The sequence below is a fragment of the Hyaloscypha bicolor genome, assembly GCF_002865645.1.
Source record: "Hyaloscypha bicolor E unplaced genomic scaffold K444scaffold_122, whole genome shotgun sequence".
Classification (NCBI taxonomy): Eukaryota; Fungi; Ascomycota; class Leotiomycetes; order Helotiales; family Hyaloscyphaceae; genus Hyaloscypha; species Hyaloscypha bicolor.
The window spans coordinates 101,946-172,818 of NW_020194624.1; the positions used below are offsets into that span (position 1 = coordinate 101,946).

General features: G+C 35.2%; 15 protein-coding genes across 15 annotated transcripts; 10 read left to right on the plus strand and 5 right to left on the minus strand.

The window, feature by feature from the left end:
• Nucleotides 1-4,305: 4,305 nt before the first annotated feature.
• Nucleotides 4,306-5,222, plus strand: K444DRAFT_616570 (uncharacterized protein). Its single transcript, XM_024880945.1, has one exon. It carries the CDS (start codon nt 4,399-4,401, stop codon nt 5,035-5,037), a length of 639 nt encoding a protein of 212 aa, XP_024732981.1. The 5' UTR covers nt 4,306-4,398; the 3' UTR covers nt 5,038-5,222.
• Nucleotides 5,223-8,195: 2,973 nt separating this feature from the next.
• K444DRAFT_71863 (uncharacterized protein) lies at nt 8,196-8,888 on the minus strand. The gene has a single exon (XM_024888430.1). The coding sequence runs from the start codon at nt 8,743-8,745 to the stop codon at nt 8,314-8,316; it is 432 nt and encodes a 143-aa protein (XP_024732982.1). The 5' UTR covers nt 8,746-8,888; the 3' UTR covers nt 8,196-8,313.
• Nucleotides 8,889-9,031: 143 nt separating this feature from the next.
• Nucleotides 9,032-10,766, minus strand: K444DRAFT_633103 (uncharacterized protein; the record flags this gene model as incomplete). Its single annotated transcript, XM_024883571.1, has 2 exons — nt 9,032-10,174; nt 10,215-10,766. 2 exons carry the CDS (start codon nt 10,764-10,766, stop codon nt 9,032-9,034), a joined length of 1,695 nt encoding a protein of 564 aa, XP_024732983.1.
• A 1,040-nt stretch (nt 10,767-11,806) lies between these two features.
• On the plus strand, nt 11,807-13,507 carry K444DRAFT_616573 (uncharacterized protein). Its single transcript, XM_024880946.1, has 2 exons — nt 11,807-13,214; nt 13,268-13,507. Exons 1-2 carry the CDS (start codon nt 12,079-12,081, stop codon nt 13,383-13,385), a joined length of 1,254 nt encoding a protein of 417 aa, XP_024732984.1. The 5' UTR covers nt 11,807-12,078; the 3' UTR covers nt 13,386-13,507.
• Nucleotides 13,508-13,643: 136 nt separating this feature from the next.
• Nucleotides 13,644-15,363, minus strand: K444DRAFT_616576 (uncharacterized protein). The gene has a single exon (XM_024880947.1). The coding sequence runs from the start codon at nt 14,944-14,946 to the stop codon at nt 14,038-14,040; it is 909 nt and encodes a 302-aa protein (XP_024732985.1). The 5' UTR covers nt 14,947-15,363; the 3' UTR covers nt 13,644-14,037.
• Nucleotides 15,364-20,780: 5,417 nt separating this feature from the next.
• On the plus strand, nt 20,781-23,437 carry K444DRAFT_633106 (uncharacterized protein; the record flags this gene model as incomplete). The annotated part of the gene is made up of 2 exons (XM_024883572.1): nt 20,781-23,006; nt 23,075-23,437. 2 exons carry the CDS (start codon nt 20,781-20,783, stop codon nt 23,435-23,437), a joined length of 2,589 nt encoding a protein of 862 aa, XP_024732986.1.
• A 492-nt stretch (nt 23,438-23,929) lies between these two features.
• Nucleotides 23,930-25,369, plus strand: K444DRAFT_616581 (NAD(P)-binding protein). Its single transcript, XM_024880948.1, has one exon. It carries the CDS (start codon nt 23,982-23,984, stop codon nt 25,002-25,004), a length of 1,023 nt encoding a protein of 340 aa, XP_024732987.1. The 5' UTR covers nt 23,930-23,981; the 3' UTR covers nt 25,005-25,369.
• Nucleotides 25,370-25,735: 366 nt separating this feature from the next.
• Nucleotides 25,736-26,505, plus strand: K444DRAFT_633108 (uncharacterized protein; the record flags this gene model as incomplete). The annotated part of the gene is made up of 2 exons (XM_024883573.1): nt 25,736-25,965; nt 26,019-26,505. The coding sequence occupies 2 exons, from the start codon at nt 25,736-25,738 to the stop codon at nt 26,503-26,505; spliced, it is 717 nt and encodes a 238-aa protein (XP_024732988.1).
• Nucleotides 26,506-26,637: 132 nt separating this feature from the next.
• On the plus strand, nt 26,638-27,461 carry K444DRAFT_72001 (uncharacterized protein). Its single transcript, XM_024888472.1, has one exon. The coding sequence runs from the start codon at nt 26,770-26,772 to the stop codon at nt 27,331-27,333; it is 564 nt and encodes a 187-aa protein (XP_024732989.1). The 5' UTR covers nt 26,638-26,769; the 3' UTR covers nt 27,334-27,461.
• Nucleotides 27,462-28,081: 620 nt separating this feature from the next.
• Nucleotides 28,082-29,050, minus strand: K444DRAFT_633109 (alcohol dehydrogenase zinc-binding domain protein; the record flags this gene model as incomplete). The annotated part of the gene is made up of 1 exon (XM_024883574.1): nt 28,082-29,050. One exon carries the CDS (start codon nt 29,048-29,050, stop codon nt 28,082-28,084), a length of 969 nt encoding a protein of 322 aa, XP_024732990.1.
• A 654-nt stretch (nt 29,051-29,704) lies between these two features.
• K444DRAFT_694455 (uncharacterized protein) lies at nt 29,705-30,307 on the plus strand. The gene has a single exon (XM_024887866.1). The coding sequence runs from the start codon at nt 29,880-29,882 to the stop codon at nt 30,114-30,116; it is 237 nt and encodes a 78-aa protein (XP_024732991.1). The 5' UTR covers nt 29,705-29,879; the 3' UTR covers nt 30,117-30,307.
• Nucleotides 30,308-33,337: 3,030 nt separating this feature from the next.
• On the plus strand, nt 33,338-34,357 carry K444DRAFT_500323 (uncharacterized protein; the record flags this gene model as incomplete). Its single annotated transcript, XM_024873337.1, has 2 exons — nt 33,338-33,472; nt 33,749-34,357. Coding segments are annotated over 2 exons (744 nt in total), but the record flags the coding sequence as incomplete, so codon positions are not given.
• A 351-nt stretch (nt 34,358-34,708) lies between these two features.
• Nucleotides 34,709-35,239, plus strand: K444DRAFT_536506 (uncharacterized protein; the record flags this gene model as incomplete). Its single annotated transcript, XM_024875380.1, has 1 exon — nt 34,709-35,239. A coding segment is annotated over one exon (531 nt), but the record flags the coding sequence as incomplete, so codon positions are not given.
• Nucleotides 35,240-36,172: 933 nt separating this feature from the next.
• Nucleotides 36,173-37,609, plus strand: K444DRAFT_492631 (ankyrin; the record flags this gene model as incomplete). Its single annotated transcript, XM_024873223.1, has 2 exons — nt 36,173-36,485; nt 37,482-37,609. Coding segments are annotated over 2 exons (441 nt in total), but the record flags the coding sequence as incomplete, so codon positions are not given.
• A 15,917-nt stretch (nt 37,610-53,526) lies between these two features.
• Nucleotides 53,527-54,817, minus strand: K444DRAFT_72060 (uncharacterized protein). Its single transcript, XM_024888483.1, has 4 exons — nt 54,497-54,817; nt 54,346-54,436; nt 54,221-54,280; nt 53,527-54,165 (listed from the first exon to the last, which is right to left on the minus strand). Exons 1-4 carry the CDS (start codon nt 54,644-54,646, stop codon nt 53,657-53,659), a joined length of 810 nt encoding a protein of 269 aa, XP_024732995.1. The 5' UTR covers nt 54,647-54,817; the 3' UTR covers nt 53,527-53,656.
• Between the last annotated feature and the right edge of the window lie 16,056 nt (nt 54,818-70,873).

The following is a 70,873-nucleotide window of genomic DNA, read 5'->3' on the forward strand; positions in this document are numbered from 1 at the left end:
AGGGAAGAGGGTGGGGTGGAAGGGGTGTGGGTAGGTGTATGGTGGATGTAGAGAGGGAAATGAAGAGGGTGCGGGGGTGAGGGGATGATGTAGGGTTGTGGGGTGAGGGTGGTGGTGAGGGGGGTGTGTGTGAATTTTCTTATAAAGGGCGGTGAGGTGTGAGTGGTAGGAGGGGTGAAAGTATAGGGGGGTTAGGGGTGAGGGGTGGGGGGGGGGGGGAGGAGGGGGAGGGGTAGATAACGGCCCGTATTAAGGAGTCTAGTAATAATAATATTTAGGCTATAGTTTAGAGTATATGCTACTTTCTTCTAAATGTATTACATAAAAACTATACATAGATAGTAAGTTTGCTTAAAAAAAAAAAAAAAAAAAAAAAAAATTAAGTAGTCTCCTTATGGGCTAAAAAGGAAGTTTAGTTTTTAAAAAAAAATAATTAATAGTTATTGTAAAAATATGATAATTGTTTAATTATTAACTAAACTGGCTTAATTAATATTAGTAATGAACTTACAGAGTTTCCTTTTTTCTTTAAGACTAAATCGAGTAATACTTTTATAAATAATTAAATAAGTATATTCCCTCCCTTTAATAAATGGTAGGTTATTAGTCCTTAGTAAGTAGCTAGCATATTTTCTCTCATTAGGCTATACCGGAATACTTTATAAATATTAATAAGTAATTCCCTCTTTCTTAATATAGACCTAGTTTAAAATTTGCTATATACTACCGGAGTACTTCTTTAGTTTAAAGATTCTATTCTCAAATCTATATATTATAAACTAATTAGTATTAGTTTTACTAGTAATATATAATATTAATTATATATAGTATAAATAATACTATTTTATATTATAGTTAGTAAAAGTTATTATTTAGAAATAGGAATTATAGTATTATAGTATCAATCATATCATATCCCTAAATCTGCTAAGCTTAAAGGGGTCTAGTCTACTAGTCAAGTCACTAAATAGGACGCAAGGTTATATAACCATGTCCTATATCTCATATCCTATTACTTATATCCTATTACTCATGTCCCGTATCCCGTATCCCGTAACTATATACGTGACTCCTAAAGGAATAGCTATACTAATAATAAATAAGGTTCTAATTTTTTAAATTAAAATAAAAATATAATATAAAAAAACTAATTAAATTACTAATAAATCTTATTAATAGAAATATATATAAATATAAATATTACTATTTATAACTTATAATTTGCTTATTATTTAGCTTATTTTAAATATTATAAATAGTTTATTATTTATTATTTATTATTATTTATTATTATTTATTTATTATTTATTTATTATTTATTTTATATTTATTTATTATTTATTTATTTATTTATTTATTATTTATTTATTATTTATTTATTATTTATTTATTATTTATTTATTATTTATTTTATTAATTTATTTAATTATTTTATTTATTATTTATTTATTATTTATTTATTATTTATTTATTATTTATTTATTATTTATTTATTATTTATTTATTATTTATTTATTATTTATTTTATAAAAATTATTTATATAAGCCTCTTTAATAATAATAATATAATATAATAAAAGATTTATAAAATACTTTTAGTAATATAAGTACTAAATTACTAGAGTAATAGTAAGGTATACCTTAAAAATAAAGGAGTTGATATATACGGTTATTAGAAATCAGAAAATCAAATCTCGCTTCTCGGTTTTATTAACTAGCTAGCTGTGGGCCTCAGTAGCTGGCCCTAAGTTTAATTTTTATTATTTCACGCCAATCCTCACCTCACTTTGCAGGTTCGCCAAGCCACGCGCACGTGACATCTCGCCGCTCTACTCACCCTCGCTTTACCCTCACCTCACTCCTCCTCACCCCTCCTCACCCCTCCTCACCAGCCTTCTTATGCGTACTCTATCGCCTCACCTCTACTCACCCGTCTTACCAAGGTATACTAATCGCCAGTCGCGCGGCTATCAAGAACGTTAACTCCTAGCGAGAAGGATTTAAGGTAACTGGAATAGGCTTTAAAGAAGTTATAGTAAGCCCTTAATACTAGAATAGGCTCCCGGCCTTATTATAAAATAAAATAATAATAATAAATAAAAATCTTATAAATTACTAAATTATATAATATAATATTTTATATTTTATAAAATCTTTTAAAAATATTTAAAAACTAATTTTTTTATTAATATTATATTAAAGGTTTTTAAATTTTAATAAAACGTTTATAAAAATCTTCTCATTAAAATTGTTAATATATAAATTGAAACTAATAATCAAAATAAATATTAAATTTTTTATAATATTTATATTTATTATTAAGCTTAATAATTATTCACAACTTTACTTTCTATTCCTTAAAGGCTTCCTCGGCTGGGTCTGCGACCAGCGAAGGGGAAAAAGGCGGGCGGAGGCGACCTGGCATCCGTTGTATTAGCTCGCTGGAGAACTTTTAGAAATGGTATCAACTGATCTACAAGCTCGAGGCCGGCAAGAGGGTTGATGATATGATCATTTGGCAAGGGCAAGATGTGAGCGAACTTAAGCAGCCCTTCCCGTAGGATTTGATGCTAACGAGAAGGGAGCGCCCGAGTAAGACAGCGGTACTAACTAACGAGCCTAGTATCACAAGTCTGTGTTTTTAGGGCATTTCGCTAAGAAACGAACCCCATAACAATTTTAGACGCTTTACTTTTGTATTTTGAATTAGTTATAAAGGTCCGCTAAACTTATTCTAGCTTCCTTTATCGTGTGCGCTTGAATTATGTAAGGTTTTAATTTGTAGTTGTTGTGAAACTATAAAGTGAAGTGGGTGACTTTGGTTTTGCGATGCCTGAAAACTTCGCTAAAAACACAGACTTATGATACTAGGCTCGTAACCACGTTAGAAGCGACGCAAGTTAAGACTCGGCGCAAATTACCGAGGAAATCCGTCTCGATCGACGATCTAGATTATCAAGAATGCAGTGGCACGTGAAGAAAACGCCCTATTCTTGGGAAGCGAGGCATGGCGCTGCTGAGCACAAGGAATGTCTCACAACCTCCCAATGAGAAAACAGGCTCTGACACCCAACAACTACGACATCTCCCCTCAATTGGTCCTCAATTCGCGATTCATGATTGTTATGCATTTGGTCAGGACGCATGAAAGCGCCCTAGGTTGTTGCACTCAACTTTCAGCTCAGACTTTCTTGCGCGGGATGGCATATATATCCAGCGCCCTTTCCATCCCCACAATGTCACCGCACGATAAGCTACATTCTATCTCTCTAGTTTGCCTCTTAGATCCACCTTGCGTTTCTTCTCACTTTGAAACCCTGCTCTGACCCATATTACAATCATACCAACCTAACAATAACCGCTATGGCTGAAACTGTCCCTCCACTGACCCAGGTTGAGCAGCTTTCTGCACTCTTGCAGAAAGTGGCCTTGACTGCAGAGTCTGCCAACCAAAAAGTCAACTGGGAGAGTATCCTCAAACTTCTCGGCACTGATGAACACTCCCCGGGGGATGTGTTGAATGGAGTTGGCGAGGATACGCTGAAGGAGTTGCTGGAGTTTTTGGACATATGGATCAGTGGTCAAAACACGATGATTCCAACCAAGTGGGAGGCCGACTACACCGATCTTGTCTATTGCAGTACCGTTGAGGAGGTCCAAGCCAAGGTGAAGGAGTGTCTGAGCAATGGTTTGATTCTGCGCATAGCCGGTGCCCAGCACTCTACCCCGGAAGCTGTGTTTGCTCCAGAAGGCGAAAAGGCCATTCGAGTTAAGCTGGAAGGCGATCTTAGGGCCATCGAATGGCTCGATAAAGACCCGGTAAACGACACTATCACCTTGCGAGTAGGGGCCGGCTGCAACCTTGGCATCGACCCGTCCGACCCTAATTCAAACGCAAGCAACTCGTTAACTCGGCAGCTCGACGCTCGTGGCTATGCCCTCCCAATTCTTGGCGGCATATCGCATCAGACAATTGGCGGCTACATGAGCACCAGCACTGCGGGAGGATCCATCGACTTTGGCTGCGCCGACTCGATTCTGGCCATCGAGCTTGTTGATGGACAGGGACAAGTGCGCAAGCTGGACAAGGTTGCTAACCCGGATGAGTTCAACGCTGCTGCCGTATCGATGGGCCTTTTCGGAGTGTTCACTCACATCACCATCACCGCGGGGAAAAAGTACCTTGTAAAGGGAAAGGAAGAGACCGTTCTCCGGCCAAACTCAATCATTACAAGCGGCACCGCCTTCCTCGATGCGGTACATCAAAACCACTATGTCCACAACGTGTGGTTCGCCGCCGAGTTTGTCAACAGTGTCCTGCAGTGGACAGGCAACCAAGTCGCGGAAGATCCAGGCAACCCTATTGTGCCTTATGTGCACCCGCTTGAGAGCCGAAACATGAACTACGCCGCTGCTACCACCTTCTTGGCCACAGCCTGGTTGACATATGACAACGCACCGCAACTGGCCGCGCTGATCTTCAACATTATCCAGCCTGTGGGGTCTTTCCAGAACTTCTGTGACCACTGGTACAGGGCGCTGCCAAACGACGACCTGGCCCTAATTGACGTTGTGATCCGAGTTCAGTTCACAGAGATCTGGATTGACTTGGAGGATGCTCAGAAGGTGTTTGACACACTCACTACCCTGTTCAAGAATGACCTATTTGCGGCCGGGAATTTCGGCGTCGAGATCTACCCCGGAAAAAAGTCGCCATTTTGGATGAGCATGTCTTATGGACGCGACGTTATCCGCATCGATCCATATTGGTGGGAGTACAACGTCATTGGCGATCTGGATGAGTACTTTGACAAGTTCTGGAAGGTGTTGCTGCCCTTCGAGAGTGCCCGCTTGCATTGGGGCAAGCACTGGCCTGCTGTTGGTAAGACTTATGGTAGTCGAACCATTGGTCCAGGCTTTGTTGAGGAGTCGTATCCAAATTTTGGGGATTGGAAGGCCTTACGTGCTCAATTTGATCCTAAGAATGTCTTTGTCACCAAGTATTGGAATGATTTGCTCGGTCTTGAAGCGGAATAATTAATTTGTGCTTTGACAGGAAACTTACCACAGGCAGGAGGGGTTTTGGAATATGTGAGCAAGACCCTCCAAATTATGTCCTAATTCTTCGGGAGAAATCTGCAATCCATTTTTCAGTTGGGTAATGGTTGAAAGTCTAGTTTCCTGAGTATCTGGCTTGCAGGTGCCTTTTCCTTAGTTATTAGGGCCTATGAATTCAATTTATGCGTTAGCCAAAATTGTCTTGACTCCTGAACCCAAAGTTGTTGTTTGTTTTTTTAGGAAGTGCTTTGGCCAAGCAGCATCGAAAGCAACCCTATTATTAATACCGTCGTCGGGAACAGGTAATAAAAGTATATATATTATAAGACGAAGTTATATAAATAAAGGTTTCGTGCTAATTTACTATATATATAATATATTTCTTTTTAACTACTTTTGTACTATATTTCCTTTAATAAATTAATAACCTTTAAAATTCTTAAGCGATATTTTATCTTATAATTCTAGTATTATAGAAGATTACATCCTCCTATGACACAATATAGGGAGGAGACGAATCTGAGGCCTCGGAAGTTCTAGGGGTCAAGGCCGTTATTTATTTGATACAGACTCCCTAGGCTTACTACTTCCCTCGGTGCTGAGCAGTCCAGTAAGAGCACAATCGCACTACAGATAGAAGATTTGCATATATGAAACTTGCAAGAAGAAAAAAATTCTTCAAACCATTTTTTGGGTTTTTTTGGCATCTCTTTGGGCTCCTCTAACATCGGGAGACATAGTTCTGGGAGTGCTTTGATGCCAACACCTACGAGTTCGCAGCACTAACACTTCGTGTAACTAGATATAATTGCCAACTCGCCAATGATATTAATCGTATTAACTGAGCAATTTTCCTGTTAAGCGAATATTCAAGGATCTGGTGGAGGCTAAGAGGTAATAGTCAATCGAAGGGTTCGGGTAGCTAAGCCATAACACTTTAAACTCTTTTGCCGGGGGCGTGGGTGAGAACCAACATAGTGCCATTCTACCGAGCACTAGCTGTGCCTCATCATCCCCCCTTTTACAGTTTTCAGGATTCGGGTATTGACTTCGCCTCCCCTTTCCAAATTTCCGACATATTATTTGCTCAATGTTGTCAAAGGCACTCCCCACGTTCATTGGATGGTTACAATAGATCTCTCCTGTTTAATCTCGGATACGGGGGCTGTTTTTGACATTGTAGAAGTCCAACAATACTGCCTCCCATCCTCTAAAGGATATGAGCTCCTTTGAGTACTTATAGCTAAATTCATTTCTCGATTCCTATTCATTCTCGTTCTCAGTTATTCTACCATATATATTTTTAGGATTTCAACCACAGTCATAAATAAGCATATTCATTCCTGACTTATTTCTTAACAAAATGTTCCATTCTCTTACAAAGACCCTTGCTGTGGTCCTCTCACCTCCCTCACCTACGCTAATATCCACAGCGTTTACAACGATGCCAATTTCACTTTCTGGGACCGACACATCTATCCAGATCTTCATTATAACGCAAATTTCAAGACTGATGATAACGATGCTCCCCCCAAACTCTGGGAGCCTATGTCTGGCTCCACACTCGTGAAGAAGGGTGGAGCAAGCTGAGGCCAATCTGTTATCTACCACGTTTCCGGTCACCCAGCCATCCTCAACGATCCCTTTCGACTTCAGCTTGCCCGCCGATTTCGGACCGGCGGGGTTCGTGGGAGTGATCGAAATAAGAGAGTACGCTCCAGGAACTGTTCCGAAGACTATGCACTCCGATAACAACGAGGAAATGTTCAGCACCAGTTGGAGGTATGATAATGGGACGGGAACATTCACTGATGACCATCTTGATCCGAATGGGGAGATTTCTTGCGACTACTACATTAGCAACATCGCTTTATTCGTAGAAAAGGACAAGTGCGAGAAGATTTACTGGGGACTGCTGTGCCATGGATTGGCCGGGAAAGTCGGACGTGGGAGTTTAAAAATGGCTTATGAAAGACAGAAGGAGTTCTCTGTATAATAGAACCGCGTTATGTTCCCCCCCGTTCGTCAATACGAGCGATTGATCAATCGGACCTAAGCGAGGAGCCCGATTCGCTAATAAAAGAGCCCGATTTTAAAATAATTTATAACTTTCTAATAAAGGATAAAGGCCAAAATTTAAGTAAATAAAAAGGATTAATACTTATAAGAAACTTAAATAAATTTTTCTTAGATTAAATTCTATTAGAGATTAAAAGATATATATAATTTTATAATTTTAAATTAAAATTATAATAAAAAGGTTTTAGAGTCATAATAAAAGGTTAAAGCTAATATTACTTAATTAATATAATTAACTAAACTATTTCTAATAAATTGTATTAATAGGATTTTAATAATTTATGGGGTTTAAAATATTTTAGTATTTTAAAAATTTGCTTGTATTCGACCTCGTATTTATAAACCGGAGTTCGCTTAAGCAAGCGATTAAGCAATCGGGGTCCGCAATTGGGCAATGGGGACCCCAATTGACTAATCGCTTGTATTAATGAACGGAGGGTAATAGTTCATGTTATCCGAGATACGGACTCTCCTTAAGTTTCATAAATGAAGAACCTGCATCAAAAATAGGAGGACATATAACGATGTTCAATAACTAGATAATAGTACGAATTTTCTCATGGTTAAAAAATAACAAATGGACTTGAAAGCGTAGAATAACCACTTGGCAAAAGAATAGTGTCTCATAAGTCACCGTGGACCACGTGACTCTATCATAACTTGTTGCGAGTTATTTATAGCTGTATGCGTCGCCAAAACACTTTTCTCCAGCCCCCCAACTCGATCCCTAGTCGAAATTCCACCTAACATAAACGACTTGCCTTCCTTCTCGTGATAGGGTGGATGGGATTTGGAAATACAGGGTCTTTATATGACCACCGAGTAAACTCAATATAATAGACCAGGTGAGTTATCAGATTCAAGCTTTTTAAGCAGGAGACACGATAAGTGTACTCCGCAAATTTGTCTATATGGTATTGGCAACCAATGCGCGAATTAAATACATCTAGGATATAAACAAGACCACCTTCAAAGGTGACAAAGAATCGAATGCCTTTCAAGGCGGCCAATTTTGAGACTGAACAGCAAACAACTTTTTCCAAGCATGTGTCTAGCAACTAACGCCAACGTAAAGCAAAAAATTATTAAAAAATTAAAAAATTGCCGCCTTTTTGATGAGAACTAGCAGGGTGTAATATACAGGGTGTTTCGGAGATGCCGTGAGGCGGAAGGATTCTAAATGCGCAAATTAATCAGACAAACAGCAGATGACCGTTCTCGGATTCGGACCGAAGTATACAGGATGGAAATATGAGACGCCACGAGGCGGAGAGTACAGAATGTAGAACGCGAGGTGAAAAAGGAAAACATTACTGAAAACAAATCTAACGCTGACGCGGTGCGTACTAAAACGCTACTACAAGATATATGTCCAAGAACAGAAATGCATGGGAAGAAATCAATCCCACACCAGAAAACAGATATAACTACAGCAACCAGAGAACAACCGCCAGGTAACTTTTTTAGCCCCAAATCCAACCCATATTTTCCCAGCCTATAAATGGACGGCGAAACCGCATGGAAAGACCATTTTGTGTAACAGTGAACGCGAGGTGAGCAAAGACAGAACATCCCGGAGATCTGTGGATCGAACACAATGTCCAGCATGACAACTTGCCATCTGGGACACGGCGCAGAGAAGAAATAAAAAAACAAATAGCACACCGCGACATGAATTTTTCTCCTCCCAAACAGTCTCCCAAATAAAAGAATGTGCGAGGCAAAAAGTAATGAAAGGGTGGACAAAAGATGCAAAGGGCACCATGTTCCACAAGAACCCTTCCATGCGACGCCGCGCTAAGGTCTACCAAAAAACCATTAAACTCCGACCATGTACCAAGAACCCGCTAACCGCCCAATGCCTTACATCCAGTCGTATTGTACAAAATCATTCTCATTCAGCTGCACCGTCTTTGGTCTTGGAGGAAGAGCCCGCGGCTTGCTGAGCAGCATCCCGTCGTTCTTTTTTCAGTCTTTCGTTCTCCCTGACCTCCTGTTCGTGCTTCTCTAGTGCTTTTCTTTGCTCTTCCTTTTCCTTTTCTGTCTTTGGAATGGTGATATTCATCAGACATAAGTTCATGCGTGGCGGCCCGTCTGGAGGAAACAAGAAATCTTTTCCCAAGAGCAGGCCGTCGTACGGCGCCTTGTCTGAAGCGATGTAAAACGTGTTCCTCTCGTGCTTTGAGTGGCCATTTGGTTCGTTGAATATCCGCCAATTGAGGGTAACGCTTCCTCTTGTAGTCTCGACTGGACCCTCGTTGGTGTAGTACTTATAGACCGTGGGGCGAATCAGCTTGGAATCGAGTGGAATTTGGAGCTTTCCAAGTGCTTTGGGAGAGATATGGCTATGATCGCTTCCGCAGTCAATTTTGCCGATCGTCGTTATTGCAACTTCTAATGTTGGATGGAAGATTCTCACGTCGCGCTGACACAGCTCATCGATGGTGGCACCACTGTTTCTTGTATCTGAGACATGATCCAATGCCGTGTTTGTGGGTCCTTCTGTCTTGACTGGGGCTGTGTTTGGGATGCTTGTGTTGGGTACGTTGCCTAGAGTATCCGTGCCGTCTGGTACAATGAGATTTTCTGGGATGTTAGAGCCCTGTACAGCAGCACTCTGAGGATAGACCGTGTCACGTTCAATCCGGGAATCAATTGAATCGACGGACAGCATCGTACTAAAAGGACTGTGTGTGCAGTGCTGAGTAACATGTTGGGCTGAGACAGTGCTGGTCACCGAATGCTCACGGCTACGGGTCGGGGCAGTATGGAAGGAATCAGCCGTGCTTGATAAAGAGACTTGCGAGGCATTGCGATTGAGGTTGTTCGCAGAGCTGAGACTTGAGGCTGGACGGATGTGTGGTTTTCGGGGGGAAGATGGAGCTGATACCGGAAGTTCCAGTCGCGATGATCCACCTATAGATTGCTGTGTCGAAGCCGGCGTTGGAGGCAATTCCTTATCAAGGTCCAGGGCGGGCTCCGGCGGAGGTATTTCCTTGTAAATATCATTGCTCTCTGCTTCTTTGGATAGCTGAACCTGGTCAGCGTTTTCATATTGAGAGTTGCAGTCAACAAACCTCAAGAATGCTCTCGCAGTCGTCAGCTTTACTCCAGAACTGCTCTCGCCATTCTTCATGAATGATCTTCCTCTGCCAAATATCCACCAAACCGCCGTACACACCAACCCTAGAACTTTCTCGCACAAGTGCATTTATGGAAGAATAAGGCTTCTCCCCCGACCTTTGATCGGCGACATCGAGAGTCCAAGTAGAAAATCGACTTGTCACTGGCGGTCTGGATGTCCGATCTTGTTTGGAGATCTCGTCGAAGTTGGTTGAATTTGTCCGAGACGTGGTTGCAGATGATGTGCCAGAATTTGCCCCATTGAAAAACGACGAGAATACACTTGAAATCGACCATACCGACGATACCGTCCCATCGGAACTGCGGTAGGAGTCGGAAGCTTTGGGCTTTGGATCGGACGCCAACGCAGGCTTGGGAGGCGGGGCCAGAGGATCGTAAGGTTTGGCGTGATTCCTTGGAGTATTCAGGGTTGCCAGAGCAAGTTTAGGGCTTCCGGCGTCGGTCTCCCTCCCCAAGTCCTGTTCTTGGTTTCCCGAACCTGACATTCTGTTCTAATGTGTCTGCTCGGGTACGGCTGAGCTGGCAGGACGCGATTGAAGCTGTCGGAAGGCTCGGCCGAGCCAAACAAGAGGTGGGAGGCAGTCTACAGCTCCGATTGTTCCAAGTGTGTGTCCAATCTCGCAGCGATGGACGCCGTTGCTGATCCGTCTATAATGAAAGGCCGCCGAAGGAATGCCCAAACTCCCCTCCCAGACTTCGTATGTAGCTTGTAACGTAGATACAAGATTGCGAACGACGGAAATTCGAATGTTCAGGGGATCGAGGGCTATGTACGGCTCGGGGTCTTCGAATGTTTGTCCGCCCCAAAAGAGTGGTGGGACTCGGCCGAGACTGGCGATGAGGATGTGCTGCAAAAGAGTGTGGAGATGAGAACAATGCAAACTGGAAGGTATTAGTACATGAATGTCGGAATGAAATGCTTCAAAGCTCTCGAGAGCCGAGAAATCATAGTGTCTCATAGCAATCTTATCGATTGCGGTCGACCCGTCCTGCACACCTCCATTCCGTTCCTGGTCTCGCAGGGGTGGTTGGAAAGGTGGCCCGGCGGCTGCCATGAAACGAGCAGGGGGATCGATCTCTGAGCTTGCCTTCACTTCAATCCATCCTATTATTCTTTCTCAACATACTTCTCTCCGTCATGAGAACTTTTGGCAGCTCTAATCGACCTTTTTGCCTCGGTGGTGCCCAGGAAAGGGCCCAAAGGGCCAAAGTTGCTGACAATGCGTTTCTTCCGGTCTTCGACCCCGCTGGGACGGTCCCCGCTGAAACCTTGAGTGGAGGAGACATGTTTCGGTTGATTGCAGGAATAATGATTGATTGTTCTTTTGCTGACGAGGTGGAGAACAAGAGGTTTGATGCTTCAAGCAATGCGGCTCAAGCATTCATGTCAGGGAGGAGTTCTCCATCCACGTCTGGAAGTCCACGTGTTCGGGATTACCAATCATCCGCCAGCATATGCTGTGCTCTGTGTGGCTCAAAGTGAGCGCGAGCCATTCATCCAGGAGTCGTGTTCAGTCCGGTTTTACGGCACTCTGATTTCCGGCAACGAAATTTTCAAAGAAATTCTTTCTCCCTTTTCTCTCTTATCATGTCCCCGTCTAGAAGGAACACCTGCGTGTCCGGAAATTGCACTAGGTTCAAATATTTCTCTAGATGCTATTCTCTAGGAGCGTTCAGCAGGGGTCGAACTCGGTAGACAGCCTCATTTTCTGAGCGTTAAACGTCAGGCACTCTTCACCGATACACCGACACTTCTGCGAGAAAGCCTTGTCCCACAACTAGAGAAACCGAGATGGCATGCATAAAAGTGGCCTACGAGAAGGCTCAGTCCAAGGCGTTATGCACAAGTGCAGAATGCTCGATGAGATGGCGAGCCAAGCCTCGAGAAGCACCAGAAGCAAATCAAGACGTACATCAATAGATATGAGAGCATTCGCTGTAACTTGCTCTCAACTTGCTCTCGAGGTGCGGACAACTGTCGACCGGTCATTGTTTCCATTTACCAGAACGATTACGAAGCTAAAACCCAACATGTCCTCACAAACAGACGATAATGTCCCTGAAAAAGCCCCTCCAACCACCCCACTAGTTCTTGGATACCCCACCTTGGCCGCATACATCGGTGCCACCCCGGAATTAACAATTTTCCGACGCTTCACAAATTTACAAACCCAGAGCCTTCTGTACTACCAAGCCGAATTAACCTATCTCGAAGGACAGCTACGGGAGCTAGAGGTCGAAGCTTCAAATAGCGAGGATTTAGACCACCCCAAGTCCAGATTCGCCAGGGATTGGGAATGGCTCGGTGCTGTAGACTTAAACGGTGGTCTGAACCACCATATGACAGTCGTGCTCCGCATCCGTGCTGTGATTAAGGAATACAGTACGTTGAAACCTCCCAACTTTCACATGAACACCCCAGAAGCTAGAGCAAACTCAGACAAACTACTTCTCCAACAAGCAGGACTAGCAACCCTTCCCAAACCTGGCGGCTACGACCTCCACTACCTCCAAGACTGGCTCCTAGACCCCAAAGGCGGGAAGTTCCCTCTGCAAGGACCAGACCGTAACTGGGTCTACTCCAACGATCTTCTCGCTCTCCGGCGTCGTGCAGAATCAGACTTTTCCGCTAAGTGGGTTTCAGAGAGACTTCTTCCCTTGTACCACCGCATTTTGGGTCGCTACATACACAAAAAGAACCCTCATCGTGAGAATGAAGTTACCTATAGTGATTCGTTGATCTTGAAGGCGGCGTCGATGTTAGCTACAACGCTTGCTGCTTTGCTAATCGTTGCCCCGGTTGTGGTGTTGTATGAGATTGGCTCAATGAGAGCGAGGCTGGGGTTGATGGCTACCTTTACGGTGTTGTTTTCGTTGTGTGTTGCTAGGCTGACGGGTGCGAAGAGGACGGATGTGTTTGCTGCTACTGCTGCGTGGGCCTTCCTCCCCCCTTCGAAACCTGGTTCTTGAGAGCTAACAATATAAGTTTCGCTGCCGTTCAAGCTGTGTTCCTTGGGTCGAATGGTGCGGGACCTGTAACGTTGATCCCCGCGAGTGGAATTAATGGAACCTCGTTTGTGCAGTTAGGACTCGGAATGAAATGAGACGAAAACTGTCAGGTCTTTCAAGCTAAGATGGCGGACCTTCACTCTCTGCTACTAAACGGAAAGATCGATCACGTGGGAAATATTCAAGCTCAACATAGAACAAAAAGATTATATCCCAGAAAACTGAAAATGCTATCACCAAGGCATGAAGAGAAAAATGGCAACGAGAAACACCCAATACTTCACAAAGGACTCGAGAGCGCAGAATCACCACTTGGCACAGGAACAGCATCTTATTCGTTACGCTGCACTTTTAAGCGAACCTGAGTACTTGACATTCAGGGGCAAAACGCTGCTAGAAATGATTAATTTCTAGTTTGGAGTCTATATGCGAGAACATCGTAGTTTCCATAAAGCTCGCCCACTGCCGCCTTGATCGTTCCACGGACCACAGAGGACTGAATCTCGAAAAATTGAATCTTTATCCTCACTCTGGGACGACGCGATCGTTCTTTCGAGGAGAGGCCCAGGACAGTGGGCAGTGGTTGGGTGTCTCTTTGAGACAGAGAAATTGACGAGGCTGACAATAACGGCGAGAGCCGTGAATGGAGCTTTGTGGGCGGAAGTATTGGCTAGACTCCCGCATATATCTCATAAAACGTATTGTTTGGGCACAACAAGTGTCCATCTTGTTAACGTGCACCCAGGGTCATACAAGTGGCAACACCCCAGTCACATCATGACCCCTCACACCAACCTCAAATCCCAGCCTTTTCCTCAATAACCGCCAAACCCCGGCCGATGCCTCTTCAACGCTCAACTCCGTCGTCTCAACCTCTCCACAAAACAACCTCACACCCGCATCTTCCAACTTGTCCAAGTCAAGTAACTTGTATTCCCTCCTAAACCTCTCCAACAGCGCTCGATCCGTCAGCTTCCCCTTCGCGAACCCATTCGCACTTCCCTTCCTCTCCTCACACTCCACTCTCCTTCCGTTCTCCTCAACCCCACAAACCAAATTCAGCACCACCATCGGACACCTCCTCCCCCTCGCCACTGCCAGAAATTCCGCAAACTGACTCCGCCCCTCTTCCGTCTCTGATAAGCAAGACGTCATCAAGATTACCAGATCTCCAGGGAGAGTCTCTAGAGCCGCGAAGGCGAGTTCGCGAAATGATTTGCGGAGACGGTAATGAGAGGCTGTGCGCTCGGGTTCGATAGCCGAAACGGGGTCGATGAGGAGGTGGTTGTCTAAGAGGCGGATTTGCGGTCCCGTACTGGGACCAGAGGAAACTGGTGTAAGCAAGCGCAACAGATTCTGTGCGATTGTAAGCTTGCCGACGCCGGGGAAACCGTTTAGGAGGAGGAGGAAGGGCGGTGGTGGTGCTGCGATTTTGACGGTGGCACTCGAGAGCCGTAATTGGGCTTGGAGTAACGGCGCTTCGTCTTCTTTAATTTGGAATATTTGCTCTTCTGGTGACATTTTGCCAGTTTGTGGTGAGGATCTAGTGTTTGAGTTGACAGTGCCAGGAGTTGTTGGTTGTGTGACATGGTTGTGGTACCTATAGGATACGGATGACGAGATAAATCTGGTTTGCTGAATGGGAGGATAAGTCATAGTTATTCATTCACTTGGAATTGAAGTAAACTTGATGAATTCAGAGGCGATGAAGTGCCGAGGGCAAGGATGAGAATAACAGGTGGGGTGGTGGAGTAAACATTCACCTTCGTACTGCAAACAAATCTCGACTCGCGGATTTTCGTAATCTCTTTATAACGGAATGTCACTAGTGGTGACCTCGGGAATAATGAAGCAAAGAAGAAGGCTACGGCTTTTATTCTTCATGACAACAAGGCTGGCCTTGCCAGAGATGGAAGGCGATATCAACCTAATGTTGATACTAGCACAGCCGCGTCAAAATCTGCTGCTTAAAATTGGGCACTGGCCGCACATATTGGCCTGGAAGGTGTATGTGTACTCATAATAGAATACCCGGAAGTAGTTTGACTTGAGATAACATTTAACGAAGTTTGGAAAGGATATGAGAGAGGGCGGAATTCACGGTATGCGCGAGGCTGCGAGAAAGCGATTTCCCGTCCGGTACCTAGCGAAAATGTCGTAGCCTAGTTGTCAGAGTGGCTGTGCCATGCCTGCATATGGCACATTTCTACCCGTTAGGCTCCCTGCGCATCAGGTTCGGTACCAGTGTGTCAAATGATTAGGTTTGAGTTGATTAGACCCCCCTACTCAAATCAAATCAAGTCAAAATCAGGCTAATCAAATCATACTTAATTATAATCAAAGATAATCAGAGATAATTAATTAGAATTATCACGTGACCACGCACATGACTCCGGAGCTTCGGAAGCCGAAATAAGGCTAAAATAAGGTTTTGGGCTAGCCGTATTAGGTATCGCTTTAGGCGTTCCTTACTAAATCGGGTATCGCGCCGCTTAGTAAGCGAAGCGGCACGAGCCGAAGGCACTAGAACCTACTCGATTTTCTAGAAATTCCTCGCTACCTTATAAATCGAATTATTATAAATAAAATAGCTAAAAATAAGCCCTCTCATAAATAGATACTTTGAAATTAGGGGATTATAACTAATCAGATACTTATTAAAGAATCTTCTAGATTCCAGAGAATTTATATATAAATAAGTAATTTTCCTTAAGTTATTTCCTTTTCTCTTTACTTTATATATAAATATCTCAATAACTATAGCTCTAATTAAGAAGCTTTTAACTATAAACTTACTTATTATTACTTAATATATTCGAAAATATCTCAATAATCCACTATTAATATTAATATCCTCCAAAATAAAGAGGATTTCAAACTAGAACTAATTTCGAAATAATCTCCTATTTTTAAGCTTAGCTTAATAAAAAAGACTTTAGACTTTTCTAAAGCTAATCCGGAAAATATTAGTAATTATTAAACAATTACTATTTAATACCTTTTTAAGGGGTATATATAAGTAATATATATTATTAATTTAATTTTAAATAGCTAATACAATTTTAGTAAAAAATTCAAAAATTAATAAATTAGTAATTTAATAAGTAATTATTAGGCTTACTACCTTACCATATATAAGTCAGTTAATATAGACGCTATATTAAAAGGCAATAAACTTTGCAAGTAATTAATATTAATTATAAAATAATAACTAATAATTTTTATAGCTATTTCTTAAAACTTTAATTAAATATCTATTACTAAATCATTTAGTAAAGCTACTAGTCAAACTAGTAAAGACTTTGCTATAGTTTACTTTAAAAGATTATTATTAGACTTTATAATTAATAATAATATTTCTTTTAGAGCAATAATTACTCTAAGCTTTAAAAAGCTACTTTAATATTTAAACTAGTAAGTTTTATTTAAAATTACTTATATTAATATATAACTAACCTTTATATAGTAAAGTACTGCTTTTATATTCTAAAGTACTTATAGATAAGCTTATTTTGAGATATAATAATAATAGTAATCTTATAAAAGAAGAATTATTAAATAATATCTTATTAAATAGTACTTTTTCTATTACTTTAGATATTTAAATAGCTATAAATCAGAAAGCTTATTTAGGAATTACTATATAAGTTATTCTTATTAATAATAATTAATAAAAATATTTACTAATTTAATTTTTAGATATTTTATAAATAAGGATTTTAAATTAAAATCTTATTTATTAGCTATAAAAGATTTAAAAGATATTTATAATAGTAAATATATGAATTCAGTTCTATTAAAAGCTTTAAAAGCCTATAGTATTAAATATAATATTACTAGGTAAGTAATATAAATCTTGTTTTTTTATAAAAAATAATTACTAATATATTTTATTTAGTATTACTCGAGATAATACTAGTTCAAATAATATCTTATTACAAGCTTTTATAAAGTATTATAATAAGGAAGATATTAAATTTTAAGGAAATATTTCTTATATAGCTTATATATTAGACTTAGTAATTCAAGATATCTTAAAAGCTCTTATTAAAAATAATTATAATATTTCCTATTCTATAGATTTATATAAGTAAAAAAAGAATAAACTTAAAGAAAATGAAAAAAAGAAGAAATAAAATAAGTAATAAGTAAGTTTCTTATATAATTTATAAGAGATTTATTAATAAATTATAGATTTTATTAATTTGGAAAAAGGTTAGAAAAACTATTATAAGTCTTAAATATAATCAGGAAAATTAACGGCTATTAGAAGCTCAAATTAAAGCTTTTAATATAGAAAATACTCGGTTTCCTTAACTTAGTAAGTAATTAATTAATTATTAATTTAATTATTAATTAATACTAATTATTTATAAATTAAAAAATATAGTAGTCTTTAACTTATTATATATTAAAAGACTTTTTATATATATATAAAGCTATTAAAGTAGTAATTAATAGCTTGAAATCTAAGGCTTTTAAAAATAAAAGTCTAGTTTTAACTAATATTAAAATTATTTATTTAAATAATATTTTAAGTATAATTTCAATATTTATTAAGGCTATAACTAAATTATAAGCCGAAAACTGCCCTATATTATATTATATTATACCTAAAGTATATAAAATATATAATAAACTTAAAGGTTTTAAAAGAGAATTTAAAGTAAGTCTTCTTCTTTTATTTCTTATTATATTAATAAATATACTAATTTTAAATAGGATAAAACCTTCGAAAATGCTATTAATAAGAGAATAGCTAAGCTTCGAAAATATAATCCTAAAACCGGCATTTTAGATAATAAAAGTAAAGCTTTATATTTAGTTCTTATTCTTAATCCTCGAATTAAAAGAGCAAGACTAGCCGGAATTAGATTAGCTCCCGGAATAGTATCTAATATATATAATAGGCTTAAAATAGACTATAATATATAAGTATATATTTTTATTTAATTTTTAAATTTTTAAATTACTAATTTTTATATAGATATAAACGAGACTATTTAATAGCTAATTCTCAAGACTCTAGTTCTAATATATCTATAGAAGATTTTAACGAAGATGAACTTAATATTTATATAAATAATTAAGAGAATATAATAGAAAACGAATTAATAACATATTTAGAAGAAAAGAAAGTAAATTAAAAAAATATATAAAATCCACTTACTTTACTTTAAATTTTCTTAGGAACTACTAATTTCTTTATTATAATTTCTTTATTATAATTTCTTTATATATAAGTACTAATTTAGCTATAGATTCGGCCCTTAGAATATTAGAAAGCTAATAAAGCTAGATTTTCTATTTTATTTCTTATATCAAGGAAGTATTTAGGAATACCCGCTTCGTCCGCTACTAGCGAGCATTTCTTCTCACAAGGGGCTCTTATTAATACTAAACTACGTAATTGACTTAATAAGAGTACCTTTGAGAAGATTATATGTCTTAAGAACTAGGGGGTATTTATAAACGAGGAAGAAGAAATAAAAAGGGAAGAAAATAAGGATAAAAAAGATAAAGAGGAGGTTGTTAAGCAGAATAACCGGTTTTTTATTCCAGATTTAGACTATTTTTATACTCTTATATATGTTTCATAAGTTCTGTTTATAGTTTATTAATATAGCTATTAATTATTTAATAATCTTTAAAAATGCCTAAGAAAGTATACTTTTATATTATCACGTAATGATTATAATTAATTATAATTAATTATCATAAAAATCAAGCTAATCAAATCATACTCAATTATAATTAATTATAATTAATTCTAATTAATTAGCTTTGATTATTTTTTGACACACTGTTCGGTACAGCCTGAGCCATAGGGGCTCACCGAGCAGTGGTGCATAATGGGGCAATTGTAGCACCCCTAGCCATCTCTGAAGAATCATTCTAATATTTACATGAACGCATGTATGGAGCAGAACAGAACTCATGATCTCCTCTATAAACGTCCAGCACAGTTTTATGTTCCTACTTCGCCCACAAAAAAACAAAAACTAAAAACAAAAATATCTGAGTTTGTATCTAGAAAGACGGCGTTGATAGGGCCAGCCTTGACGAGCGCGCACTCCACACAGAAATCGATCTCTGCAGTCGTCTCCCCAATCGAGACTGAAGCTGAAACGACAAAATGGTTCCTGAACGCAAGAGTGGCTTGGTGGGATAAACCTTTCCCCAGCATTCAAGACCCCAACTAATGCGCCACCTTCTCTTCGAAAAGCCTCACCTGTGAGAAATTAGTAAGCAAGCACTATGCAAGGGTTACAGCAGATGCAATATATAGGAGATCCCGCGACTCAACATGTGGGCTGGGAATAGTACCAAGACACTTGCCTTTCGATACATCACAGGAGCTGCCAATACTTGGGCAGATCCATGCCAAGATAGTCAGTCAAGCTCCCAAGCGGTACCCGTCTTGCGCTACACAGAATCAAATAGCCAGGAGTTGGTTCTCTGACACTAGGATATCGTGCGCTTGGTACCAACGTCACGACCCCCCAAGACTGCCATATGCCGCAGCAGACGTCAAATTATGTTTATCTGATCTGCTCTTCCTCGCTGTCACTTATTCGATGCCGTAAGCCGTGGTCATAGGGAGTGAGCATGTTTCGGCATGCACCGAAGGAAATTATCGATGCGACTCGGATTTGGTGGCCGCAAACCGTGATAGAATAAGGTGGGCCAGTGCTTCAATTCGCGTGTATCAGTCGATACACCCCAAATATTGTGGGTTGAGAGCATCGCTACTTGCATGCAAAGAGGTTGAAGTGATGTTGAGATTGAGGTCTATATTTCCTCTCGGAGTTGGAATTCTATGCTCGGCAGGGTTGTCTCAATCGGGCTAAGCGCCTCGCTGATCATCACGTGCACCACGCCTCACCCCCATCTTCTCCTGCGCTCCCAACGCCATCTCCAATTCTACCAGACACATCTTCCATCGCTTCTTCTTGCTTGCGATCTCTCACTGAGCATATCCGATTGAACCAATGGCAAACAGAACCGCTTACATTTCGCAGCCTAAGCGAGGTGATTCCCCCCTTGATCACCGCAGAACAGACCTTCTCAGCTATGCACTCTCCCGTTGGCATCACGCCCTTCTGCATCGTCCGACGCACCAGCGAGATCACGACCAAGGTGAGCCCATGGCGCCATTGTCATTGGCCTCTCAGACCCAAACCGCCCTATCCCCTGAGGCAGAATCCCATTGCCAGCGTTCTGAAACGGGAGAACGCACCGCGGCACGGAATTCCAAAACCAATACTGACCCCTTCGTCTGATCTCCTGGAAATCAGACGCCCGCCCGCCTGCACGAGCCATCCACTTCAAAAACTTTGGGTCCCGGGTCTCCAAATCTCCCCCATGCTTTCATTTTGTACTTCGTATCTAAATTCTTGATGCATATTCCTCAGCATCAAGAGCTATCTTCTGTGTGCTCTCCTCCTTCGTTCAGTCAGATATAAAACCCCCGCTCATTGCACTCCATCATGTCGAAAGCTGCTTCACTTCCTCCTTGGGAAGTCACTCCCCCGTGGCAGAAACGTGTCCCAGTGACGGCAGCACCTATGGTCCCGAAAGTTAGATTCGGTCATCTAGAAAATACTTTCATACCCCCATTGCCACCACCACCACCACCACCAGAAGAGCCAGTTGCCACTCCAGCGCCGCCGCCGCCCAATACTTATCGAAGAGCCGTTTCACTGCCAAGGAACCCCAGACCAGTACGTCCAAGGCTTCCCAGCAGCACACGACCGACAGACACATCGCCCGAGTGTACGAATGACCCCTCTCCGACCAAGACTACAAATCCCATTCCCCCACTACCAGTAGTCCCAGAAAACAATCAAGTAAGGCCCCGGAGCCGGAGCCATAGCTCGACTCTTTCAGGGACACTCGAATCTTCTCCTCCACCAGCTTCTCGACCACCCCTTCCCCTGAATACATCATACCCCACGCCTCCTTCCTCAACCAAGTCTCCGGTTTCTCCTCAAAAGACGCTCGAAAACATCAGAGAGGACAATGCGTTCCAAAGCAATAAATCACTGCCTCCTCCCCCCCAACCAAGCGTCATTCCTATTGACAACAACAATGATTACAACGACAATTACAAGAATCCAGTTCCTGCACGGAAATCGCGATTCACCTCCCTCAAAAAGTCGCTTTCGCTCAAGATCCTACCCCAGGGCTCGAATGGGCGCCGCTCCCCCTCAGCCCTCTCACCAACAGCCGACCCGCAATCTCCCACCCTGACAACGAAAGATATCCCGCCCGATTGGGCAAATACCATTGTTCCCTCGAGTTCTCTCCGCAGGAAAAACTCAAAACAGCTCACTTCCCCTGCTTACAATGGGGAAGTATTCGCACGGATAGAGACGGAAGGTTCACGAGTCGTGAGTATCGGTAATGATGAGAAGGAGGTCGCGGAGTATCCCGCCCGAAGTCCTCGCACGACCAAAACTCCGACTGGGCCTGCCCTTGCCGGCACCCAAGCACCCAAGTCTCTCCATGTCAGGCAGAGGTCGAGACGTCTGGCATCGCCAGGTTATGTCCAGGAGAAATACAATCTTGCGGATGGAGGTAGACGTGACGGAGACGTAATTGGAAATATTGTCGTTTCGGGCGGAAGGTCACCTGGCATGTCTGATGAAGAGACGAGAGCGAATAGGAATACCAGGCCGCCAATAAGAGGGAACGAAACCAATGTTACTCCTAGTAGACCACAAAGGCCAGAGAGGCCGGACAGACCAGATAGTTCGAGGTTTGACCTCCCGGAGATGTACGACGAAAAGATGAGACCAATGTCACCGAAACCCGAACCACCTCCAAAAGACTCCTCAGTAGGACCGAGACTCGTCCCACTCAAATTCGCCTCCGCTTCCTCTCCAAAGGAAGTAGCACCAGCTGGCCCGGCACAACCGAAGCTGATCCCACTCAAATCTTTCCTCCCACCTTCTCCTGAGGGGTTGGAGGATCGCTCTTTCCCTTATGCCTACGAATCGATCGACGATGTCACTGACAATCCTCCCCTCAAAGTTGCACCCTTGAGAATTAAATCTTCTGAGAATACACCCGCACCCGAAAGTTACATTGGCTCTGCTCCTCGAGCGCCGAATAACGAGTCTACCACTCAAATGTCGAATACAGACTCTGCATATGCGACTCAAGTTCCGGACAACAAATCTGCAACTCAAGCCCCAACCTCAGTAACAGCTCAGCTCATATCCCGCGCCGCACCAAGAAAGCTATACAGCGCAACCCACAGCACCTTCCTCCGCCGCTGCTCCGATGGGCGTATTACGATCCCGGTCCTTTCTCGATACCTAACACAAGAATGGATATTCCTCCAACATTACCTTCGTTTCATAGCACTCCTCCTCGCAAACCTCTCCATCCCATCAGGACCAGCACTTCGCTCACCAATATCTCCTTCACAAACCCCCAAATCAACGAAAGTAGAGAGGGAAATCAACGCTCGTCTAACACCCCACCTAATCACCCGGCTCTCTCGCGCCCAGAACCAACTCTCCCTTTTTTCAAGCCTGGAGGCCGATATCCCAGACCTCAGTCTCGAAAGCTGGGAAGAAGCAGCAGAGGACGGCATGACGGACGCTACGCGGATGACTGTACGTCTCTTCGACGTAATGGGTACCGCGGTAGAGAGAGGGGAGAAGAGTGTTCTCGTCGGTATGGTAGTTTTTTGGGCTAGGGAAAAGGTATGTCCTTTTTAAAGCGCAATTCTCATCAAAAACGAAAGGAGATGGGTGCTAACGAACATTCATAGGCTCACCTCGAAGCCTGGAAACAAGTCCAATCCACGGTCGCCATGCGCAACCAACCGGATCAGCCCGATATCCCCGCCGAGTCCCCAGCTGCCTCGCTCGCAGTGCAGAATTACCTGCTCCCCTGTTTCGCTGGAAATGAGTCGATGATGGTTATGGAAGAGTTGACGAGGCTGTTGGATGAAGTGTGGTGTGATAGGTACTTGGGGACTAGGGAGGGGTTTCTCGAGCGGGTAGGCGCGAAGGGGGAGAGAAAATCCTGGGAAGAGAGGGGGTGGGAAGGAGATGCGAAGGAGTTTGAGGAGATGATGGAGATGGTATTGGGGATTATGGCGAGGGGGTGGCCAGGGCTCGAGGGGAGATAACTAGGGCAATGAAGAGAGCATGTATAGACGTTAACAATGAGACATAGGGAGACCTAGTTCGTCATTGTGTCGATCCATTGTTTTATTGCTGCGAACCACGCCGGATCTTAACCTTTCGAAGGTGGTCAGTTCGAAGTTGCAGTTGCATCACGTGATGTTGTTTTCTCTTCGGACGTTGCCTAGCGCTTACATCCACTCACCAGACTCTTTCTCACCGATTTGATAAGCGCTTGCGTCCACACTCTCTTGCCGGTTGACAACTTCATCTCAATTCTTCTCTTGAAGGAGATTTTAGGGTCGATCATCTACTCCTCTCGCTCCAGTCAATGTTTCTATACGTGTCGCATCGGTCATAAATTAATACAGAAGACCAATAGGACAGGGGCTCGCGCACCTTAGTGTTCGTGAGAGTATTTCGTTTCTGCATCCAAAAAGGGGTACCTAGTAAGTTAGATCCAAGGCTGATGTGGCAATGAAGGTGTTGATAACCATCCTGGTCCTCAGAGTGAGATCCGTATCTTCGTTGCACTTCCTTCCCTCAGCAATGGCAGGAATTTCCACTCTCTGGGTTCCTCTCCTCACCACACTGGCTGGTATAGGGTCTCTCACCCTCGTTTCTACCGCCTACTCCACCATCCGCTTCCTCACTCTCCATCTCATCACACCCTCGCATCCTCTCCAATCCTACAAGCGCGCCGATCCCGAGCCAGCATACGCCCTTATCACTGGCTCCAGTGCAGGTATCGGCTTTGGCATCGCCCGCGCGCTCATCCAGCAAGGCTTCAACATCATCCTCCTCGGGCACCTCGCTGGCGAACTAGCCTCAGCAAAAGAACAGCTCCAAACCCTCGTCCCTTCAGCCTCCATCCAGATCCTCGTCATGGATGCCAGGACAGCGAGCCCCGAAGAGATGCAAGCTGCCGTGCAGTCCATCGCGCATCTGAACGTGTCGATCCTCGTCAACAATGTAGGCGGGAACCCCGTCACGCTGCCGCCTTTCCGCGTCCTGGGAAACTATTCGAGTGGTGATGTCGATGCGGTTATTAACCAGAATGCAAGATTTATGGCGAGGCTCACTGCGATGATGCTCCCGATTTTGAGCCGGAGGAAAGAAGAAGGGGGAAAGGGGGCGGAAAGGGGTGAAAGGAGTCTGATCATTAACTTGAGTTCGGCCGGCAGGATTGGCCTCCCGTGGCTCGTCATGTACGGCGCCACGAAAGCTTTTAACTGGGCTTTCAGCTGTGGGCTTTCGCGCGAGCTTTCAGTGGACCCGGGAACGAGGCATATTGATTGTTTGGCGATTCTTCCTGGGGATGTAAAAAGTCAGGGGAATTGTGAGGGCGTGAGTGCGAATGATCCGAGGTCGGATGAGTTTGCGGAGCAGGTGGTGAGGAAGGTTGATTGTGCGGTTGGGAGGGGCATGAAGGAGTTGAGGCCGTGGATGATGCATGGTGTTCAGGATTGGGTGTTGGGTATTTTGCCGGAGGGAGTGAAGAGTAAGGAGCTAATTAAAGTATTGGGGAAGAAGAAGGATGCGTTTAATGGAGCTTGGGAGAAGAGCAGATAGATTGTGGTGCTGTGGGATAGACGGGGTGGGTGAAGTGTAGATGGGAATGAAGGAGGTACTCTAGTGAGAACATGACGAATGAATGAGATTGCGAAGAGAAGAGAATGCTCGATGAAATGCTGGAGGTGAAGGAGAGAGTCGGCGCTCCTCGTTGGGAATGAGCAGAGGTCAGTTCTGAGCGCCCCTTGACAGACTTGCTCCCTTCCCAACTTCCACCCATTGACTAAGAATGGTAAACCCAATCTGAGTGGAAGATTGGGTGAGTAGATGAATAACAGCTGTGGATTGTTGTTGATGGAAAAGCACGTGTGCCGTCCGCAGGACTAGCCCCTGCCGAGTTACCTTGCCTCCTTTGCTCCTGAGCACCAGTGGAGCATTTCTCCTCCTTACAAAAAAGGACCACATACTTTGCACCCTCGGCGTCATCACTTGATGACTTTCAACTGAGCATCTGGCAATCCTACAGGCAAAACCACTGACAGTTCGGGAAATCCTTGCCACATTTCTAACGCCCTGGGCTGTATCAGAACGGGGTGGGCGGCTGGTTCGGGGCTCAAGCACCTTCGAAGTATATAGTCCACCATCTGCCCATGGTATGAATTTCACAATTTTGGCACAGAACTGCCCACCAAATTCCTGAAGATTCGGTTTTCAGCCTGTTCATTGGCGTCAGAATCCTTGCAGGGCGTCCTCGCTTGACAGCCTCACTCTCCTCACCGACTTCGTCGAAGATGGACTTGAGCAATTTCGACTTCGATGCCCTCGATCATGCAACTCGAGACGAAACTCTCGCCCGTCTGTCCTATCCAATTGTTCCGGGCTTTGAATTGGATCCATCCCGTCCAATCGAATCTCTCGATAATGCTTGGCATGAGACCGACTGGCAGAGCGACTGGCAGCAGACCAGCTGGCAACAGCATAGCGCCCATGCCCATGCATACAACGAGCCCCAGGGCGCTCTGTGAGTAAAAAAAAAAAGAACACTCGCTAATCAGGGCGTACTCGGAGCCGCAGACCAGCCGATTTTCAGGGTCAAACCCACTCCCCAACAATGCTAGTGGAGTTCCATCCCAATCTCGACCCTCAAGAGAGCGACAAGACACACTACAATCTTGTACCTTGGACTGGCCTTGTCAAGACCCAGGGCCTTGCCCTTGCGACTCAGAATACGACTCTCCTTGAGTCTACTGACACGCATGATCTCAATCACATCGAAGCACGGGATAGCAATTGTACCAAAGCAGAAGACCTTAAACGTATCGAAGAGGCACGAGCTGCGAAATGTTGTACTTGGAAGGACTGTCAATCAGTTTCCCCCTTCCCAAGTGGTGCTGCTCTCAAAGGCCATCTCGAAGACCATGCAAGAGATGTCATTAAACGCTGGTCACGCGATACTGAGTGTTCATGGAGCGGCTGTGTCTCGAAGGCGAAGTTCAAGCTTCTTTCGCCATTGAGAGGCCATCTTGAGAATGCTCACGTCAAACCCCTTCTCTGTATCTGACCAGGATTCTCATTCAAGAGACCATTTCGAAACATCAGCGACCTCCAACGTCATATACAGACCGGGCATTCCCGGACTGGCGGTTTTCGATGCCCGTACAAGGAGTGTAAGTCAAGTACCAGGATATTTGCTCGCAAAGACAAATGGCTCGAGCATGTTCAAGACGCTGAGCACCAGCTGGACAACTTTTGCCCCGTGCAGCACTGCGAGAAGGAATCTAGAAATCGCTGTGAATTTCTATCTCCTAAAGAGGCCATCAAACACATGTTCAATGAGCATGGAGGAACGCCTCTAGACGTGCGTGACTTCAGTTGCGCAATCGGAGGCTGCGAAGCTGGGGATCCTCCTTATTTAACCAAGGACCAGCTGAAGAAGCACCTCATTACAGACCATAGCTTCGCTGAAGTCATGCTACAGGTCGTTCTGGACGCGGCGGAGGCTACCGAACTTCATCGGGTTCAGAGACAACTTATCCCCACGGGAATCAAGTTTGATTCTTGCAGACTTTGTCTTCCTCCACCTCCCCCTAAGCGTGTTTCCGACACCTTCACCCCTCTCTTCCATCGCAATAAAAGAACACGTTTTGATACAATCGTCTATTGCGTAAGCCATCCCTGCAATCGAATTTTAACCTACGCTAATTCGCAGTGCCAATGCCATATGCACCACAACCCTAGGATAGACCTTAGATGTACTGGTTGCCCGGAGAGGCCTCATGAATTTTGCTCAGGTTGCCTCACCCTAAGAATCCCTGGTAGCGGTTCCCAAGATAGCGAACCAGAAACCTCGGGCAAAAGCCCCCCCAGGCGCAATGGCGCGGCCCCCTAGCATGTCATGAAAGGGAAAAGGAAATTGAGCGATCTCCATCACATGTCTGCTCGGAAACGATCTCGAGAACAACGTGTTGATAGGGATGAGGTTGTCTACTGTGTAAGCCATCTCTTCCATTGAACTTGAAGCTGTCCTAATTTTCCAGTATCAATGTAAATCTTTCAACAATCCCGCACTCGATCGTACCTGTACTGGTTGTGGCTGTGCGCAGCATGCATTCGGCTTTGAGATTTGAATTAGTACCACCTCAACTTAAAGTGTTGTAGTTTTGGTTCTCACCTCCCAACCTTTGGTAGTGGGGATGGATTTCGCAGTCAGCCATGGCAATCGTGTGGCTTTCCTTTGACTCAATGCGCGTTACACTTACTTTCCTTTCATTCACTCCCTTCGGCCCGCAATCATACTATTGTTTGTTATTTACAACTTGAATGCAAATTGGATAACAAGTTCTGACATCGCTTGAACGTGTGCTGAAGATAGTACAGTATATGGTATGTCAAAATGTTTCATTGAACTCTCACTCCAGCCTTTCTAGATTTGCAGTTAGATGATTTTTTAAATTTTAAGGAAGAAGTAGGCTTTATTGAGGTTAAGAATTGTGAACATAACGACTGACCGCGAAATGGACTGCAATGAATGAATGTGCCCACCTTTTCCAACCCGAGACATTCCCAAAATTTCAATCATCTCATTGCACAATTTTCATTTACTATCTAATCAGATGAAGTCAATCCTACATGTTACGTTAGGTCAGAACAACAATCTTCCCGCCTGCGCTATTCTCCTCCATCACCCGATGCGCCTCCACAATCTCCTCAAGCCGAAACACCTTCCCGATTTTAACGCTCAACTTTCCCTCCTTAATCTGCACGCACAACTCCTCCAGCGGCGTTGCCATGAAATCGTCCGGTCCGCCAGCATACGTCGTAAGATTAACAGCTGTAGGGATCGCTTCCATCGGGCTGAAGCTCTGCAGTTCCCACGCGTTTCCCACCATACCCGTCATACAGACACTTCCTCCTTCCTTGACACACTGAAGAGAGTCGAGGAGCGTCGTCGTGCCTACTAGTTCGAGAACTTTGTCGAACTTCTCTTTCCCGTGGAGTTGCGTGGACACGTGGCCGTCATCAACAAACACCTCATCGCATCCAGCACTCTTCATCATTGCCTCACGATCTTTCCTCCTGGCTGTCCCCGCGACATAGCAGCCGTGGTTATGCGCAATACTCGCAGCAGCCAACCCTACACTTGTGGTCCCGCCTCTCACAAGCAACCTATCTCCTTTCTTCAACTTAAGACTCTTGAACAAGCTCCCCCAAGAAGTCTGCAACATCTCGGGTATCGCGCCCATGATCTCCCATTCCAGTTCCGTTTTCACCGCTTGTACTTGGGATGCTGGAACAACGCAGTACTCGGCGTACCCGCCGTCAAACAGTCTCCCCATGCCTCCCATGCATGTCGCTACTCTTTGCCCCTCTTTGAACTCTCCAGCGGGACATGATGCAACGATACCTGTGGCTTCGATTCCCAAGATCCTGGGTAATGTGACAGCGGAGGGGGGTGAGCGTCCTTGCCGCGTGAAGAGCTCCGAGCGGTTGAGGCCAAAGGCTTTTATGTTTATGAGGACTTGTCCTGATTTGGGGTTTGGGATGGGGCGGTTCTTGAGTTTGAGAGCTTCTGGACCGCCGGGTGCGTGGAGGACTGCGGCGCGCATAGTTGAAGGCATTGCACTTGTCAGGGATCTGGAGAGGGCTTGGAAGATAGAATGTGATCGTATGAAGAAGTTGATTTGAAGGCTGGGGATGAGTTTTGTACTTGCTACGATTTTGGGGAGTTGTTGGAAGTGGGCGATCATAAGAAGTCAGATGAATGTTGGTAATTGGAGAGGAAAGGGTTTATGGGGTGAAGTGGTGGAGATACTTCTGACTGGTAAACAGGTGGGGTTAAGATGCATTAGTGGGTGTGCGATCTAGTGTGTGGTTGGTTAGGCGCCCTGCATATTCGGCCCCGGTTTTGGAGGAACCCGGGGGCATCTTGCTAGCTTCGAACTTGGGGTGGCAGATATATTTTCCATCTGAGGTTAACAAGCACTCCACGAAAGCTAACAATAGACCCCAAGGGCCTGGCAAAAGCTCTCATGTGACATGCAGAGGTGACTAAGAACTCGAATTTCCCTTTACAGAGATGCAGAGCAGAGATAAACACGAAGCCGATCCCGATTCCGTTAGAGACATGCTTCTAAAGTAGGAGAGGGGGTGGGGGAACGTTGAAACTTTCACGATTGGAAGATGGGTTTATGCAACTCATCGCGAGATATTAATCCAGGAACCCGAGGAAAGCTGCATGTCAAATCAAAAATTTGCTTATATTTCCGCTTTGCCCCTCACTTCCGCCGAAGATCTTTGCATTAAGTCCATCTCACCCAACTGCAATCGGTGTTTCTCACTCGAGAAACGCTTGCCTCCTAACTCGAAAGAACGAGATTCTTAGCACCAGGGAAAGGAGCAAACAAGACCAGAACGTCCCTGACCAGTTCGTGCTCCATGCTTCCAGCTGCAACTCGCGACTCTGAAACTGACCATACATCCCCGTTGTGCTCCAACAACACCAAAACAGCCATCATAACCCTCCTCCGCACCTACCAAACAGCTCTGAATGCCTCATCCACCTCCTCAATCCTCGAACTCTACACATCGGACGGCGTCTGCATGGCGCAACACTTCTCACAGCCGTGGAGCGGAGCCATAATCGCAGCCTACGACAAAGATGGTCAACGGTGACCACGCTCTCGGTCGACTTCGACATTATCGAGATCGTGGACATGAGTGAGGAGTCTGCGTTCGCACGTACCGTTTCAGCAGGGCAGCCACAGCTAAAATTTGGGTATGAGAGTGCGGAAGCCAATCAAAAGCTCTTTGTATTGAGGACGGAGGATTGGGGATGGGAGATTGCGAGGTATTGCTTTTGCAGTTCGCTGCTTCGGTACTAGATGGAGAGAGTTCGATCATGGCTGGGAGCGATCGCAACTCGCGAGAGGTTGACACTTCAGACTCCCAGCTCATGGTTCCAGGCTTGATACAAACAATAGCTGAATGCAGGCAGCATTTTCAACTGAACGAGTCCCTTGGCTTCCTCTGCTGTGTCGTGACGTTGAGACGGGAAGTTGCTTCCTTATCTTACACCACCTCATGTCGTCTCTCAAATCCCTCATATCCGTCTCTAGCGAGGATACGAACAACGTCCTCGCGCTATAGATATTCGCCCTGGAGGCGTTGCGTCTACGTGTATACCAGAATCAGACATGGTTCGCCCATCACCTTCGCCGAGATGATCGAAGATATGGGGATCACGAGCTGGTAAGCGTGGAAAGAGGCGCTCGGTCGGTGCATTTGGCACGAGAGGTTATATGTTAAGGCGTATGAGAAGCTGTGGAGGGAAGTAGATGGGAGGCGGAAGGAAGGAGGTTGGGGGTGTTGAGGCGTGAGTGCAAGGGGTGGGATACTGTAATCGAATGCTCCTCACCGCCTAGTTGCTGGCGATTTTCTGAGGGGATGAATAGACGTGACTTCTGCCATTGCTCAGAGAGAGGCCCGAGAAGTGGTGACTCGTGTGTGAAGTGCTGGTTTGCGAGAAACAGAGGTGGGGAGAAGACCAATTTAGAGGATCTAGGTTATTAATATCTAGCTTTAGACATACAACCTGATTAGTATTGTGGTTGGTGTTCAAGGCGGCAGCAGCCTGAAGCGATGTGTGAAGAGCCAACACTGAGGAGTACGGAAGCGAGGTTGCAAGGCTGCGAGAAGAAAACAAACAAAAAAAAAAAAAAGGTAGAGAAAGGATTCGAGCTTTATTATGTGTTCCGAACAATGCACCGGGTCGGGGAAGGTCTAGAGAAGGCTTCAGGCTTGGTAGAAAGTAAAGCCTACAGCATAAGTCCCATCACGAATAAAATGTCGAAAAAGAGCTCAAACGTCTCAACGATTTGCGTGTTCATCCTTGTGCAGGGGCAGTGCTAACCTTCTCTGTATTTTTTACAGTATGACCATATGCCTTCTCGGCGAGGGAAAGGGTGCAAACCCGATTTATCTGCCTACCTTCATGTGTCCCGAGGCAGCAATCGAGCTTTGGTGCTGAAGCGTTGCTTGATTGGCCGAGACGAGGGGGAACCGAAAATCCGAGAGCAGTGAAGCGAGAGGAACTACGCCCTCAAAAAGTTTGCAAAAAAAAACCAAAAAAAAAGACGTCAAGACCACTTCAGAAAATCAAAATTCGATTTATCCGGGCTCAAAAGGTGAAAGAAAAACCGAAGGAGGATGAGAAGATTCTACGATATTAGAAAAGCAAAAGAAGAAGAAAAAAACATAGCTTCTCTCTGATTGAGCGTGTCATCCTTAGTGCAGGGGCCATGCTAATCTTCTCTGTATTTTTACGATTTGACCGTGTGTCTTGCGACGAAGGGAAGTGTTTGAATTTGGTACAAGTACCATGGTTTGGAGGGGGTGTTGGTGCCTAGTCGGGGGCGTGGCGAGGCAGATGGGAGGGCGAGTGAGTCATGTCACGGGATTTAAAACTTTGAGGGAATGACGGGAGCGAACCGTGGTTAAGCTGGAGGGAGGTTGGGGCCTTAGGCTTGAGGGGATGGGAGTGTGAGGAGTACTTGGAGGCGTGACTTGGATATTTTGGTTGGATTTGGAGAACGGCGATAAGTGACCCCACAGCGGACGATGTGCGAAATTTGCCGAGACAGCGGTTTGGGACGCGAGTATGAAGAATTATTAAGTTGATGAGGACTTGGAGAAGTTTGAGGTGTAAATACCTGAGAGCGGCACGGTGAACTGTAGGAAGCTGTAGGGAAGAGCGATGTTTTTGCTTCTTGCATCGAGCTCCGCTGCATGAAGAGGCGACTTGGAGGGAAGCAAGACGCGAAGGAAAAGAATGACAACATTATGCTAGACTGGGAGAAAGAAGAAGTTTCGGTTTGAGAATCGAGAATGCATCGAGACTCGGTGGAAGCGTTGCTTGAAGCAGACTTCAATCCATAAGATCACTTGATCCGAGTTCTCTCGTGTTGGCAGGAAAGAACTGCTGGCCGCGAACTCGCGGGGCCAGGTCGCAACAGGCTGAATTGATGGATCTAGGCGATGTGGGCTTGTTAGCCGGGGAAAGACTAAAACGACCCCCCACCCCCGGCGTCGATTGGGGGTGTCGATTGGGGCAGGGGTATTTAATTGGCTATCTGAGCTCTTTAAAAATCTGAAATTAGATTTTTCAATATAAGTCTAAGCTAGTATATTATAACCCCTGTATTGTAATCACGTACTTTCTAACTTATAATAAAAAGATTCCTTAAAATAGTATTTTAATTTTAGGGAGTTTATATACTAATTAATTAAGTTTTAGTTTTTGAGCCCTATAAGGCCTTATAAATTATGGGCTTATAGGGCTCTTAAATCTGGTTTTAGGGACTTTTTTCGCTAAATTTCTAGGCTATAAAATATGAAACTTTTAATTTCTTTAATTTAAAGAGCTATTACTAATCCAAATTTTATAAAAAGCTTATAATTAAATAGTCTTTAATTAGCGCTATAAGGAAATAAAACAAGTATTAATTTATATTAATTTATTATAAAATTAAATTAAAATGAAGAAAAAGCCAGAGTTTTGGTGTTCCTGTCCGAGCGCCTAGCCTGCTCCCAATCGACACCCCTAATCGACACCGGGGGGGGTCGTTTTAGTCTTTCCCGTTAGCCGAAGAGATGATTCACCCCAGCAAGCCGCTTTCCCACCAATCATACGAAGTAGTGGAGGCTGAGTCATGCACAGCCCCTCTACTGCCTCCGGCTGCCTCACATAACCACCTCAAGGCATATCGAGCGGGGCTGAAGCATTTTCTTCACCCTCAGATGGTATTCGTACGACTTTTCACTTTCTTTAAGAAAATCTTGCATACTTCTACTGCTTTTATTTACCCCACGAATCCGTCTAATCACCAGAGAGGACCATGGGAGACCCATTCGGCATATCAGTGAATATCGGAGGCCTCGTTCAGCTTGCGGATCTTGTTGTGAACAAGATATGGCCATTCTTGAAAGAAATGAAGAACCAGCGATCAGAAATATCCAAATTATCATCCGAAGTTGCCTCTCTTTCGGGAATCCTTCACAGCCTTCGCCTTCTCTCTGAAGGCAGTACGGTGCCAATCAAACATGATGATATTTTGGAATGTCAGATGATCCTAGAGGGGTTGCGGGATACACTGAAAAAAGCAGACGGTACTTCTTCCCGCAAACGAGACCAAGTCAAAAAATTAGCGCAACAACTGTGCTTTCCTTACGAAAGGGTCGAATTTCACAAAATCCTTGAACGGCTAGAGCGCCTAAAATCAACATTCAACCTAGCATTAACAGCTGAGAGCATTGCTAGTCAAATAAACCTCAAAGCGGATGTCAAAGCAGTGAAAGAAGAGCTTTTCCGGCGAAAAGAGCTCGAGGCCAGAATAGAGCTAGATGAAAAGCGGAAGAAGGTCTTAGATTTCTTCGGCCGCGTTGGCCCCAAAGAAAACCATGCCATGAGCTTGAAGCTCCGACATGAAGGAACGGGACTATGGCTGCTCAAAGAATCGCGTTTCAATGGATGGCTACAGAACTGCGACTCTCACATCTGGTTTTACGGGATTCCTGGAGCTGGAAAGACAATTTTGGCATCATTACTCATTGAGAAAGTTTTTCAGCTGTGCAAGCCCTCTGAAGCTGTCGCTTTCTTCTACTGCGACTATAAAGATACCGCGAAACAAGACCCATGCTATATACTTGCGTCAATAGCATCCCAGATTGCGATTCAGCATGAGAAGGCGTGCGAGATTCTCGAAGAAGAGCACAAGAAGATACATCCCGGAACGACTGACGTCAAGCATTTGAAACCCGAGATTTTAGTCAGTCTGCTGAAAAAGCAGTTCGGTCTCTTTGATTTCACTACTCTCATCATCGATGGACTTGACGAGTGTGGTGATAACACAGCAAATGTGCTCGATCAACTGGTGTTTTTAGCTGGGGAATTCAAGCTGGCCCTCCGATTAGCTATTTTCAGTCGGGATGAGCTCATTATCCGCAAAAGATTGACTGAGATTGACTGCGAATCGATTTCTATTGCTGCAGCAAGCTCTGATATCAGACGATACGCAGCCTCGGAGATAGAACAACGCGTGAGAAATGGACGACTACTTATAGAGTATTCGTCAACCAAGGAAATTATTCTACAGAAGCTGATAGATAAAGCCCAAGGAATGTGAGTAACGGCGTCCCATCTTTTACTACACCATCTTAACTATTATAGGTTCCGTTGGGTTGCGTGTCAGCTCGACTTCATTTGCGATATGACGAGCGATGATGAATACTGCAAGGCCTTGGATATTCCTGCGCCAACTCTTTTCGCAATTTACGAGCGCCTTCTTCTTAGGCTTCAAAGCAGACCAAAATCGACTCAAGCTCTCGTTAAGTCTGTGCTGATATGGATCCTCTTTCCCCCTCGTTCATTAAGCATGAAGGAACTATGCGAGGCTGTCACCATACCTACTGGCAGCAAAGAAAAGCCAAGTCCAGTAGCGCTCAACCAAATTCGAAAATTCTGCAGTAGCTTAATTCGGGAGGCTGCTAACGGCAATCACCTTGAAGCCGCCCACTTCACCGTCAAAGAATTTTTCAACACTATCACCAAAGAATCTCATCCGCATATTTCTTACTTTTGTTTGTCAAAAGAAGAGGCTTACCTTGAATTCAGTAAGGTTTGCTTGACGTATCTCAACTTCAAGGATTTTCAGAAACATATTCCGCCCTTTGAATCTCTACTAGATGCATTCGAGGGCTATCCATTTTATGGCTATGCAGCTTATTTCTGGATCAGCCATGCAGAAAATCATTGGAACAATGAGGATGTTCTTCGATTGGCAAAGCAACTTTTCAAGCCTCCAATGTCGACCAATTTCAAACTTTGGCGCAATAGTGTTATTTCCAATAATAAAGCTGGCTCTGAATTAATGGAGAGAATCAACCGTTTAGGAGACTCCCCTCTTCACTGGGCTGCGTATTTCGGCATTCATCAGCTACTAGAATGGCTTGTTTCCTATGGACAAGACATTGATTCTGCTGCAGCTCTCGGAACACCTTTGTCGGCTGCCATATCAAATAGTAGCGGTAGTCTTATATGGCAGGGAAGCATATTTACAGTACCTCTATACTCATTTAACGACATTTGCGAGTTAAGGTACAGATTGCGCCAGGATAGAGTACAAACTTGCGTCAAGACGCTTATCCAAAGAGGAGCACGGACGGAGCACATATTCGAATGCGAAATCAGCGACAAGATGTTCAACTTATCCTTACACGAAGTTCTACTGTACTCAGTAGATATTAAGTTATTAGAAATGGAATCTTTGGCGATCGAATTTTTTGATGAACATGTCGCAGCCGGGATGAAGCATTTCGTCAATTCGTCAGAAAGTGGGGGAATTTATTATGCCAACGGTTTCACATTGCGAGAGCGAGTGGTGCAAATGTTGCGCGGAATGGAAAGGGCTTACATTGTTCCGGAGTTTCGTTTCGCGTTCAATGGTTATGTCAAGGAGCTTGACGACAATATAAGCCCTGACTACGAAGCCATGCATGAAGTTTGGAAAGCTGCGCGGAATGACCAAGCCGATGTCTTGGAGTCGCTCTTAAAAGAAAGAGGAGGTATTAGGATCAACGAACTAGTTGACTACTTTTCTGACAGCCCTTTCGATGAAGATGTTGACAAGTATTATGATGGTAGAAAGAATGCCCTTCATTGGGCAGCTAGCGCTGGCTCATTCGAATGTATCCAAGTACTCATGCATGCAGGAGCAAGTGTACACATCGCCACAGACGACGGTAACACTGCACTTCATTTCGCTGCAAGATCGCTGAATGTTGGAGCGAAACGGTGTGTAGAGCTGCTCGTGGATGCTGGGCTTTCTCTTGATGCGAAGAACGATGCAGTTTGGACTACTCTTCACTGTGCTGCTTTCAGCGGCAACAAGAATCTTGTCGAGTTCCTACTAGGGAAAGGGCTCGATCCCCATCTCTCTACTTACACGGAGAATACCGCATACCACCTGGCGTCGATTAGTGGTTCCGGTGACGTTCTGAAACTATTACTCGAACATGAGAAAGGGGGGATTTCCGGGATGCATGTCTCAGGCGCAAATGGACTCAAGCCTGCCCAATTGGCAGTAGTCCAGAACAAATCCGTCTTCATTGGGGAACTCCTCAAACATATTGACATGAAAGAGCTCGCTGTTGAAGAAGAACCATTTATTCTTTACGTGGCAAGGGAAGGATCTGCTGAGATGATGAAGGTTGTTCTGAGCTTAATTCCCGATGTTTTAGTCCGGGGACGAGATCAATCAACAATTCTCCATGCGATGGCGGAGAATTATGACATGGCGGAGGATTATGCCGATTTTCAACAGATTATCCGCGATGTCATAAGAAAGGGGGTCCCTAGGTCTGATGCAAGAACTGACGGCTCTAAGCCGTTGCATCTTCTTCTTTCTGGTCTGCAGCCAGTAAAGGAAGAACTACTGGATCTAATGATTGAAGGCAATCCAAATGATGTTGACGGCAAACGAGATAATTACTTGATGTGTCTTTTACGCTCTCATCGGTCAGCGTTACAAAAGATATATATCGCTTTGTATCTTATCAAGCTTGGAGTAAATCCATTCCAGAAGAACAAAAAGGGAGAATTTTTCTATCACCAGTTCACGGAGACTTATCCCGACTCAGTTTTGCAAGTCACGCCTCATATCAATGACCTGAAGAAAATGGATGGGGTTCATTGGAGTTTATCCAAATGGTTGACAATTCACTTTGCAATCATCAAAGGCGACCTTAGCCTTGTCAAGAGTTTGCTGGAGAAAGGATCATCTTTATCAAAGCAAACAGGATATAGAGAATTCTACATGGCAGGTCGGCAATTCCACAAGCGCAGGTTGAATTGTATGCACCTCGCTGCTTTGTATGGCTGGAAAGACATCCTCGAATACATTCTTGGAGCATCAAATCTGCCAATTGATTGTCGAGATGAATACGGATGCGCTGCTCTGCATCTTGCTGCCTTTAATGGATCAGATGGTTGTGTCAAACTCCTTCTTTCGAAAGGGGCCGATGCAAAAATACAAGACAAGTGTGGAAACAATGCTCTTCACTATGCGTTGGGCTCGAAAGCTCCTCCTGTTATAGAAATGCTTATTGAAGCAAGGACACCTATTGTGGCTAACCAAACAGGCGACAACCCAATTGACTTGGCTATGAAAGATACACATGGTGATATCACAGAGCTTCTGCGAAAGTATCAGGCTTCCAGAGATGACGGCTATTATGATGACCTTTCAAGCGTGGATGAGATACATGAAGTTGTTTCATCAGATCTACCGTTCAGATTTGGCTCGAGAAAGAACCAACATACCTTTGAGTTCAACAGCCCATTAACTTTGGATCTTTCAAGGGCGAATTGAATCTTGTGTGGTGGACTAAGAAAGCGCATGGCATGGTAAAAATGGGTCAAGTCATTAGAATTTGTTCGGAGTGCGGATTTTGAGCATGTTAAATAATTGGTACGTGGACATTAATAATGATTCAATTGCCAATATCAGCTTCCCCAAATTTCAGAAGCACTGTTAAGTCTTATTTTGAAGCGAGATAACATGTGTGATGGTATATAACAGTGGTGCAAAAGAAGACAGACCTAGATTCTCACTAATATAAGCTATAGATTCCCCCCACACATGCCTGGGTAGTAGCTATTATGCCCAAAATTTGCCCGCTGCTCTGTCTAGAAGGGCTAATGAGGTACTCGATATGAGCAGTTGCTTTTGCTTTAGTAAAAACGTCACCTTGCCCAGCCATTGAGAGAAAAAAAGTCGTCTGACCATTTCGACCATAGAATGGCGACGAGGAGAGTTCTATGAGTCTAGTACTTGATGAGAGGTGGCACATATGCCTGGGGTCTCTTTATTATATTTTCAATGAAAATAAGGAACAGCGTGTCAAATAATTTAATTAATTATAATTTATTGGCCGGTAATCAAATTAAATTAAGTCAGAATCGTAGTAATCAAATTATAATTAATTATTTGCTTAATTTAATTAAATATAATTAAATATTTAGTTACGTGGTGTTGCACGTAACTGCGAAAATGGCAAAAGCGTTATGGCGTGAAATTAAGGTTTGAGCTAGCCTAGTTTGGACGCCACCTTACCGCAATAGGCTTAGCTGCGGCTGCGCCCGCTTGGTAAGCGAGCCCGAAGGCACTAGAATCCCCTCGACTTTTTAGTGATTTCTTGCCACCTTATAAATAATATAATTACAAATAAAGTAATTATAAATAAGGAATCTTAGAAATCGATGGTTTAAAATCAGGAGAGTATTTCTAATCAGATGCTTATTAAAGAATCTTCTAGTTCTTTAGACATTTTATATATAAATAACTAATTTTTCTCGATTTTCTAGTAATTTCTTTTACTTCAAAATTATATATCAAATTAACTACTTATCCTAATCAAAAGATTTCTACTATAAAGTTACTCGAAATTATAATATCTATCCAGAAATATCGTCTACTAAGCTTAATATCTTTTAAATCGGAGAATTTTTAGCTAGAACCGCTTAAATAATAACCTTTTATCTTTTCCCTTAAATATTATTCGAAAACTCTTAACTCTCCTAAAGAGAATCTGAAGGATCCAATTAATTATCGAATAATTACTATTAAGTGCTTATTTAAGAACTGCAAGTAAGTTATATTAATTAAAATTAAAGTAATTAAAGCTAATATAATATTAGTAAAGTATTTCTCAAATAAAGAATTAATACCGCTATAAGCAATTATAAGACTTATTATATTAACGTATATAAATCTATTAATATTTATGAAGCTTTAAAGGCTAAAGCTCTTATAAGTAAATTTAAATTATAATTAAATCTTTTTTATTTTTAAAAAACTAACTTTATTTTAGATTCTATTATAAATAATTCGACTAAATTAAGTTAAATATCTATTATAAGTTCCTTTAATAAAGGCTCTAGTAATACAGAAAAAGCTTTTACTATAACGCACTTTAAGAGATTATTATTAGACTTTATAGTTAATAATAATATTTCTTTTTATATAATTATTACTTTAAGCTTTTAAAAGCTTCTTAATTATTTAAACTAATAAGTTATTAAAAAATTATCTTATATATTATTAAACTAACTTCTTTATAATAAAGTATTACCTTTATATTCTCAAGTACTTACAAATAAACTTACTTTAAGATTTAATGAAAATAGTAATCTTATAAAAGAAGAATTATTAGAAAATATCTTATTAAATAGTACTTTTTCTATTATATTAAATACCTAAATAGTTATAAATCAAAAGGCTTATTTAGGAATTACTATATAAGTTATTCTAATTAACTAAATAATAAAATATTTACTAATTTAATTTTTAGATATTTTATAAATAAAGAATTTAAATCAAAATCTTATTTACTAGTTATAAAAGATTTAAAGGACATTTATAATAGTAAATATATAAATTCGGTCTTATTAGAAGCTTTAAAAGTATATAATATTAAATATTATATTATTTAATAAGTAATATAAATCTTTGATTTTTTTATTAAAAATAATTACTAATATATTTTATTTAGTATTACTCGAGATAATACTAGCTTAAGTAATATCTTATTACAAGCTTTTATAAAGCATTATAATAAGAAAGAGAAATGCATTAAATTTCAAGGAGATATTATAATAGAAATATAAAACAAATAGTAATATATAGAGAGAATAGGCTTTTATAGTATGGGATTATAATATATAAATAAGACGTGAAATTAAGAAATAAAGATTAGTTTATTAGTTAGTTTTCTAAGAACTAAAAAAGAGAGCGGGAAATATATATGAAACCGGATATATAAATATCCGGAGGTTACTTAATTATATTATATAACTAATAGAAATAAAATCCCTAGTATAATATTTCTTATATAGCTTATATTTCAAATCTAGTAATTCAAGATATCTTAGAAGCTTTTATTAAGAATAATTATAATATTTCTTATTTTATAGATTTATATAAATAAGAAATAAAAGAACTTGAAAATAAAAAAGAAAAAAGAGAATAAGTAATAAACAAATTTCCTATATAATTTATAAGAAATTTGTTAATTTATTAGAGATTTATTAATTTATAAGAGATTTATTAATTTATAAGTGATTTATTAATTTATAAGAGATTTATTAATTTATAAGTGATTTATTAATTTATAAGAGATTTATTAATTTATAAGTGATTTATTAATTTATAAGAGATTTATTAATTTATAAGAGATTTATTAATAAATTATAGATTTATTAATTTAAAGAAATATTAGAAAAATAATTATAGATTTTAATATAAAAAATACTCGATTTTCTTAATTTAATAAATAAATAATATTTTCTTTAATTAAATATATAAGGTATTTATTAATAGATAATAAGATAATAGAATAAATTAGTAAGTTATAAAACTATAATTTTAAATTTAGTATAAAACCAATTTCTGTTTCTTTTATAAGATCCAGAGAAGCCTTCTCTAAATAAGAGACTCTAATAATATATATATAATTAGTAATTTATAAGTCTAATACTTATAATATAAATAGTAGTTAGTTATAATAGTAAAGGGCTATTAATTTCTCTAATTAATATCTATAATATCCAAAATTCATTATATTTTTTTTTAGTTATATATAATTCTATATATAATTCTATATATATTATAAAATAAGAAATTCGAAATAAGTTTAATTATTAAAGAAATACTTTATAAGAAAAAAAGAAGCTTATTTTTATAGCTATAAGAATTAAAAATAATTTAAACCTATTTATTTAATAGAAATATAATAATAAACTAATAGATTAATAAAAGAAAAGAAATTAGAAAAAAGAAAAATAATAATAATAAAAAGAAATAGAAAAGAAATATATTTCTATTATAAGATTTATATAACCGGAATAATAAAAATATAATAATGAGATCTAATATAATACTTATATTAAAATTTATAAAACCGGATATAATTTGCTTTATTTATTAGAAAAAGAATTACTATATTATTATTTACTCAAATTAGGGAAAATTAACTTATTATAATTATAACAAGTCTAGTTATAAAATATATAAATACCTAGAATTAAAGAAATTAAAAAACGAATATATCCTATAATAATTATATTTATTTATATTATAAAAAATAAAGCTCCTAAAACGAGAATAATAATTAAAGTTACTATTAAAATAAGGAAAAATAGGCGCAAAATTAAAATATTAGTTAATTCGAATATAGAAGCCAATTATATAAAGAAAAAGCTAGCTTTAGATATAAATATTCTATTAATATTAAAAGTAACTTCTATAATTTTACTAGAAAAAGAAGAATTCATTTATATAGAAATTATATTCTTAAAATTATTACTAAAAATATATTAAAAAACTAATACTAGAAACTCTCTAAAAATGCGAAAAACAGAAAATAGTACTTCTCTCTAATTATATATAAGTTCCCTAATCTGGTCTAGTACCAGATTCCTCAAATGCTTTATATATCTATATTATTTTTGAGGTTTTAGTTATATACTAAAGGCTATAGCCTTTTGCACGTGACCTTCTTTCTTATAAGTCCATATCCCTAATCCGGCCTAATACTAGATACTTAGATACCAGATATCCAGATACCAGATACCTAGATACTAGATACCCAGATATTAGATACTAAGGAAATCTCTATATATATTCTCTTATTTATATATCTATTTCCCGCTTTATTTATATTTGACCTATTTCTCTATATCTAATTATATAGTATTTATATTAATAAGGCGCTTAAGGGCATTTAATAACTTTAATTTCGTTATAGAGTCAGTAAGATTTAATTCTCTTTTAATTTACTTAATTTTCGTAATTTCTTATTATTTATATATCTAGTAAAGATATATTATATTAATTATTAGGTATTTCTCTTAAGTAATACCCAATTTAATAAGGTATTTATATAATGACTTCGAATTTATATAAATAACTAGTAATAGTTCTATTTCTAGTACTTTATTAATTATAGATTTAACTAAAGCGCCTATATTAAAGCTATAAGCTATACTATAGAGTTCTAAAACTAGAATACTTCTAGTAACTCTCTTATATTTAGTAAAGAACTAGTAAATAATATTAGTATATCTAGTTCTATTTACTAGAACTAGAATATATCCGATTTAGAAAGAGAGATTTTTATTATTTATAAATAAAGTATTCGTAAAAATAATTAAATATAAGAACTTCTTTACTAGCTTTACGAATTTCAGTCTTCTAGTAATATTCTTAATTTGCTATTAAATATACTTATTAAGTACCTTTATATTAGTTTCCGAGAATTTAATAGTTTAAGTAGTAATTAATAGGTTATATAAAGCTTCTAGTTAATAGACTAATATAATATATACTTCTCTAGTATATTAAGTAATATATTAGTCTTAATAGAGAGATTTTAATAAATAGTACCTCTATTATTTATAATAGTAGTATTTTTTATAAAAATAATTCAGAGGTTTTTATACTAGTATTCTTATATAAGAGTAATTCTAATAGTATTTATATAAATAATACCTCTATTAAATTTGAGATTATAATTAAAAGTAAAGTATTTATATTTCTTAGTTAAGAACTTAGCTTTTTAGAGCTTTAGTTATTTTATTTTTACAAAATTATTAGTTCTAAGAAATAGAGTATTATTAGTTTAAAGGCTAATAATTTCAAAGAATTACTTATTATAAAAGAGGCAAGAATTATAAGTTAATTATTTTATAGAAAGCTCGTTAGTATAATAGGAATAGTAAGTCTTAAACTAGTAGTTTCTAGCTTCCGGTATATTATAAGTAATTTTATAAACCTTTAAAATAGAATTATTTTTTAGATTTAGCTCTCTAGTAAGTTTATAAGATAAATTAATATAAAAATTATAATTAAGTAAGATTATTAATTAGATATAAGCTTGCGAGATATTATATAAATATAATTCTATAATATCTATTATTATAATAGTAATACTAAGAATAATTCTCTAGCTAATATATTAAATAATAAATAATTATATTAATATTATATATTTCTTACTATTATTATAAGCTTAAATAACTAGTCTTAATTTCTTAAACTCTCTTTCTATATCCTTATTCTTAATCTTATTAATAAACCGAGAATTAAAAAAAAATATTTTCTTTAGTATCTGAAATCTAGAAATAACTTCAAATATACTTTTTTCTAAAAAGCTAGTAACTTTAACTTAACGGGAATTCTTATATAGGTTATTATCTTATAAGAATACTATAAAATCCGGATTCTTATAAGGGTATTCTTTATTATACTTTAGTAAAATAGCGGGAATAATAGAAGGAATTATACTCGTATTACTTTTAGTCTTATTATAAAGTTCGGGAATAGTTTTAGATTCGGGGCTATTAGTAATAACTTTAATATTTCTTATATAAAATGGCTTTATAGAGATTAAATAAAAGATAGTATTACTATATAATAAAGCTAATATATAGTTTTCTTTATTAATAGCTACTAGCTTATATAGCTTATTTTAATTACTAGATTAACTAGTATTCTTTTTATATTATATAAGAATATCTGAATTTAAGAGAAGTTTATAAATATTAGTAATACTAGAACTATTTTGAGTATTTAGGATATTTATAATCTGGTATCTAGTTTAAAGCTTCTAAATTTCTACTATTACTTTCTTAAATACTACTAATTACTATAATATAATTAGTAATAAGGTATTATATTTAGTTATTTAAGGTAAAGTACTATAAACCAAGAAAGTTAAAATAATACTATCGGGTTTTATAGAATTATTAATAGCCTTAAAAGCTATTTAGAATATAGTATTCTTATTAATTTTATTAATTTCGGCTATAATAATAAAATAGGTATATTAAATTAGGCTATAATAGTATTCTATAATTCTAATAAAATTATAAGCTTCTATAAGAATAATTTTAATCTTAGTTTCTATAGTATTAATAAGTTAAATAAACTTTTTATTAGTAAACTACTTTCTAGTATTTACTATAATCTAATTAGAAGAACCTAAATAAGTATTAATCTAATATTATTTTAGAGTATTTCAAGTATATAATATACTAATATTTTAAAGCTATTAGCCGGCTTAATATCGATTGCCTTTATTAATAATATAAAGTATAGGCTTACTAGAAATATAGAAAATATTAATAATAATAGAATAATTAAAGCTAATATTATTTCTTAGGTTAAACTTGAATTATTTTAGTAATTATCCGAATTTCTGGTATTACTTATAGTACTTTATAAAGTACTTAAGGGCTTCTATATTAATATTATTATCACGAAACCGGGTCTCTGGGCTTGGAAAGCAAGGTAGAGTAGCTCTTAATCCGAGGATTCTAAACTAAGGAAGGAAGCTTATAAGTACGGGAGCTTAGTATTCTAAATACTACAGCCGCATGCGTTATCGCGGTCACGTGACGCTAAATTTACTAGTAAAGCGGCAGAGTATAATAATTATAGCCTGCTTATTTTAGTATATTTCAGAGCTTACTAATAAATAAATAACCAAAATAGTAATATAGATATTATAATTCGATTTCTATAAGAAAGCAGGAATTATAAGTAAAGAATTCAGAAATAAAGCTTTATAATATAGTATTTTAAAGCAGAAAAAAGTATCTAAAATATTATATTATAGATATAAAGTATCTAATAGAAATAATAAGATAATTAGTAAGATTATTAAAATAAACTCTTAGCTTATCTATATTAGCTAAGCTAAGTAGAAATAAAGTCTTTATAGATATAATATAGAATTATATTTGCCTAATTAGTATTCTTACTATTATAGACCTAATAAAGGATATAGATCTAATACTAAACTAGATATTAACTTGACCTTTAATAGTTTTATTAAGTTAAATACTATTATTAGTATACTATAAAGCTTGGAATTAGTTAGAACTAGTAATTAAGAATCTAAAGGCTTTAGTATTAATTATAATTCTATAAAAGTAATAAGTATTATATCTTAATATACTATTAATTATAAATATCTAAATATTCTCTATTTATTTAATAAATTCTAAGATATAGTTTTTGCCTATTATCTAGTATATAAGAGAAAGAAAAGTGAGATTATCTATAAAGGTATTAGTTATAGAAATAATAAAAGCAAGAGTAGTAAAAGTAGCTAAAAAGCTTTTAATAGAAATAAAATAGAAATCTAAATAATATTTCTCTATTTTATTTGTTTTTACTAGTAGAATTTCAAAAATATTACTTACTAGTTTATTCTTATTATTCTTATTATTTTCTTTTCTTTTAAATTTAATAATATACTATATATAAATATTACTAAAGTATTTATTAAAGTTATAAGTATTTCGGGATCTAAATTAGTAAATGTTTCTATTCTTAAATCAGGCCTTTTTAGTCTCTTATTTCTTTAGTATATATTTCTATAAATAGTATTCGGGTCTTATATATAAAATATAACTTCGGAGTATAATTATTATAATTATAGAACTTGAAATAGTTATTACAAGTTCTAAAATTATAGCTAGATTTGTATTAATAATTTCCAGACAAATAATAGCTTAGAAGATTTTAAGAATAGTATTATTAATTAGTAAAATAGATTTCGGTATTAATTTATTACTTTTTCTTATAAGTAGTAATAGATAATTAGAGCTTATTAATAAGCTAATCGAGTTTATTAGAAGAGTCCGAAACTATATATTAGTATACTAGTAAGCCTTAATAGAAAGTAATAATTTTATTATATAGGAATTTAATATTTTATAAAGCAGGAATAAAGCTATATTATAATTTATATAGGTTATTAATTAGTATTTAAATAAGCTTAAATATTGTCTTTTTAGAGTCTTTTATTATTATAGTTACTAAGGTAATAATATTTCATTTATCTAAATTTTAATAGTAGAAACCGGGGCTTTTAAAAAGCTATAGATATTTATATAGACCTCTTTATATATATGGCTCGAAAGCTAGTTATTATAGAAATAATCTTATACTAGTTCCTTTAATATAATAAGAAAAGCTCTTACTAGTACCTTTTCTAAAAGCTTTATATATTAGTAATTATTTAGGAAAATAGTAAATTTATAATTAAAACTACTATTAGTTCTATTATATTTCTATACTTCGAAATATATTTTCGCTACTTCCCTAATAAGCTTCCTAGTAGAAATAGTAGATACTAATTAATAATAGTTCGACTTTGGTAATAATACTAGTAATAATAAAAATAGAAATAATAAATAGATAGCTTGATTTCTTAACTAAAAGTATCTAGTTTCTTTATATCTAGTTTTATCTAGAATAAGATAAATTAATATAATAGGTCTCTAAAAAAGATCTATTCTAATTAGACTATTATTAATAATATTAGCTTTATTTCATATATTTTTTATTTTCTCTCAAATAAGATTAATAAAGAATTATATAATAATAAGGTTTCTATAATTCTATTTAATATAGATACTATTATACTAAAGTTAAACTCGAAGATTTTATATAAGTATATAGTTAATTAGTTTATATACTATAGTATTAAAGTTTTTAAAGTTATTCTAAAATAGATCCTATAAATTATTATTATTCTTCTTATATAAGATATACTAATATATCTTAGTAAATAAATATTTCTGAAAATTAGCCTTTATTATAATTACTAGATTAATACTATTCTCCTATTTCTTAATTAGCTTCTTTTTCTTATTAGTATCTATACTAAACCGAATTCAGGTTCTTTCTAATATATATATATATGATTTATAATAGAAGGGATTTAAAAGTAAAATAGTTTATAATATGTTTATAGAAAGAGTTTAGTAATAAAAGTATCTAGATATCTGGTTTAGATACTAGATACCTAGTTTAGATACTAGATATCTAGTTTAGTTACCTAATTAAAATACTAGATATCTAGTTCAAATACTAGATATCTAGTTCAAATACTAGATATCTAGTTCAAATACTAGATATCTAGTTAAGATATTAGATATCCTAAATATCTAGAGATATTAAGAAAATTAAAGTAAATATTTTGCCTTTAAATATTTTATTTATAATAAGAAATTTAGAAAGTGAAATATTATAATTCCGGAAGGATCTAAAGCTCAAAGAACTCGATTTAATAATAAAATCGAAGTAGTAGTTAAAGAGCTTTAAGGATATATATAAGATATATATTTTAGAAAAAGAGTCTTATAAATACAGGTATTATATAAGTAGAAAAAATAATTTCTAAAAAGATAATCTTAAAGCCAAAAGAAGTTGGTTTTAAAAAATAATAGAAGTTAAATAATTAATTAATTAAATAGCTAATTACTTATTAATTAGTAAGAGCTAGATATCTTTTTTATAAGCTATTAAATACTTTTATAAAGTTAATAAGTAGTTCTTTTCTTTAATATAAAATAGACTAGATTTATTTTAGGCTACCAAATATTTTTAGAACTAATCTAAAATCTTCTCTAATTTATATATATAAACTAATTAGTATTAGTTTACTAGTAATATATAGTATTATTATATAAGTATAGAAATATTAGTTATATTAGTTAGTAAAGTTATTATTCTTTAGAAATAGAAATTATAGTATTATAGTATTAATATATAATTCCTAAATCTGCTAAGCCTAAAGGGGTCTAGTTTACTAATCGAGTTACTTATAGGATATAAAATTATATATTTATATCTTATATCCTATATTTTATTACTTATATCTCGTATCCCGTATCTCGTAACTATATATATAATTCCTAAAGAAATAGCTATACTAATAATTAGTAATAAGCTAATAAGTATTAAGGAAAGAATTTATTTTAATAAATAAAGAAATAAAAGAAAAGCAAGAAATAAGAAGAAGCTAAATATAATATTATAGTTAAAAGAAAAGAAAGTTAGTTAATTAAAAAGAAAAGGCCTTTTTATAATACTTTTTTTCTAAATAGTAATTATAAATTTAGAACTAGCTATATATTAGAAATATTCAGAAAATTTCAAAGAAAAAATTCACGAATAAATTAAAAAATCAAATTAACTTTTCTAAGTTCTTGAATTTATAAAATAATAATTATTTATAAATAGAAGCTAAAATAGAATTTATAAACTAATTAAGAGATTAAATAAATTTTATATCTAATAATATATATTATACTTATATTATTTTTATAAGAAGAAATTATTAAAAGCAATTTATAAATTAGCTAAATAGAATTAGGAAACTATATTTTTAAATTTATTATCTAGTATAATAATAAAGCAAATATAAAGAGTTTTTAAAAAAATTAAGAGCCAAGAAAGTTTCTAGAAATATATATAAAGCTATTTATAGTTTTCTAAGGCTTTTTAGAAATAAGAACCCAGAAAAAGAATTAATATAATATATATATAATAGTATATAAATAAATATTAGATATTATAAATCTAATTTCCTATTTTAGATAAAGTTTATAATCGAAATTATATAAATTATATAAAATTATATTTCCTAATTAAATAAAAAGCTTTATATATTTAATTAAATATTAAAAAATATATAGAAAGATATTTCTAGCTTTAGAAAGAGATATTAATTAGTTTTTTATTAAAATTAATTCTTGGAATTAGTTATATTTATAAGTATTATTTTATAGCTTATTTATCTTAATTACTTATATATTACTTTATTATTATATATCTTATAATATTACTTTTAATAGCTTCTAGTAATTATTACTTTAATAATAGAAAAATATTAGCTTAGTAAATTAGAAAACTATTTAATTACTATTAATAGTAATATAGTATTCTATAAGAAACTAGAAATAATAAAAATATTTTTTTTAGTCTATTATATTTAGTTAATTAATTAAAAGCTTAAAATAATATTACTAAATAATTTCTTAAATACTATTAATTAAAAAAATTTATTTTAATTATTATTAATAATAGAAAAGCCTATTACTTATAATATAACTTATTTATAGCTTTCTAGATTCGGCTTTTATTATTATAAGACTAAAAAGAGCTTTATATAAATAAATATAAATAATCTAATATAATTTAATATTATTAAAAGATATTTTTACTATTAATAAAAAAGTTTTTATTATATATAATTTAATATAAGGAAAATAAAGCTAATATATAATATATAATTTAACTTTTATTTCTAATTAAAATTAAGATATATATAATATATTTTTATAATAAGAGTTATTTCTATAAATATAACTATAAAAAAAAGCTTCTGGCTAGTAAATAGTTAGTAAAAAATACCTAGAAAGAATAAAAAGAAGCTAATTTATAATTCTGAATTTATAGGCCCTAAAGAATATATTAGAATATTAAATAATAAAGGTATTTTTATTTTAAATAATTCTAATTTAAATATTTATATAATTATATATCTAGGTTCAAATAAAGACTTCTAGTAAAATATAAAACAGCTACTAATATAGATTACTAGAATACTTAATATATTCGAATAGAAATATTTAAACTATATAGCTATTCTAATATTTAATTCGTTTTTTATATATATTTTATATAATAAAAATATATTAAATGCCTTTAATATAAATAAGATATTAAAAGAAATTAAAAAGAGTAATATTAAGGCCTATAAAAGAGATATATACTTTTTATTAAAATATATAATTCCGGGATTATAGGGTATTATTTAAGTTCTTTAATAACTTAATTTAAATAGAAAAAGAAAGCTTAAAGGCATAAAACAGATTTTTATTAAATAAAGTTATAATATATCTGGCTTAAGATTTAAGTATTTAAAAAATACTAAATATATTATAATAGGGATTTTATTTCCTAGTTATATGGTTCTATTATATAACCTCCGGATATCTATATAGTCCGTAATTCGCTTATATTACTCCTCTCTTCTTTTTAGTTCTTAGAAATCAACTAACCTTTACTCTCTAATTTCACGTCTCACTCGTATACTATAATCCCATATTATAGAAGCCCATTTTATACTCTATATTATTCTGTATTTTATATCCCTATTATAATATTATATTTCTTAAATACTCTCTTATTATTAAATAGATATCATATTTAGCTTATATACTATTAAATTACTAAGACTTTATTAAAGAGAAATCTCAAGTTAAAAACCTTATTATAGATTAGAAATATAAGGCTATATTTTTATTAAAGTTCTATTATAAAATTAATTTAATTAAGATATACTAGAGATATAGCAAAACTTAATATTATTAAGTAAAGAAGACTAGCTTTCTAGATACTAAGATTAAGGTAATAGAGGCACTTAAAGCTTATTTAATTAAGATTATATAGAGATTTTATAACTATATATTTTATTAGATAGATATATATTAGAAGAAATTAAGTATTAAACAAGCTACTTGGTATTTATAAAAGCAAAAACGCTATAGAACAATATCTAAAAAGGTAATAAATAAATGAAATAATATATAAAAGTAAGAAAAAGAAGATAGCTAAGTAATAAACAAGGTTTATAGATTTAATTTAGCTAAAAGTTAGCTTGAAACCCATATAATTAGAGCCCTACTATATATATAATATATATAGTACCAGAAAAAGCTATATTTAATATCTAGAAAGGTTTATTTAAGCTTATAGGGCTTAATTATTATTATTATATTAATAATAAGGCTGGTGAGATGCCGCGATCTCCTTCTGAAGTCCGGGCTCACGTGACCTTAGCGAGCAAATATATTGGCGTTTTATATAAGGAAAAATCAAAAAAGTAAAAAGGGTCCGTATACTTTGAACCTCGATTATTAATGAACTACAAATAGTATTAAAAATCAAATTAATAGGTGTTTTTCACCTAGTTCTACTCTATAATCGCATTACTTAGTATTAATTAATTGGGGTTGTAATTAAAAAGTTATTATGGGCGTAAAAGAGCGACCGTTTTGTCGCTTTTGGATCGGACCGACTGTAGCCTGCGAGCAGTGCAGGGAATTTTTGCTACTCGAAAACGGGAATTCTATACGATCCGAGAATTGGCGAGTCCTCTTGTTCAATTGTAAAGATGGGGTCAAGGATTGCCTCAAGCTGCCCTCCTATGACCTTACGGGAGCGCGGAGTCCTATAGCTTGGATTCTTAATCCCACCTATGTCATGTTCCATAAATAAATCGGGCCAGCTACCCACATGCGAAAAAGTAGAGTTCGCAGGTCCCCTACGACCTATAAATCTGACATCTCTCCCTCCCCTCCCTGTCCTTCACCTTTATTATCCAATAATCGTGCCTTCAAGCCATAATGGAGATCCTGCCCCATCTGCAAGAAAGAACTAATAATCTACTTCTAGAGCTCGAATCCGAGCTAGGTAAAGATGCCGCGAATTAATTTATTTTTATATACTCTGTAATATATTATGGAGATAATGGCCTTTCTGGCATTAATCCCCAAGTAATTATGGGTCCCGGTAGCCCTAATAGAGATAACTCTTGGAAGTATGCCTTTATACAGAATAGTAACTATAGCCCAGGAAATATATCGATATCGTTGAACCATAATCTGGATAAGATCTTAGACCTGTCTCTGGACTCAACGGGAAGCGTCAGTTACGGGTCTAGCCCTCCTTTGGATAACTAGGGTTCCTACTCTAAAGCTGACCCGGACATCCCCATATGCCAGCGCTATAACTGCAAGAAGTGTGAGAAGCTCCAGAAGCGTGCCAAACGAAAGAGAGGCAAGCATGCCTCCTTAGAGACAGTTACTAGGCTATTTCCCCGGCCGGACCTTATTAATATACTTGACAAGTATTGGGAAATATTAAAAGTCCATGGCCTCTTTGCAGATTAATTGCACGAGCCTTTCCAGTAGTCCAATGCAATTAATAGCCCGGTCTATATATAGTTTCGCGAGTATTATTTAATCTTGCGAAAGTTGGAAACGGATAATAACTTCTAGCAGTGGCATCGGTTTATAGCAGAATACCGAACCCTCGAAGGCTATAATAAGTTTCACCGTCAAGTAACCAAGCAGAGGATTAACGGCACGCAGGCTCGCGGAAGTAGTGAGAATAATAATAACAAAGCCCACAAAGAATACGTGAAATACATGTTTCCAGACGGTTATCTAGAGACTCTGTTAGCAGCCCCGGCGGCGCTCAAAAAGGACCCTGCGAAGCGAAAATCCTTGCAGACCGAGCGTGACCCCTGTCACTCTAATAAAAAAAATTAATACCTTAACGCAGAACAATTTTCCTGTATTCCTGGTGGGTTTATTTGATCTGATGCTTCTTTGATCTCATTTAGGCAAAGTAGCTTCATTTTATCCTATATATTAGTTAATTGGCTGCAGTTTGAATGTATTCTATATCTAGCTGGTTTTTTAACTCCTTTTTTTCTATGCTACTGAAATATATCTCAATAGCATTTTTATAACTATAGATATATAAATAGTTATTAATTAATTTATCCAAAGCGTGTTGAAGCTATGTAAAGTTTACTGGGATAGGTCCGCTGAGCATCTGATTCGGCTTTCCAGATTTCCGACAAATTAGCCTCAGCCACGGTTCGCCACAGTCAGCCACAATTCAGCGCCACACCCCATCTTCCAGCTGACCACCCAGTTTCAGCTGACAGCCAATTTTGATGAAGCCGTTTAAGGCTGACATCCAATTCAAGCTGACCAGCTGCCTTCAATGCCACTAAGATTAATGATCGAAGGGAGAGAGGATATCTGGACACAAAAAATACCGTCCCCACCCGAACACCCCACCCTTTCGCTTAGTGCACAAATGTTTGCACTACTCGTTCGGCCGGGCTCACCTGGTCCTCGCTTAGCACGCTTACCAGGTGAGGGAGGGCAATACCGAAAAACCAGCAATACGCAAATGTAAAACCCTACCAAAAATCAATTATTCGCACATGATTTTGGGAGCAACCGTACGTAATTAATAACTCGTTAAGAAGTAGAAATAGTTTCTTAATACTAAAACTTCTCCCCTCTAAAATTTAGAGCCAAAAATCCGTAGTTGTGGGGGGTGTCAAATTTCCCCATACAAATTTTTGCGGTGATTTGCGTATTGCTGGTTTTTGCGTATTGCTGGTTTTTGCGTATTGCCCTCTCTCACCTGGTAAGCGTGCTAAGCGAGAACCAGGTGAGCCCGGCCGAACGAGTAGAAACAATCAAAATTTCCAACTTCTCACGCTAGCTCCTGTATAGGCCGTTCTGTATTCAGTTCTGCTCTCTTTGCTTCGGGTACTGCTCCGAGCTCTGCTGGCGCTGTCTTTCGATTATAGCTTGGCGGCTGCATCGAGCTTCTCTTTCGTCTCCTATAAAGAACAAATACTCCTACCAGCACCGCGATCCCTATAATGGCAGCGCCGACCCCGATCCCCGCTTTCGCCCCCGTGCTCAAGCCACTCGATGGCTGAGGAGAACCAGTACCAGTTTGTGAGGGTGATCCTGACGGTGTTGTGGCAGAAGATGATGATATGGATGTCGTAGTTACAGAGGAGGTGGAGGAGGGAATGGAAGTCCCAGCTGTGCTTCCAACGGAGAAAGTCGTGGATAGGGCAGTGGGGGCGGGGTCGGAGAAGATTATAGTAGTGGGATCGTTGCAATTAACAGTCGTATTATCTGATTCTGTACCACAGCAGGACCAAAGCTTCGTTCCGTTATTGTATACGATATCAGCTCGAGGAACGCTTCCTGTTGCGGATTAGATATGTACTGGCAAAGAAGTGGAGAAGGAGCAAAAGCGCACGGCAGTATGGATTACAGGATTGGTCGTCGTAGGTTAGGTCAGTGCAGCCACCGGTATAATCTATTGCCGACGTTAGGGTACCAATACCAGTGAGCGCACTTTCATTGTCTAGAATATCTACTTACAACCTGAAAAGCCAGAATTCGGAGTGCCTGGATTCAGGCAAATACTATCTGCCAGACAGAAACTCCCCGCATTGCAACACGGCACGTTGGGCTGTATTCACTAATGTTACTACACCAACACTTTGTATTCTGCAAATAGGAATTGACATACCGAATCTGCAGTCACAACGCCGCAGGGGATAGCTCCAACGTTTTCCGTAATCCGCCCATCTGACATCCGGAAACAATTAGTATTGAGTGTAGCCCGCGCAATATGCGCCAGCAGGACCGCAACACTAAGGTATGCTTTGGAGTGCAACATAGTGCGCACAAGACAAGACAATCTCGAGATGCTGAGAAAGAAAAGATGCGATCGTGCTGACTGCTACAGTTCTGGAGAGTGTGACAAGATTGATTTGCACTCCAGCTCAGCCTGAGCATGCTGACGTGAGGTGGCACAGCCTCTTTATCTGTTGCGCTGCACTTCGTGCTCAATTGTACGCGCAAAATCATAGCAAATCAGAAAGCCCAAATCTGAATTTTGCCTCTCTGATTTGCTGGATTTGCTCGCGGAGAAGTGCACGGTCCAGTGCACAGGCCGCAGCGCAACGGATACAAGTAGGCCTTCATAACACCAATGCATATCCTCTACGAAGATTGCGGCATAAAGTGACGGGATTACAGGTGCATGCATAAATATAGGGCCACTAATAGAGCCTGTAGTGTCTCACCGAGCCCTGTAAGCCCTATAATTAGTCTGAATCAGAGGCGTAAGGCCCCTGAAGCCCACTGAAACCATATATAGCCCGATTAGGAGGCTACATTAAGCCACAGGCTTTCTATCCCTTCGTCCGGTGAGACATAGTCCACGCTAGTAAGGGGGCCTGGCTTAGGGCGAAAAGGTGATAGATGACTAATAACTTTTTAAGCAAAGGTATGACTTTACAGTCTAAGCCAGGCCCCCTTGCTAGCGTGGACTATGTCTCACCGGACGAAGGGATAGGCCCTTAGCCCCTGTGTTTTTAGGCCTGCGTCCGCAATCGGTAGCGGGGTAAAGTAAGCTTTACCCCCCCCTTGGGCTCCCTACCACTCACTCTCTTCTTTACTCTCACTTCCCATATAAAAGCTAGTACTTATGGCTACTTTTGGTGGTTTATTTGACTTTCCAGACTTATTAGATGGCTAATCAGAGCTTTCCTTCCCTCCTGATTCTGACGAATCAGAATATAGCAAAGCTACAGAAGATAAAGAGGATACTTGGTATAATTTACTATTAGATTTAGAAGATGAAAACAATAACTCAATTATACCAAGCTTTACGCTCTCTCTTCGTCCTTTTCCTAGTATCTCTATAGCCTTTATTATACCTGAGATTATATATAAAGAGTACTTAACTAGTACGAGAATTAAGGCTATTTATATACTTAAGTAAAGGAGATCTATAGGTAATATTAAGAAAGCTATAGGAGTATCCAGAACCCGTATTTATAAGCTTGCAAGCCTTACTAGGTAATATAGAGAGAGAAAGAATAAAAATATATTCTTGGAAGTATATTATATTCTTAATTAATCCCGATCTGGCCGGCTAGTAATCTTACCTACTATAATCAAGTATATCTTGCAAGTTATATTTCAAAATTCGACTATATAAGGCTTTTCTTATACTATAATTATAAAAGAAGTCAGAAAGAGGAGTTATAAGATAGCTATATGAATAGTTTAGAAAGTCCTTACTATAGCTAGCTATTCTTAGTACAAACTAATAGTAAAGCCTGGCTTAAATAGATTTAGTAAAAAGAAGCGGCTAGATTAGTATTTAGTATACGAGGATTAGGAACTTAAAGACTAGAAAAATGTGATTTTTTTAGACAAGATAGTAGTTTAATTAGGGGATATAAGAGGAAAAAGAAAGATATAGAGGCTTCTAGGAGAAGTATATAATAAGTATTATATTAGAAGATACTAGAAGGGCTTCTTTGAGTTTATATTTTGGGGATATTTCTCGTATAATAAAAGAAAGCTATATTATATATAGGAAAAGGAAATAGTATAGTAAAAAAAAGATAAAAAGGCCGATTTGGATATAAGGAACTCCTTAATTAAGAAAGCAAATAAATAAAAATGAAAGAAATAGTAAAGGAAATAGCTAAGGAAATAAATAAAAGTATAGAAGTATAATAAGGAAACTAGAGCTTTTATAGTAAAAAATAGATATAGAGGAATTAATTAGTATTACTATTAAAAAGAGATCTTAATTATAAAGCTTTTACTTTTTATAAAGGAATACTAAAAGAACCGTCTCAAAACGATTATTTAGAAGAATAATACTCTAGCTTATAAATCTTATTATTAATAAGAGGTTTATAATCTCTGGAAGATTATAAAAATGCTATAGCCAAGTAACTTACCTGACTTGAATATTATTAAGCGTTTATAGTATTATATAAAGAGGGAAACTATAAAGCAAGAGTCTACTAGTAATAGTAAGAAGCTTAGAGCAAGGTAAAAGAAATATTAAAAGAGTATTATGCAAGCGAAAATTCAAGAGTGGATTAAGGTAATTCCATATTACGTAAAGGAGATAATTAGATTAGAAGGTGGAATTGAGTATAAGAAAGGACAAAAAAGGGGCAGGAGAAAGTAGTAGTTTATAGCTAAAGTATATCTTTATTTATTACTAATTTGGTTAGCTGATTTAGCCCCCCTGGAACATTCATTAATTAAGCGAAATACCCTTCAGGGGGCAAGTAAGACCTTACAGGGCTATTTAGTGGACTGCATATAATTATGCCCTGTAATCCCGTCACTTTATGCCGCAATCTTCGTACTAAATCGACGACCAATGGACGTATTCGTTGCTCCGTACCCTTAGCCCCCTCCTCGACCAGGCGGCATTATTGCGCTTGCAGATCCTCAACTAAATCGCCAACCAAGGCGTGAGTTTGATTATCCGTATCTTTAAAGCCCTCAAGGACTCTGCATTTTTGGGAATCTAGAAGCTCCCGCAGAACAGAAATCAGCTTGCGATTTTGGATCTCTATTTTGTCCACGATGGTCGTTATTATGCGTTAGTGGTTCTCCTGGGCCCGGGAGAGAATATCGAGGCTCACTCCGATTAATACCTACAGGTATTCACTGCTGAGATCCTTAGACTATATAAGCCTGTGCTTCTTCCGTCTCTGCAAACCGGGCAGTGTGTCAAATGATTAGATTAGATTAGATTAATGGGCATTAATCTAATCTAATCAAAGAAATTTACCATTAATCATATTCTAATCATAATCTAATTAGATTAATCAATTATTAATTAATTAATTTAATTAATGGAGCACGTGACTAGACACGTGTTAGTACTAGCCGTATCGGGAGCGCGCTTTACCGCATTAGGGCTACGGCCACCTAGCGGCGGCCTGGGCCGCAGCTTACCAAGCTGTGAGGCATATAATAGCAGGGTAATGTACAAGTAGTCGAGGTAAGTAAGCTTTAGAGTAACGCTTGCAAGTATAACTGATTTCCAAGAGTTGATTCCAATAAAAGACTAATCGATGCCCCTTTCCAAAGCTAGAAGCGTCTCCCTATATATTCCCTAGTACTTAGCCAAGTATGCGAAGCCCTTTACTTAATTAGGAAATGCGATCCCATGCAAGCTTTACCCAAAATAGGAAACTAGATCCACGATATCTAATATCCGTCCACACGCTATTACGTACGCCCCTTATAGATAATTAGTTTATTATTATAGAAAAGGAGTAATTAGTTAGTTCTTAGTTTAATTTAGATTTTTTTATTATAATATTATTAGTTAGTTATAAGATTATTTAATAATTAATAAGTAAAATTAAAGAAAAAAGTAAAAAAAGTTAAGAAACTTCGGTGTCACGTGATTAATCAAGCATTAATCAGATTAATCTAATCAAAAAAAATCCGAATCACGTTAATTATAATCTAATCACATTAATTAATTAATTAATTAATTAATTTAATTAACGTAATTAATCCTTTGATACACTGAAACCGGGCTTCTGATTCGAGATCTATTCGGCAAATCAATGCTAATTAGTTCAGTGTTTCCTATCCGTAGCAGGTAGAGCCTATATGCAATTTCTCAGATAATCCGCCAAAGCCTCTCTTGGGCCTCCTTATCCCTAATCTTCCGAGTATGGGTTCATTCTGGTTCTGCTCGAGAGTTATGCTCGAATCTATACTTAATAAAGTTAGCTCAGTAATACGAGTGCGGCTATAGAGTTGGGACAATATAGGGGAAGGTTTAAGTGGGTCGAACTGGAACCGGATAGAAATATTGAACTAATGGCAAGGATATTATAATGGGCACACGTGATAGCGCATGGACAAGTATCAGATGTCGTGGATCTAGTTTCCTATTTTAGGTAAAGCTTGCGATCGGAATCATATGGGCGATCGGAATCATACGGATCACATGAGATTGTATTTCCTAGTTAAGTAAAGTACTTCGCAGACTTGGCTAAGTACTAGAGAATATATAGGGAGACGCTCCTAGCTTTGGAAAGGGGCATTAATTAGTCTTTTATTAGAATTAATTCTTGGAATCAGTTATACTTGCAAGTATTACTCTATAGCTTATTTACCTTAACTATTTATATATTACCCTGCTATTATATACCTTATATTCTAATTAATCTAACCTTCGGGGAGTAGTTCGTTACAAGGTAATCAAGCTATTAATAGACAAAATATTAATAGCTAGAGTATTAACCAGGAGAAGCGCCTCTACTGCTACTAGAGTAACCTAACCGGGTATCCAGGAGAGCACCTAGTCAAGTATTCTTCGTACTACCTAATTAGGAGAAGGAAGTAGAACTCAGATATTCCTAGAACTAGCGGATAGAATAATAATAATAGAGAAATTAGTAGCGGCTTGCTATTATATTACTAAGTTAGAAATAGAGATATAATAGAGAGAAGATCTGAAGGAGCTAGAAGCTTAGATCCGTTATCTTAAAGATATTCGGATATCCGGTATAGAATCTGTTATATCCCCGGTAGTACCCTTAGTTTGGAGGGCTCTAAAAACCCGAGAACTGCCCACTTGCTGGGGAAAGAATATTAAAGAAGCCTAGGACTTCTTCTATTAGATAGAGTTAAAATAATATAAAGATAGTAGAATTATCTGGGTTACTAATATAGTAAAGATTATATATTATATTTCCTATTTTAAGAATATAATCAGAAATATCTGGAAATATAGGAAGTAATTAATAGGTATTAATACTATAAATTAGGAGATTTTTATTAAATTTATAAAGAATTCTATCTTGGATCTAAAGAACTATAGTAATAATATTCTTATTAAGTTTAAGAATACTAAATAATAATTAGGCTAAAGTATTTAAAGCTTTATATCTTACTTAGATAGCCTATTATATAACTTGGAATATACGGGTTTATTATAAAAGCAGGATAATTTATTTAGTAATTTAAGATAGGAGATTTGGAATGAAATTAATTATTAAGGAAATACTTTATAAGAAAAAAAGAAGCTTATTTCTATAGCTATAAAAGTTAAGAATAATTTAAACTTATTTATTTAATAGGAATATAATAATAAGCTAATAAGATAGTAAAAGAAAAGAAATTAAAAAAAAGAGAAAGGAAATAATAAAGAGAAATAGAAGAGAAGTATATTCCTATTATAAGATTTATAAAACCAGAATAATAAAGATATAGTAATAGGGTCTAATATAGTACCTATATTAAGATCTATAAAACCGGATATAATTTGCTTTACTTACTAGAAAAAGGGTTATTATATTACTATTTGCCTTAATTAAGAGAAACCGACTTATTATAATTATAATAAGTCTGGCTATAAAATATATAAGTACCTAGAACTAAAGAAGCCGAGAAACAGGTATGCCCTATAATAGTTATACTTATTTATATTATAGAAGATAAGGCTCCTAAAACGAGAATAGTAATTAAGATTACTATTAAGATAATAAAAGATAAGTAAAGGATTAGAATATTAATAAACTCGGGTATAAAGGCTAATTATATAAAGAAGAGATTAGCTTTAGATATAGGTATTCTATTAATATTAAAGGTAATTCTCTTATTTTTACTAGAGAAAAGAAGAATTTATTTATATAAAGATTATATTTTTAGGGTTATTACTAAAAATATACTAGAGAACTAAAAAAAAACTAATATATACTTTATATTATATAATTTTAATCTGAATTATATTAATATAATACTTGGATTCCTATAGCTTTACTAGATTAATTCCCTAATTTTCTTTAGAGAAGTAATATAAAGATATTAGATTTAATTATAGAAAGTTAAAGTTCTAAATACTAGGAAGTTTACTAAAGTAATAAAATATAAGATATATATTTTTCTATTAATTACTTATCTTATAATAGATAGCTAAAGAATTATTACTATTATTACTAATAAAATAGTTATATTTTCCAAGAAATATCGGAACCTTTTCCAAGTATTTTTTATAAAGGCTATAAGTATATTACCTAATTACTATATAATAGAGTATTATATAAATCTGGAACTAGAGTCCTAATTACTATATAATTCTATATATACTTTATTAAAAAGAAAGCTTAAAGTTCTTCGGGAATATCTTAATACTAGCCTAGAAAAAGAATAAATCCATTATTTTACTAGCCTAGCTAGTATCCTAATTATATTTATTCTAAAGAAAGAAAATAGCCTATATCTATATATTAATTACTAGGGTCTAAATAGGATTACTATTAAGAACCAAATACTATTATTACTTATTAGTAAGACTATAAATAGGCTTTATAAAATAAAGGTATATATAAAGCTAGATTTAAAAAATACTTATTATTAGTTATAAATATAAAAGAATAATAAGTAAAAGATAGTATTCCAAATATACTATAAATATTTTAAGTACTATATTATATTTTTTAGATTATCTAATACTTTAGTAATATTCCAGGTATATATTAATTATATACTAGTAGGCTTTATAAATATTATCTATATAGTTTATCTAGATAATATTTTAATTTATTTAGAGAACCTAAAATAATATATAATAATAGTCTAATATATACTCGAGTAATTATAATAATACTAGCTTTTTATAAACTTGGTAAAATGCGAGTTTAATATAGAAAGAATAGAGTTCCTAGAATTTATAATTAGCCTAGATAATATAGAAATAAAAGCTAGTAGGATTATAGCTATTAGGAAATAGCCGGCCCTAAAAAATAATATCCGAGAAATTTAAGTATTCCTGGGTTTTATTAACTTCTATTAGAAATTTATCTATAAATACTCTAGGATAGTAAAAGAATTAACTAATTTATTAAAAACTAATAAAAACTTATAATATTATTTTAGCTAAATAGATAAGGTAAATAAGGCTTTTAAGGAGCTATAAATTATATTTATAATAGTACTAATTCTTTATTATTTTAACCTAGCCTTAAAGATTTATATAGAAACAAATACTTTAGGATTTGTAATTATAAGTATGATTTCCTAGCTCTTTAATAAAGAAATAGAAGCCAGGTAATATCCTATTACCTTTTATTTAAAGAAAATAACTATAATTAAGAATAAATATAAGATATATAATTCTGAGCTTTTAGCTATTATTCTAGTATTTTATATCTAGTAATATTACCTAGTATATATCCGGTATACTATTATTATTAAAACAGATTATAATAACTTGAAATACTTTATAACTAAGAGAAAACTAAATAGTTAATAAATAAGATAAGTAAAAGAATTAGCTATCTTTAACTTTATCTTAAAGTACTAGCCAGGGTATAGTAATCCCGCTAATAGGTTATTAAAAAAGCCAGACTTTATAGCAGATATAAATAAAAATACTTTACTATTTATACTTTATAATAAGCTATAGAATATAGAATAGAGAGCTCTATAAGTAGTAGTAATAGGATACTATATTATTCCTATAATACTATAATTCAAGGCCCAAGAAAGAGGAAATAGGCACTTTTTAATTAGTAAGATACTAAGAAATTCTAAAAAGGAAGTTTATTTTAGTAATAGAGTAATACCGGAGATATTATTACTTGAGTCTATTATTAGTATAACTAGTTATAAATAGTATATACTACGGATTCTAGCTATATAAATAGCTAGGTCCGAAATAGTATATAAGGAAAGTAAAGAGATATTACTTAAACTACTATTATAGTACTAAAGGCTTAATTTATTAGTATAATACCGGTAATATAAATAGTTCTTAAAAAAGACCTTTATTAGAGCTATTAAGATTTGGGAACTTAATATATCTGGGTTATTAAGATATTAGAATACTATCTATATACTAAATAAACTGGCTCTTAAAAAAGAATTATTATAAGCTAATTATAATAATCCTATAAGTAGGTATTTTAGTACTAGTAAGATACTAGAGATCCTCTAGAGAAAGTACTTCTAATAAAGTATAAAAAAGGATATAAAAAACTATATTAGAACTTGCCCTATATATTAATAAACTAAGGTAAAGAGATATCTACTATATAATATACTTAGTTCATTTCCTCTTTCTTTTAAGCTATAGTAAGAAATTACTATAAACTTTATTATAGGACTATTTTTTTCTAGGTTTTATAATAAAGTATATAATTCTATACTTATTATTATTAATAGATATACGAAAATAATATAATATATTCCAATTATTAAGGAAATCTCGGCTTCTAAATTAGTAAAGCTATTTATATATTATATTATTAAAGACTTTAGTATACCTGTAGATATAATCTCTAATAGAGGATCTGTTTTTATAAACAAGTTCTAGTCAAGTTTATATTTCTATTTAAAGGTTTAATAATAGCTAAATATAGTATTTTACTTATAAACTAATAGATAAATAAAGAATCTAAATCAAACTCTGGAATAGTATTTAAGATACTATACTAGCTACTAGTAGGATAACTAGGTAATAAAGCTTACTCTTATAGAATTTATATATAATAACTCTATATATTTAATAATAGGAATTTCCCTATTCTATATATTATACGGATTCTATCCTAGTATTAAACTATATATTAAGGATAATATTTTAGAAAAAGGAATACTAGTAATATAGGAAAGAATATAGAGGATTTAAGTAAAACAAGAGGTACTAGAGAAATAATAATAAGAAGTAGTGGATATATAGAAAAAGTACTATAATAAGAAATATATTAATAAGAAATTTAATATATATAATAAAGTTATACTTTATATAAAGAATATTTAATAGCTATAACCTAGTATAAAGCTAGTAAATAGATATTTCGGCCTTTTTAAAGTTCTAGAAATTATAGAAATATATAAATAGATATATTACTTGAAATTACTACTATTATATTAGATTTATAATATTTTCTATATTTCTCTCTTAGAACTATAGTATTTGCAAGCTAATACTATAATAGAACTAGAACCGGTCGAAATCGAGGGCAAAAAAGAATTCGAGATAGAATTTATTATAGCCTATAGAAAAAGCAGAAAAGAAAGAAAATATCTTATTTATTAAAAGAGCTATTTACTAGTAAATAATATATGGAAATTACTAAGTAATCTAGAGAATATAGCTTAAGAATTATAAGAATACTTAGAAAAGAATAATATTATAATACTATTAGCTAAATAGAAATATAAAAAATAAATGCTTTTATTAGAAAACTATTAAAAACTATATATTTATTCTTGAAAAAACTATATGAAAATTATTAAAAACTTTAAAAACTCTAATTTCTATATTCTATAAATACCTTACCTTTATAACTACTTTCTATTATTTTTATTATTATTCTTATTAGGATTCTCTCGAGAAATAGGTAGCAAATTAGCCTATAAAGCTATTAGCTATTAGTAAGAAATAAGAAAGAAGTAAGCTTACCTAATACTAAAAAATATTAACTATATTATTAAAAGTACTTTATACTTATACTAAGCTAGTAAGAATTATTTAATTCATTTCTTGAATTATTAGAAGAATCTATTAGCCTTAAATAATAGCTTTAATACGAGAAGTATATACTATTTAGTATAGAAAAAAAGCAGTAATAGCCTTTTTTCTTTTAGGTAAAAAATAGGAAAGATACTTATATATATTAATAGCTTAAAGAAGGCAGTTTAATTATATTATATATACTTAAAAAAACTTTAAATAATATTAGAATAAAGAATAAATAAAGGAAATTATAATTTATAGAATTATATTTCTTATTCTTAGAATAATAGTAATTATATATTAAGTAATTATTACTTTTAATATAAGTAAGGTCAGGAAACTTAATAATATTCTTGGAATATTAAAAATAGTAAGGGCAAATTAAGGATATAGGAATATTAGCTAAATAGGTAGTAATAGGCTAATAAGTACTAAAAGAAGTATTTATTTTAATAAATAAAAAAGTAAAAAAGGGAATTAGAAAAGAACTTAAATAAAGCTTAAATAAAGCTTAAATAAAGCTTAAAAAAGCTTAAAGAAGGCTTAAAAAAAACAAGAGATAAGGAGGAACTAGATATAGTATTATAGTTAAGGAAAAGAAAATTAGTTAGTAGGAAAAAAGAGGCCTTTTTATAATACTTTTTCCCTAAATAGTAATTATAAATTTGGAACCGGCTCTATACTAGAAATATCTAGAAAATTCCAAAAAAGAAATTTATAAATAAACCAGAAGATTAGATTAACTTTTCCAAGCTCTTGGGCCTATAAAGTAATAATTTATTTATAAATAGAGGCTGAGTTAGAATTTACGAACTAATTAGAAGACCGGAAGAGCTTCCTATCTAATAGTATATACTATACCTATATTACCTTTATAAGGGGAAATCGCTAGAGGCAATTTACGGATTAGCTAGGTAGGATTAGTAAACTATATCCTTAAGTCTATTATCTAGTATAATAATAGAATAATTATAGGAAGTCTTTAGAGAGAACTAATAGCCGGAAAAGTTTCAGGGAATTATTTATAAAGCTATTTATAATTCTCTCAGGCCTCTTGGAAATAAGGGCCTAGAGAAAGAATTAATATAATAGGCATATATAATAATATATAAATAGGTATTAGATATTATAGATCTAGTTTCCTATTTTAGGTAAAGCTTATAATTAGAATTATATAAGTAATCGGAATTATATGAATTATATAAGATTATATTTCCTAGTTAAGTAAAGTACTTTATAGGCTTGGCTAAGTATTAGGAAATATATAGAGAGATGCTTCTAGCTTTAGAAAGGGGCATTAATTAGTCTTTTATTAAAATTAATTCTTGGAATTAGTTATACTTATAAGTATTACTCTATAGCTTATTTATTTTAACTATTTATATATTACTCTACTATTATATATCTTATAGATATGGCCGAGATAGCTAGTAATATTTAGAGAAAGGGCTTATATTTATAATAGTTAAGAAGATATAGCCTGCTATTTCTTTATAAATAGCCCGTACTTTTATTAGGAACCCCTTCCCTAAATAATACTATATAAGGCTTAATTAGGCAAATATATTCCAATAGTATTTACTAGAGCCAGTTCTCTTATTTCAATAATATAAAGAGGAGATTATAATATAGATATAGAAATAAAACATATATTATTATATTTACTATATATTATTCTTAATATTCTATTTCTCAAAAATAATTAAAAGCTAATAAAACGAAAGATAATTCCATATTTGTAATCTAGTAAACTTTTCCGAGTTTATAAATATTATTTTTATCTTAATACGGCTCTAACTTATAAACTTACTAAAAATAAGAATAAAAGTAATAAAGAGTATTAATATATAGCCCAAATACTAAATAATTATAAATAAGATTATATATTTTTAGAAGAGCTTCTTCTAGTATTAATTATAAATTCCTTGCCCGAGTTAATAATAATTTCTAAGTAAGAATAGAATATTATAGCCCTTTTCTAAAATATTAAAGCATATATTACTCGAATAATATTTCTAATCTAAAAGAGAAATCTATTAATATATAAACTTATAACTTTTATAAAACAAGTACTTATCTAGTAACTATTAAAATCGTGACATATAAGATTAATAAAATTATTATTACTATAATTTACTTTCTCTTTAGCTATAATTATATTTTAGAGAAAGGTATTTTAAATCTCTTTTCTTATATTAATATTTAAAGAACTATATAAAAGTATAAGGTAAATTCTATTCTGAATTAATAATAAGAAATATAATTCCTTAATAATATTTCAACTTATATAAGAATACTAAAATAAGAAAGTTATAGATATAATTTATATTATACTTATTATACTTTACCGCTTTACTAGTAAATTTAGCGTCACGTGACCGCGATAACGCATACGGCTAGCTAGTATTTAGAATACTAAAGCTCCTATATTCAAAGCTTTCTTTCTTAGTTTAGAATTCTCGGATTAAGAGCTATTCTATCTTGCTTTCCAAGCCCAGAGACCCGGTTCCATAATAATATTTATATAAAAATATATTAGCCTTATTAAGAAAAAGCAAAGTATTCTAGTAATTTATAAGCTTAAAGTAAAATAAAAGCAGCTTTTTATTATGGGTACGGCATTTAGGGCTTGGAAAGCAAGATAGAAGGTCCCTTATAAAGACGATTCAAAGCTAAAGGAGGGAAGACTAGAATATAGGAGGCTATAGGCTTAAGTACACCCATAGTAAGCTAGCCCTTAAGGGGCCTAGTATCCTAAATATCTCTATATATATTCCTATACTAGCTATCAGGTAACTATATCAGGTAACGAGAACGTCAGAACCTGAATTATAATACTTTTCGAGCTTTACTATATTATTATTTAGATTTCTAGTAAATATTTATAAAATATTAATATAAAGAATAGTATTCTTAAAAGAAATACTTATAATATAAAGTAATTTCTATAAGTACTTTAATAATACTTTAGTAATTAGTATTTTACTAACTTCGGGAAGTTTATTAGTATATATATTAGTAAACTTAAGAAATATAATTAAAGCTAAATACTATATTAGAAAAGTATAATTAGACTCTAATTCTTTTTTATAATATTATTAAATAAATAATCGGGTATTTACTATAAATAGAATATTATAAGAGCCAGAATAAGTTTTTTTTACTTGAGTTTTATTATAAAATAATTCTAAAATAAATTATTCTAGCTAATCTCAATATTATTAATAATAAATTCTATTATATGCGAATTTAATTAGTATTATAAACCTCTTATTACTAGATAGAATTCTTATATTACGACTTATTATTTAAATTATATTCTAGAATAATTGAATTATTTTTATTTTATATATTAATATTTGTATTATTAATCTTAACTTAAGCAGCCTTTAAAAATAATAATAAAAGCAGACTACTATTATTAAACCAGAGATTAATAGAATTAGAATTATATTACTAGCTATTAATTACTCTAATTAGACTTGGCCTTATATAATTAGAATTAATTTTTTGAAACTAGACTATATTAATTATAATTTTATTCGAGATTAATATTACTAATAGCTCTTTTTATATTACCTAGAATATTATATTATAGTATTAGAGATATCTAATATTTTTTATAAAGCCGAAATTCTAATTATACTTAACTAACTTTATTTTAATTTGATTTATATTTTCGTAATATTATAAAAGGAAAATATTAAGAAAATTAATAGATTTTAATTCACGAAATTTCAAAATACTTGTATTAATAGAAATCTTATTAAATACTTTCTTACTAAAATTAATATAATAGCCCTTAATATAGAAATATATTATTTTATTAGATATAATTCTTTCTTTATTAAAATTATATTTAATATATCTTTATTTTTTTATTTTGAAATATATAATATAAGCAAATATATTTAATTTGAAAAAAGCTTAAAGCAAGTTATATAGAATCTTATTACTTAGAAAAAGTAATAATAAATAAGATCTAATATTTATATAAGTTATTTTAATATATTAGATAAAAAAGTTAAGATACTTTATATATATTAAATTAAGAGAATTAATACTACTTTAATAAAACTAGAGTTTAGAAAAGTAATAATATAAGAGATTTTATTTAATCTAAATTCAGGTTAGTAAATTAGTTTTATATAATTAAAGAAAGAAAGCTTACTAAAAGTTTATTTTTCTTTATATTAATTTTATAAATACTCTTTAAAATTATTCTAATTTAATATTAATATAAATAATATTAGTTAATGCCTTTTTATCTAAAACATTTTTATAAATATATAGAGCTTATTTAAAGCAAATATACTAATTAAACTTATTTGTCTTATTTACTAATTTTAGTAATTCCTTAATTAAGTATTTATATATATTTTTATCTTAATTATATATAAGACTATATTAGTATATTTAAATTCTTATAATATTAAAGATATATATTTTATTAATAGTTTTAAAATCTAGCCTAAAAGCCCGGGCTTTCGATTTCTCTAATTTATTAAATAGCTTTATAAGAGAAAAAAAGGCCTTTATTTAATATTAAATAAATTAAAAATATTTAAGAACTATTAAATGTATTTAATAATTATAATTTATTATAATAATTAATATATTAGAAATAAATAATAAAGAATTAGTAAATAAAGATTAATTAAAATAGTTTTAAAAAAGCTATTAAAAGACATATAAAAGTATATATATTTCGAGATATAACTAGAGGATATTTATATATTTATAATAGCTTATAAGTAATCTAGGCTATTTAATTAAGTAAATAATTATACTAATAATAAATAACTTTAAATTATTTTAATTAAAACTTCTATTACTAAAGATTTCTTATTTTATCTAAATATATTATTAATATAAATTAATTTATATTTTATTAGAAATATATTAACTTGAAATTTCGGGCTATTTTAGGCTAAATATCTTTAGACTTAATATCTTTAAATATTCTTAATAATATTAACTTTACTTTAATAAGCTTCGAAATAAGTTTCTTTATATTACTAATAGCTTTCTTTAATAATTTCCTATATTTTAGAAAGAATGAGAAAAAATAGATTAAATTTTGGTTCTAATATATTACTAGTAAACTCTTTTATTAATTATTTAATTCTTTTAGCCTTTTTCTTCTAACTTATTATAGCTTTATAGGCCTTTATATTATTTTTTAATTAAATATTCTTAAGAAAAGTAATATTCTCTTATATGGGCTTAAAAATAAAATAAAAGAAATTAGTTATTATTATATTATTAATAAGCCTAAGCTTAATCTTTTTATTTATATAACTAGATTATATAAGTACTTTATTAAGACATATAATATAATTAGTAGTTATAATTAAGATTTGGCCTTTTTATAACCTTATATTATTAATAATATTTAAGAAAGTAAATAAAAATAAATTTCTAGAAGCAAATTTATTTTATTAAAAAAGAAAGCTAGTTATAATCTAAAAGAAGTTCTTGGTTTTAATATCTTAATTAGAACTAATAATATTAATATCCTCTAATAAAATAATAGAATAACTTAAAAGCTTATTAAATAGGCTCTTTAGGCTAGCTTTATTAATAATAGTATTAGTTTATTAGTAATATATAATACTATTATATATTTGTAAAATATTATTTATATAAAATTAGTAAAGTTATTATTTAGAAGTAGGAATTATAATATTATAGTATTAATATATAATCCCTAAATCTGCTAAGCCTAAAGGGGTCTAGCCTACTAGTCGAATTACTAATAGGATATAAGATTACATAATTATATCTTGTATCTTATATCCTATTACTTATATCCTATTACTTATATCCTATTACTTATATCTCATATCTCGTATCTCGTAACTATATATATAACTCCTAAAAGAATAGCTATACTAATACTAGAAACTCTTTAAAAAACGAGAAAAATAGTATTTCTTTCTAATTATATATAAATTCCCTAATCCAGCCTAGTACTAGATTTCCTAAATACTTTATATATTTATATTACTTCTAAGGTTTTAGTTATATACTAAAGGCTATAGCCTTTTATATATAACTTTTTCTCTTATAATATCCTCCTATTCCAAATATCTATTTCCTATTCTATTTATACTTGACTTATTTCTTTATATCTAATTATATAATATTTGTATTAATTAGGTACTTAAGGGTATTTATTAGCTTCGATTTTATTATAGAATTAGTAGGATTTAATTCTTTCTTAATTTATTTGACTTCTATAATCTCTTATTATTTATATATTTAGTATAGTATAGCAGGCCGTATTTATTAAAAATTATATTATTTTAGTAGTTTTAAGGTTTAGGTTATATAATAAAGGCTATAGCCTTTTATATATAACTTATAGAAATCATATAAGAAAGCTGGTTTTTCTATAGATTTAGAGAATAATTCTTTATAAATATTTAATTAATTAAGCTTTTATATACTATATACTATTTATACTTTACTATTTATATTTTTAATTTATTATTTTGCTATTAAATTACGTTTTGTATTCTAGTATACTTTATATAGGTTTTTGTCTTATTATAGTTTCCTTTTTATATATTTTATAATAAGTAATATAGG

Bases quoted from the DNA above. Each gene is read 5' to 3' on its own strand.
- K444DRAFT_616570 (XM_024880945.1), top strand. From the start codon at position 4,399: ATGAACTACGCCGCTGCTACCACCTTCTTGGCCACAGCCTGGTTGACA.
- K444DRAFT_71863 (XM_024888430.1), bottom strand. From the start codon at position 8,745: ATGCTGGACATTGTGTTCGATCCACAGATCTCCGGGATGTTCTGTCTT.
- K444DRAFT_616573 (XM_024880946.1), top strand. From the start codon at position 12,079: ATGCATAAAAGTGGCCTACGAGAAGGCTCAGTCCAAGGCGTTATGCAC. The intron at 13,215-13,267 runs GTGGGCCTTCCT...TAACAATATAAG, and splicing joins GTGTTTGCTGCTACTGCTGC to TTTCGCTGCCGTTCAAGCTG.
- K444DRAFT_616576 (XM_024880947.1), bottom strand. From the start codon at position 14,946: ATGACTTATCCTCCCATTCAGCAAACCAGATTTATCTCGTCATCCGTA.
- K444DRAFT_616581 (XM_024880948.1), top strand. From the start codon at position 23,982: ATGGCAGGAATTTCCACTCTCTGGGTTCCTCTCCTCACCACACTGGCT.
- K444DRAFT_72001 (XM_024888472.1), top strand. From the start codon at position 26,770: ATGTTCAATGAGCATGGAGGAACGCCTCTAGACGTGCGTGACTTCAGT.
- K444DRAFT_694455 (XM_024887866.1), top strand. From the start codon at position 29,880: ATGCTTCCAGCTGCAACTCGCGACTCTGAAACTGACCATACATCCCCG.
- K444DRAFT_72060 (XM_024888483.1), bottom strand. From the start codon at position 54,646: ATGTTGCACTCCAAAGCATACCTTAGTGTTGCGGTCCTGCTGGCGCAT. The intron at 54,281-54,345 runs GTAAGTAGATAT...CGTCGGCAATAG, and splicing joins GAATTCTGGCTTTTCAGGTT to ATTATACCGGTGGCTGCACT. The intron at 54,166-54,220 runs GTGCGCTTTTGC...AATCCGCAACAG, and splicing joins ATCCTGTAATCCATACTGCC to GAAGCGTTCCTCGAGCTGAT.